The following is a 53,953-nucleotide window of genomic DNA, read 5'->3' on the forward strand; positions in this document are numbered from 1 at the left end:
CCCATATTTTTATCTAGTTTAATAATACTGAATTTTCGGTTTTGTGTCGTGAGCAAACCGATTTTCTTCCCCTTTTTCTTTTAATTCCGGCATATTATTTTAGCTAGTAAAATTTCTATCATATTTCTTCACCTCACCTTCACCCAAAAATTCCATATTCGATTTGAATTATTCAAGTTGGATTTCGACAAGGTTGCGGAAGGGCGCTAGAAGAATCGACTATTTTAGCACTGTTTCGTGCAAAAAGCAGATTTCGGGTAGTTCAACGTAGCTAAGTACGCGGGAGCCTTGTTGACCTGCTTAGTTGCTGTCCTGAATTCGATTCCGATTAAAGAGAGGTATCAGAGGGGTAGAGCCACTAGCGGAACGGTTGGAAGAATAATTCATGGGGCATAGGCGGTGGTCTATTGGGTCACAGAAATCTCTAGTGACAGTAGAGTTTCTTGCTTATAATTTTTTTCACCGGGTGTCGCAAAAGCCTCGTTGTAAATCCCCTAAGGTCGAGTACCAACCAAGTCGAGAATCAGCTTAAGCAAGCAAATGCGATCACATTCATTCCTCCGAGCCGCCCCGCAATTATACATTTATTTTTCGCTATCACGCCATCGTCATCCCGCTCCTTTCATCCATGGAAATCTAGCCATTAATGAACGCAAAAGTCAGACACAAACGCTTCGCTTCATCCTTTTCGAGATACGTATATTTTATCGCTTTTTAATTAGATTTAATTTTTGCAATTTATCTTCGATTGCATTAACTCATTGCACTTTTTCTAATTAAATATAGGATATTCGCATATTCCCTGAGTTCGACCCGGACACTCACTGGTTAAAGAGATTTTTTATTTTTTACGAAGAATTTTGGAGTTACTATACGAATACGCACGACACTATTTTCATTTTATACATATATCATTTTTTTGTATCTTAAAAGATATTTTTAAAAAAAAAATCTCCAAAAATATTCGATCAAATTTTGGCGCACCTTGTAGAAAAGTTTTTAGATTCAAATTAGACATCTCAAAGACAATAGATGAGAATTTAGATATTTTTACCAAGTTAATTTAATATATAAAATTGACAGGGGATAAAAATATAGATGATTACAACTCTATTGTCTTGTTAAATGTCATTCCTAGTTCATATTCAAATATAAAATCAGCAATAAAATATGATAGGGATGTGATTACACTTGATGTTGGTATAAATGGTCTAAAAGGTAAAGATGTGGACTTGCAATTTCATAAAGCTAGTAAACAATCTCATGATGAGGTCTTGCATGTAAGGGGTATGTCTCAATTTAGGACTAATAAGAATAAACTCCAACACAATAAATTTAAAAATGGATCAAACAACTTCAATAATAAAAAGAAAAGTAGGAGTAAGTCTAGAAATATATCACAAACTTCTTCTAAGTATGTAAAACGTTGTTTCACTTGTGGAGATCCATCCCATTTTTTTAGGAACTGCCTAAGAAATCAAATGGAGGTAGTAGTAAAAATGTTAGTAATAATACATCCACTGTTAATACTACTTTTAATGAACAAGCAAATCTAATTTTGCATGATGACTGTTCATGTGAGGTGTTTGTTGTAACTGCCTAATGTTCGAATATAACTTATTCTAAGAAAAATGAAAATGGTTATTAGATTCAACATATACCTATTATATGACTCATTTTAAAGATTTTTTCAGTGATTACAAAAGTCTTTCAAATTGTAATGTAACAATGACTTATAATAGGGTTTGTAGTATTAAGGGAATAGAGACTGTTGTTTTAAAGTTTAACTCGGGAAATGTGTTAAAACTTTGCAATGTAAGACATGTGCTTAATCTGTCAAATAATCTGCTTTCTTGTGCAGGTTTTTCATCCCTAGGGCTAGAAGGGAAATGGAGAATGAATTTTACGAAAACTACAAAGGGTTCTCTTATGGTTTTTCAAGGCTGATTTGAGAAATAACCTCTATGTTGTGACTGCTATACTTGTTGTTGAATATGAACTGTGTGTTAATGTTGTAAAAGATAGCAGTGAACTGTTGTCATTTAATTAATAGAGGATTAGAGATTTCGAAAATCTGGTTATTTTGGTTCTGAAAAATTTTCAAATGTGTCATTTTGTGAAAACTGCATGTATGGGAAGTATCATAAAGTGTCTTTTCCCCAAAAACCCACTGAAAGTAAAAAAATTTCAAAAGATATTTTAGAATATCTTCACTCCAATGTAGGGGTGTCAATTCGTGTTTTCGGGTCGTGTTCGTGTCGGGTTGAGCCATGGGATTAACAGAAAATTGTCAACCCGAACCCGACCCGAACCCGAAATTTGACCTGAAACCCTAAACCCGAACACGACACGGAATTTTTCGGGTTGGGTTCAGGTCAACCTGATTTAGTTTCAGGTCACCCGAAACCCGAACGAACCCGACACGAAACAGACCCAAGAACCTGAAAATTTTTAAAATTATCTAAAAAAATTCAATAAAAATTATAAATCTACCTTAAAAATTTTAAATTAAATTTTTAATAAAAATAGTATAAAAATGACATCAATATAAATATAAATTAAATAAACATAAACATAAACATAATACACAAATAACATATCAATAGTAGCCAAACAATATAAACATAAATTCAGGCCAAAACAACAATGTAAAAACAACTGCATCAACAACATTAACAATTCATCAACATCAACATCAACATCAACATAAACACAAAGAAGCAACAAAAATATCAATTCATCAATAACATCAACTTCATTGAGATCCTGAATACTATGCATTTCAACAACAACAACAGTAACTTAACAACAGCTACATCTGCAATTTTTTAGTATGAACAAATTGTTACATTACTGTATTTTGATATCAATTAATACAATAGGATAAACTTAAAAGAGATAATTACTTACATGATCCTCAAAAGAAACCATTTCTATGGATTTTTAATTTGTACTCCATGCAATGTCATTCGAAGACATCTCCATAATTTTATGAGTGAAATCATCCAATGCAACCCCACTATTTCATATATATAAAATAAAAGTAAATAATAAATTTAAATATAAATTATATAAAAGTAAATACTAGATATTTATAATAAATAACCTTTTGTTCAAAATAACCAATCTTTGCAGCAAATCAATGCTTCAATTGCATCCGGTTTCATTGCACTGCAATATTGATCAAGTATTCTTCCACCGGTGCTAAATGCTGACTCTGAAGCAACAATAGAAATCGTTACACTCAATATATCTCGTGCCATCTTCGCCAGTTCAGGATATCTACAACCATGAACTTTCCAACAGTCCAAAACATCAATGGAATGATATGGATTCATTCTTAGTTCCTCCAAATATAACTGCAATTCATTCTTTTGCTCACTATTTTGGAGGATCGAAAGGTCGAAAGAACAAAATTCCTGTAATTATAAATAATATCAAATACATTAATATTTTTAAATATAAAATTTTATTATGCAATAATTAAACATAAAAATAAATTAAAAACTCAAAATAAAAATACCTTTAAAATGTCCATATGATCGTTTTTCTTTGCTGCATCAATATTTTTCTCAACAGTTAAAGTTTCTCTAGATGTAGAAGCACTAAATTTTCTAGAAAAACTCATGTACTCATCAAACATAGAGAACAATTTAGACTTCATGTCTGCAAATTTTGTTTTGTCTTGCCCATAAAGTTTAGAATAGGAGAACTCCACAAAATTTAACTTGAATCTAGGATAAAAAAACTACTGCAATAGCAAATAAAGTACTGTACTCACTCCAATATTTGTCAAATTTCTGAAACATCTGAGATTCCATTGTCTTCAAGAATTCATCATCACTACACAACCCTTGATACAGTGTGACCTCAATCTTGAAAACCACAGGAAAGTACAAATTTGCAGTAGGATACTTCACCCCAGAAAATATATTTGATGCAGCATAAAAAATTTTTAAAAATGAACATAATTTTTCAATCCTTGCCCACTCATCAGATGTTGGACAATACTTGAAATTAGAATCACTTAACCTCAAGTGATTGAAGACAAGCTTATAATACAAGGCAGATGAAAGCATCAAATATGTAGAATTCCACCTAGTCGGCACATCTTGTCGTAATGCAGTCCTAGAGTCAAGTGAACATTGATTAACAGATTCTAAGAACTTCTGCTTCCGTAGTTGACTCCCTTTCACATATTTGACACATTCGCGAATCTTTTCAACTGATTCATCAACATTCTTTAACCCATCTTGTACAATAAGATTGATAATATGACAACAACAACAAACATGCAAAAAATCACCACGACATATAAGTTTGCACTTCAAAGAAAGCTTGTCCCCAAAAATTTCATCAAATACATCATTGGCTGATGCATTATCTAGTGTAATAGTGAACATTTTTTTATCAATACCCAAAGTAGCCAACAAGCCAGAAATTTTATCACATAAAGCAATGCCCAAATGAGGTGGTGGCATATAAGAAAAAAATTGATTATTTTCTTTTACAACACTCAGTTATCGTCAATATAATGTGCTGTCAAGCAAAGATAACCATCTGTGGCAATAGAAGTCCATAAATCACATGTAAAACAAATTCTACTAGAGCATGCACGCATTTGTTCACCAAGTCTAATTGCTTCAGTCTTATGCATCTTAATGATATCGGCTCTAGCAGTATTCCTAGATATGTGACTGACTTGTGGCTCCAAATAAGTGAAAAGAGATCGAAATGCTTCATATTCCACAAACTGAAAAGGCAACTCATGCTTGATAATGCCTAAGAAAAGAAGCTCTCTAAACCGTTCTTGATCAAATTTTTGTGTCCTCACACCAAGACTATTATTGCCACAATCTAATAAAGCTTGACCAATATCTTTAGATAATATCCTTGGGCATTTATCTATGTGACGTTGTAAGTTACCTGTACCATTTCTTGAATCAGCCCCTAATAAATGACCGCATTCTTTGCACTTGCATTTCAATGGTTTGCCCTCCTCTTGTGGCAACAACTCAAAATGTTGCCATACTTTAGACTTTAGTCTTCTTTTACGTTTGGAACCCGATGTTGCTTCCAATTTCTTTCGATCGGTCTTTTTGACTTGTAGAGTTAGATCCAAAAAAAATTGGCTTGGGGATCCATACTGACTTCATCCTCATCATCCAAAATCTCAATATCTTCGTTTGAGTTCATAATGACCTATACAACATAAACAATTTTTTATTACTAGTTATAATATATACATTCAGAGTATGCAAACACCAAATTAAATAATGACAGTACTATAAAAATATGAGGAAAAAGAGATTTGATTATATATATATAAATACAACTAAATCAGACAAAACATCATTTTAGATAATATTTCATCTTAATGTTCATTATATTTTATAAACAATTTTTTATTACGGCAAAACTCAAGAATTTTTTTAAAAAAAAATTATTTCAATAGCCTAGCCTAAATCTGAAAATCAAAACAAACTTTAAAAATTTTAGTAATATGAATTTATTTTTTTTAAATCTAAAAATCAAAACTAAATTGCAAATCGTTCATACATTCAATTTTTTTATAAAATTCCAAAATCTTTAAACTGAACTATAAATAAATTATATTTTGAATGTGGAAAATTAAAAAAAAAATTAAAAGATAAAATAGATGAGAAAATATAAAAATTTATCGGAAGAGATGAACCGCTTGAACAATCAGGTTTTCAAATTTAATTTCTTCAAATGAACTCCGGCGCCATATGAAACTTGAGAGAAAAATAATGTTTTCAAATTAAAATTTCAAGTTGATTGGCTTCGCGCGGTGCTGCGGCAGGGCGGCTTCTTCTTGGTAGGGTTTTTTCTTTGGGTGGATGGTAGGCGCAGTGTGTTTGTATTTTTCTTTCTGTTTTTTCTTAATTGTGTGTGGATTTTTATTTTCTTTCTATTTTATTAATTTATTTTTTAATATTAATTTTTATTTCATATAACATAAATATTATAAATTAAAAACAAAAAAAAAACAAATCAGGTCAACCTGAAACCCGAAACCCAAAATCTGACCTGAATTTTTATTTCGGGTTATCAGGTCAACTTGAAACCCGACCTGAACACGACACGAATTTTTTTCATTTCGGGTTCGGGTCAAACCGATTTTTTTCAAACCCGAAATGCCCAAACCCTAACCTGAAAATTTTCAGGTCGAACGGATTCGATTTTTTGGGTCGGGTTGAATTTTGACACCCCTACTCCAATGTGTGGGGCCCTTCGAGTGAATCCACACATGGTGGGAGAAGATATTTCTTGTCCATAATTGATGATTTTTCCAAAAAAGTTTGGGTTTTCTCGCTGAAAAAGAAATATGATGTGTTTGAAACTTTTAAAAAATGGAAAATTTCAATTGAAAATGAAACGGGTAAAAGGATTAAGTGCTTAAGAACCGACAATGCTTATTGCAATACTTGGTTTGACAACATTTTTGTTGAAAATTGTATTAGAAGACATAGGACAGCCCTTATACACCCTAAAAAAATGGGGTTGCTGGGCGGAGGAACCGAACTCTATTGGAAAGAGTTCGAAGTTTGTTAGCTTCCTTGGATTTGTCCGAAAAGCTTTTGGGTCAGGCTGTTAAAACAGCCTCCTACCCAATCAATATGTCTCATCCAATATCTTTAAAAGGTGCTTGTCCCGAGTCTATTTGGAGTGGTAGGAATGTCGACTTATCAAATTTAAGAGTCTTTGGTTGTTCTGCATTTATACGTATTCTTAATGATAAACTTGAGCCTAGGGCTTAAAAATATGTCTTTTTAGCGCATCCTAAGGGAGTTAAAGGATATAGGTTGTGGTTAAATTCTAAGCCGGGGTTTAAAAAATTTTATTAGTCGAGATGTAGCATTTAATGAGAGTGAAATGCCCTGTTTGAAGCAAAATAAATCCTTAATTGATGATAATTATTTTGTTAGTGATTCTAGTAATACTCAAGATGAGGTGGAGCAAAATTACTATAATTTAGCGGAGACGGAGGCTGAATTAATGGAAAATTCTGCTCCAACTATGACTGATATTGAATCAGCCAATTTTGATCCAGACTTCAGTGCTGGAAATTCAAATATTGTTCCAGGCATTAGTGTTAATAGTTTGAGAGAAAATGTAGAATCTGAACTTGCTGAAATTGAATCCCATAATCTAGAGAATTATCAACTTGTTAGGGATATAATTAGGTGAAATATTAGACAACCCTCTAGGCTAAATAATTTTGATGTCACCTTTTTTGATTATAATGTATTTGAGTCATTAGATGGTAATGAACCAAAGTTTTACTGTGAGGCAATGAAATCTAAACATAGAGATGAATGGGTTAAGGCTATGAATGAAGAAATAAAATCTTTAAAGGATAACCACACCTGGATTTTGGTGCCAAAATTATCTAATTGTTCTGTTGTTTATTGTAAATGGTTGTATAAATTTAAACAAGATGAAAATGGAGTTAGATTTAAGACAAGGTTAGTTGCTAAGTGTTATACTCAAAATAAGGGAATAGATTACGATGACATTTTTGCTCATGGTTGTTAAATATTTCATTATACGATTCATGCTTGCTTTGGTTGCTTATTTTGATTGGGAGCTGAAATAATTAGATGTAAAAACAACATTTTTACATGGTGATTTGTACGAAAAGATATACATGAAACAATCGGAGGGTTATCTTGATAAAAGTAAAACAAATCATGTTTGTTTTTTAAAGAAATCAGTCTATGGATTAAAACAGTCCCCCAGACAATGGAATATAAAATCTGATGAATGTATGAAATCTTTGGAATTTGTTAAAAGTAAATTTGACAATTGCTTATATTTTAAAATAACACGTAAACACCCCATCTTCTTATTGTTGTATGTTGATGATATGTGGTTAGTGGGTCCTAGTTTGGAAACAATAAATCATGTGAAATATTGTTTAAGCAAAAAATTTGATATGAAGTATTTAGGGGATGCAAAAGTAATTCTTGGCATGAATATACTGAGGAATATGAAATATAATGTGCTCTTTTTAAATCAGTCCACATACATTAAAAAAATTCAGGAAAAAAAAATTCTATATGTGATGCAAAATTCTCATCAGTCCCTCTAGCATTGTGGACAATACCCAGTATACGTTAATATAATACAAATACAACACATGATTTAACAGCACATGATATAGTCACACACAACATAAACCATACTTGATTTTAGCACATGACATATTTTCATACAGTACACGTTGTACTTTTGAACCAACAGCACATGTCTTTATCACATACAACATGTGTTGTTTGTAATAAAAGCCTGTGTTATTTTTGTATTTTATGTGTGATGATTTGAAAAATCAGCGTGGTGCTGATTTTCCAAATTGGTAACCTTCCCATATAACATTAATTGAATTTAATTAATATTTGTTAATTATATTTAAATTTAGTAAATTTTACAAAAAAAAAAAAAAATATAGAAATATACCAATTGAGCTGAGATAGACACAAAAAGAGATGACAACAATTGAAAGAGACCGAGGGAGTATTATTTTTTCAGTTAATTTAATGCTTTTTTCAATTATTTTATTATTTTAAAAATAATTTATTTTTGCATTTATATTTTAATTTTATAATTAATAGTTATATTAAATACTCCTTTCGTCCTATTTCAATTGTTTTTTTTTCTTTTTTTCTTTTTTATCCCACTTCAATTGACATGTTTATATTTTTGGTAAAATTTACAAAATATAAACATATTTGACAAATATAAATCAACTTGATTAACTTTATAATACTTTTTCCGTTCCGCCCACAGATAATTCATTTTTTTTTTTTTTGTCTATCCTACAAAAATGATCTCTTTTTATTTTTAGTAAATCTATCAATCTTTTTAACACTTAACAAATACTTAATCTGTCCCAATACAATAGTTTTGTTTATTATTTTTGTCCGTCCCAAAACAATAGTTTTATTTTCATAAATAATCATATCACTGTATAACTACTCTTACTCTTTCATTATTAGTACACAATTGTCACTACCTTTTACACTAGTACACTCACAAAGGGCAAAAATGTCTTTTACTTATACTTTTTATCCAGTATCAATATAATATCAATATTCCTTAAATCTCGCGTCCAACACAACCAAGATTATAGTTCCGGAGGGAGTATAAATCAATCTAATTAAAATTCTAACATCTGCATAGACTCATTCAAAATCTCCTTATTTTTCTCTATTCAATTAACAAATACTTTTATTTACATTTAAGAACTCCATTTTTTATAAAACTAATGTATGATAATAATAATAAATAAATATATATATTTTTATTTGTTTGTTTTATATAAAATTTTATTCTCTACAAACTTATATTTATATTGTATATATTTATTAAGATATAATGTTAAAAATATTTGAACACATATTTCAAAAAAAAATAATTATTAATAATTAATCTCTACTATCTAAAAGACAAATCTATACTACCTAAATTCTTGTGCCCAAACAAAAGAATTCATCTTTGGTTAGGGAATATATAACATCACACATCATACGGATTCCATCAAAACTTCTTTATTTATCTCTTTCAATAAACAAATATTTATATCTACATTTAAAATTCTCTGTTTTTATAAAATTAATTTATCTTAACTATAAATAAATAAAAATTTATAAGAGTCTTATTAAAATTTTATTTTTTACAAAATGATATTCATATTACATATATTGTATTGAGATATAATGTTTATTTAAACACATATTTCAAATTTATCTAGATTATATATATATATTCATTCTTATTTTAAAATTATTAATAATATTATTTATATAAAAATATAATAAAATAATATAATGGTTTCGTCACCCAACATTTTTAGATCATTGATTTTTTTTGTGTGATACGAGGAATTATGTCAAAAGTATAAAATATATTATTTTAAATTGAATATTTTTATATTTGACTTTTTGTAATGAATATTTAAATTTTTATTTATTTTTTACTTTTATTAAAAAATATGTTGTATTATTTATTACTCCCTCAGTCCCAAACAAGGTGCAACATTTATTTTTAGCACGGATTTTTAGATGGGTAGCATTAAGTATAATAATTTAGAAATTAGGTGATGTAATGGAGAGAGAAATATATATTTTATTTTTTTAATTTGGATGATGTGAGGGGGATAAAGTGTGGGGTAGAGATTATGTATAATTAATTATTTTCTATTTTGAAAATATTGTAGGACGTTTGAGACATATCAAAAATGAAATGTTGCACAGTGTTTAAGAGGGATGGAGAATTATTTTTAGAGAATTACAATTGAAAAAATATAAACTAATTAATATCTTACTATTATTAACTAATTAAATTATTTTATTTTAGATAATAATGTGTCCTAAATAAAATAAACTATTTCAAATGATACGGATAGAGTAAATGGTATTAGTTATAAATTAAAATTTTTATGAAATAATATTATAGAAAATAGTACTCTCTCGTTTTCATGAAATTAGTCTAGTTTCTTTTGAATATCCAACTTATGAAATATTGTGTCAGGTAGTTAATTAGTTTGATTAATGGATGTAGTAAGGTGTTATATTAAATATTTTTTATTTGATAAAATTTTAAATTAAAAGTTAAAATATTTTTTATTTTAATTTTTAAATGTTGAATTTTTTATTTACTGATATTATTTTAAAAAATAATAATAATAATTGTATTTATTGTAAATCAATACATGCATTTAGATAAAATAAAAATAAAAATTAAAAATTAAAAATTAATAACTTAAATGTAATTTATACAATAAAAAATGTAATAAAAAAAATTATATAAACAATACATAAAATTTTTCGAATTTGGTTGTTGTTAGAGATAGTTCCTTATGATATACCAAATTTAATACCACACCGCATACGTACGATACAAAATATTTTGTATGATATTTTACCGTGTACAAATATTTTGGTATACTAAATTTGCGAATAAAAAATACTGAATTACGGAAATAACATGCATACTCGTAAAAAAAAATATCAAAAAAATTTCAAAATTTCGATACAATATGACTTTTTTGTATGATAATGTATACAATAAGATATTTTTAGTATATATAGATAATTAAAAAAATTGATATATTTGTATATACTGATTATTTGATACAATATCGATATCTTTTTTTAATAAATTAATATATCACAAATTATCTCTAACTGAATTGTATACATGGTATTAGAATATAATATTTTACGTCAAATACCAAAATTAAAAATAAGTTTATAATTTTGCTTTATAAATAAGTTTATTTTTTTTGAACAAAAAATAAATCAATATCAAATATCATTTTTAATTAATTTTTCAACTATAAATTTTCAAATCGAACATCAAATTTTTATTATATATTACATTAAAATTTAATTTTAAAATTAAATGAATATTTATTTATATAATATTAAATATTTATTATTTTTATTATTCAAAATTTTAGTTCAACTTTTACATTTATAATTAACAAATAATAAAATTAAAGATATTAATAAGTTAATAATATACTCCCTCCGTCCCGGAACTAAATATCCATTTGCTTTTTGCACGTAGTTTTAGAAATATTAGTATTATATTGAGATATAGTAGGAATAAAGTAGAAAGAACTAAAATAACCTTATTAGTACGTGTGATATAAAGGTAATGACATTTGTGTAATATATTGTAAGTTGTAAGGGTATTTGTAATGTTAGGTAGATAGTACAGTTACTAAAAAAAAAAAATACTTTTTTATGAGACGAACTAAAATAGAAAAATAAATACTTTGTTATGGGCGAAGGAAGTAGTTAAATTTTTTTAATTAAAAGTATTAGTTATTAATTATTAAAATGGACTAATTTCGTGGGACTGCTAAAAAAAAGAAAAGTGAACTAATTTCGGGTGGAGGTGGGAGTATATATAATAAATATAGCTAAGGTGATATTGATGATGTGAACAAACCCAAATTTGATTAATGTGATATTGAAAAAAATATTTTTACTTATTATTATTATTATTATGATTGAAGTTAGGGTGTTAGATTTTTTAAAAATCAAAACTTATGCCTTAAAAATTAATAATTTTAACTTATGTAATTAAATAATACTAGAATTAATACCTATGTATATATTTTAATTATATTTTAAATTTTATAATTTTTTTAATTTTAATTAAATTATTTATTTATTTTAATTTTAATTTATTATAAATTTATTATGTATACTAATTAATCCAAAATATCCAGAACAGATTGATTGAGTAAAACATTGGTAAATTATAACTAGGTTTGGTGGATTGTTGCAAACGGAGGTGAATTGTTGGCTGTACCTATACCTGGGTATCATCGATTGATTGAGGCCTGACTATCGGAATTTTCGAGGAAAGGCGAAAGGGGAGAGAGAGAGATTCCGAAGCCTCTGCTACTGCTAGTTCCCGGTCTTCGTTCGGGCCGTCCATCACAAAATGGAATGCTTAATGAATTTGGGGTCTTCGTCGATATGCACCTTGTCTCGGATATCCCCATTGCGCCATTCGTTATGTAGAAATTTGGGGCTCCATTCGAAGGTTCAATACGGGAATCGCAGGAATGAAGTGTTCTCGGTCCCCTATCGGGTTAGTTCTCTCTTAATCGTTTTTTGTGGTTTTTCTCCTACTTGGATTTGTGAATTGAATTGTGACCGGTTTTAATGGATTGGATATGCCGCCGAGGCACATGCACGTGTTGTCGAACCGGAACACACCTTCTGTTCGACGTTTATTCATATTTCTGTGATGCATGCTTTGGATAGGCTAGTTGAAGAATTTCCGTTGGGGGGTTGATCGAAATCTGGGGTTGGGACATAAAAAATGTTAATAATAATAATAGTAATTATAAGAATGAAAAACACCTGTGATTGGTAGTGATTTTGTGTGTGTCTGTATGTCCATTTAAGATAATTAAGGTTTGTTGGGATATGATTACGATTTACAGAGGGCAAATAAAATCTGTTTCCAAGTAATATAATAACTTTATGTGATCAGAGAACATGGAATTTGGTTGAGATTTTTTTATATTTTTATCTACTTTTCTTACACTCTCTGAGCATCTAAAACCCAGTTCAGAAACTCCCAAAAGTGGTATTAGGATAAAATTTTAGTCACAGGTTGTATTAGTGCAAAAGTATTTGCATATTTGCATTGCTTGACATTTTTTGTTGTAATGATTTTTGGACCTATAATATGGGTTTTTGGTTGAATTCCATTAGTAGTTTGGTTCTTGAAAACAACTGAAGAGATCTTGTATCTCTTGGACTCTGATAGCACAATTAAAAGAAACAAAAAAAATATTGGGGCCATTTAAGCCCTATAAGGTGTGATTTTCTGAATTATTATTGAGACTCTTGATTTTTTCATTAGCAGATCTTTAACGAGCAAAATAAATTTAATTCTTCATGTTTTAAGTGTTGAATGTTGATATACTTATGCTGGCCTTGAAGCATAAGGGATCAAAGAAATGGTCCCCTTTTTGCTATATTTCCACTTAGTATTTTGATGTCTGGAGAAAATGCTTGCAAATAATATGCCATGCCATGTCTGGGAATGATTAATGAAGTGAGGATATTGTATTACTTTGATTCTGTAATTGTACTTAGTTATGATATTCTGTTTTCACATTTTAATTGAATACATTTGACATTGCAGGCTGTGCCAAAAGCTGTTGGGGATGCACACACGCAAAGGAGCAGCCTTGAATCACTTTTCTGTTATGATAAGCCTATCCCGGAGCAAATAATTGAGAAGCCCATTGGTATATGTTTATCTGAGAAAAATGTTGGAGACAATCCTCGTTGCCCAAGTTGTGAAGCTAAAGGAGCTGTTCTTTGCCCAACTTGCTCTGGATCCGGCTTATACGTTGACTCTATTTTGGAGAGTCAAGGAATAATTGTCAAAGTTCGTTGTTTAGGTATGTTGCATAATAGGTTTTTTTTTTCCCTAAAAAAGAGGTTGCCCTTTCTTTGGCGGATGGAAAATATTATTAACAGCAGCACAACACATTCAAATGGTACTGGCATTTATGGTTTGTTAATAATTTGCTTAAATGAATGGATTCTGAAATTGGGGTGCTTTGTATGGAAATGGACAGAATCATGCTTCTGTCAACAGGTTTTCTGGTGTATCTTTACAACCCTGCATTGTTTGGTCTGAGAGTATGAACTAATTATGTGTTTGTTTGGGGGTTTTGATATTAGGTTTTGATGGGATAGTAAAATTTTGAATTTGAATAGTTGTTTGAATTGATATGATGCTTTGAATGTAAAATTGATTTTTACTGTAATATAAAAAAATAAAAAATAGGTATTCGATTTGATGTTTTTTAGGGAAACATTTTGTGAATAGTAGAAATCAAAATAAATCATCCAAACAAACACACTGGTGTTTCAAATTTCTAGTATGTATTAGTACATTCATTTGAATTTGCATTTTATGCACTTATGTGTGTTGTCCTTCACTCTACATGCAGACTTATTCATATTATTGTGTATCTTTGCTTCTTAAAATATACAACATGACTTACGACCTCATGGGGCATAAGAGATTGCAAATTGAATTGAGAATTTCTCATGAGTAAGAATCCTGACAGCTCTTCCTGTCGTCACACAGGTTGTGGAGGAACGGGGAATAATATGTGTTCAGAATGTGGTGGTAGGGGTCACTTATGACCTGCTATTGTGACAAGGTTCTCTTGTTATTACCTAGTTGCATCGTGGGATGCCAATTCTCAACAGCTTGTAAGGAATACTTTTCTTACTGGGTGTCGGATGATATGTTAAATTGAGATTTAACTTTTGTTCAAGATCATGTCTTTGATTTCTAAGTTTTTATGTACCATTCCGTGTGATGATGTGAGTCATATTATAAAACAATATCTTCTTCCACATTCTTTTACTGCAAGGATGGCTATGTATTTTTTGTCTCATTATTCTTCTATGCAGCTCTAGACACTTGAAGAAACCATTTTTAACAATAGTTGTTTTCTCATAGTTTCCTTTACGAGGAGGAACTGCCTAATACAGCATTTCACATATGCAGTTTTCTGTTGCTTAATTATCATCACCAAGTGACTCATTGAACCTTGTAATCGATAGCTTGGAATGACTTAGCAAATTATTGTTCATTTTTGTGATTGATATATACAATTCTGGACAAGAAACTGGGGGATATCCATATGAGTCTGCATTCTTTATCATATATATAACTGATTGCAAAGTAAGTGTAAACAAAGTGTACATAAATACACTCTTCGAAAGTGATAGTGGAGTTTACTCTACAAAATGATAATACAAGAATATGAGCAAATGTGCTTCTGCTATTCTTTTTCTATGTTCTATGCAGTTACGGGTGCACACTGTGCATAATGTAGAAGCAAGGAAAAACATGCCCCTTGAACTAGAACATTTGTGATCTATAACATACTTATTGTGAATGTTCTGCTTCTAATCTCTGTTGCTCCTGAATGTAATCCAGAATAGTAGAGTCAAATTGCTGGCTTTGGGGGTTTTCTGTATATGCCACATAGTAAGCTGCAACGCTAGCTTGTATCCATGCCATTGCTACCCTACCCTGCAATAGATTTTAAGAAATGTGTGGTTTGGTTTGATTATGCAATTTTAGTGTTATCCATTAGATGTGAATGGGAATATTACCATGAAATATCCAGTTAAGAATGTGTACAGAGAGACTTCGGTTGCGTAGGCCTTGTGGATCTTGAGTGCCCAAGTACCTCCAACCAGTGCACAAGTCGATCCTGTCGCCACACCACACAGGAAGCAGAATGAACTGGTAAGGTCAGAATCTATCAGCTTTTCCATCCGGAATCTCTTAAACATTTCCCATGTATCCATCGATGCCTGCACAATCCCTTTATTGTATACCCCTACCTGCACAAATCCCCACTTATTTCCATACAATATGAGCCTTGCTGCAACCCCTGAACAGCAGTTTGCACACGAAAACATGAACTCATCCACATCTCCCGAAATCAAGTTCACTGCTCGAGCCAAACCTGTAATGACGCCGATAACTGGTACTGTAATTGAGCCTATGGATATACTGCCCATTGAGTGTTTGATTGTGTTTTTCATTGCTGTTTTTATATCTATTGCTTCTGCGCTTGCAAATTGCATGTATACTACGTGAGATATCGTGACATACACCATGTTTTTTGCAGTTTGCATTGTCCATATAAAGCTCAACAGGATCAGGACTACAAATAGTGGGAGGATCTTTGCTCTACCTGCAGTGGCTCCTCCAATGCCAGAGAGCAAGAAAACTGAATAAAGAGCACAGGTAATTATCGAGAAAATTACTATAGCTCTAACTTTCAGAGGGCGATTTTCTATAGAAATCGATACTATCCTGTTGGCAAGCTTGAGCCTTGAACTAATCCAACATGCATATAGGGATTGGACGAAGGAACAAACAAAAGCAAATATGGCTACTGCAATACTCCCAGGAGTTTCTATGGAAATGAGCAAAATCCCGAACCCACAGGTAAGAAAAGGACCAAGCCAGAATGCAGCTTTGATGACTCTTGAAGGATCCAAACTGGTAAATTCTTGAAATAAAAATGCTACTATTCCTGCACAGGCAGTGGAAGAGATGACTGGAAGGTTCCATTCCTTCGGGTGGAAACGATGGGACTTGGCAGCCGATGAGACAAAACCAGAGACTGTTAGATAACACGCCAGAATCCCGATGAGAGCAAACTGTAAGTAGAAAAGGTAGTGAAAAATCTTGTTAACAAAGTTGCCCTCCCTCCTTATGTGCAAGTGTGTGCCATTTGTTTGCTGTGTCTGCATTCAGAATCAGTTTCTTGATCAGCTTGATGTTATGTGTTTATGATCTGGGGAAAATAGGAATGAGATGTGAGATGGTAAGTCAAGACGTGTTGGCGGAGTGAGAAAGAAAGACAAGAAAACTATGGAATGAGGGATTGAATAGATGAATGTTAATGTGGGGTGGGTGGGAGGGGTGATGTGTTACTTGAGCAATGGCCATGTTGACTTCATAGTTTAATATTAAAAATCAGGATTAGGTTAATTAATGTGTTGCTTGGCATTTGAAATTTATGTGTTGGAACTTGATTGGTGTTGTTTGGATGGCAGTTAGCTTTTGGTTTTGTGGAATTCTGATTTGAAATTTTAGTTGAGTTCTATAATTTCGATAATGAGTTTTTTTGGGTAAAAATTATTGTATATCACATCAATTAATTTTTGTTCAATTGAAAATTTTGTATGTGGTTTGTTTAGCATGTTATATAGAGTGGAAATAATAAAAAGTTAGAATATAAAATAATAATTCAATGTAATATTTTGAATATGAAAATTTATTAACACGATATTTTTTTTTAAAGATAAATTTTTAATATAATATTTAAAGAGAGAAACTTTGATTAATATTAAAATAAATGAAGTAAAGTAAAATAAACTAAAATAAAAACATTAGTAAACACTTAAATAATGGAAGCGTAAAGATAAAATTAGCGTGCGGAAGACCTCCGTTTAGAAAGGATAAAAATATCAAGCGTTTGAAATTTAATTTAATCAAGCCTTCAAAGAAAAAAAAAAAAAAAAAAAAAAAAAAAGGGAATGGAAAAAATATTCGAAATCTGAATATTCTTTTCTAATCAAATTTAAATTTAAATGAAATTTCAAATTTTAAAATTGAATTGAATTACACTTTTTATATATTTTAAATTTTTTAATATGTTCAAATTAATATAATAAAATTCTCAATCAATCCTAAATAAAAATAATAATAATATCTGCAATATAACAAAGGGTTAGTTCATCCAAATAATATTTTACTATTTTATATGCAATATATATTCAATTTTTTCATAAGATCATTATTTAATACAATATTATTTTTTTATCTTACCGATATAATTTTTTATTCATTTACATAGAAAAGAATAAATTACAAAAGAAAAATATCAAACACACCTAATATAATTTCATGGAATAATACAAATTTAGAATTTAGGTCAAATTTCACATATAAATGTCTTTGCACTTTTTTTATTGATTAAATGTCTATAAAGACTATGTAGCTTGCATTTCATCGACCATTTGAGCCTCTCGCATAGCTATGATTCTTCTTGCAATGCAATGCGATTTTTCATAAACATTGTTGTTGTAAGTCTCGATGTCATTGTCTTAAAAGCCCTCACTCGAATCCATTTTGTCGCAGACCACTTTTCACCTTTAATCACCGGACAAGCCTCGTGCATGCTCGAAGGATCTATTGTTCCGTTGGGAAAAAGGCTAAAAAATAGCAATGCGTCGCCCTTTCGAGGTTTTACTATCAAAATACAATAAACACATCCGTGAGTGAATTTGTTGTAAGTGAATATCGAGCGAAATCAATGCTTATCTATCCCAAAGTACAACTATATACTCTCTCTGTCTACTAGTAAGTTTCTCATTTGACTTTTACACGTCGATTAAAACAAATTAGTATTTCATATAATGCAGTGTAATAAAGTAATATAATATTTATTTTACGCCACAAAGTAAACATACCATATATAAATTTAAAATGCATGACAATAGTTCACATAACGCATGACACATGTTAGCACATTACAAAAAAACATATGATTTATATTGTTGTAATACAATTAACATATAAATTGAGAGCATATAACAATAGTTTGCACATCACACATACCAATTGTTCTTTACATATGTCACATGTTAACAAAATACTCCCTCCGTCCACGAACTAATATCCTGCTTTCTATTTGGGACGTCCAACAACTATGGTCCTATTTACTTTTTTTTTAAACACAAATTTTACTTTTTTACCCTTCATTCATTTATTACTTTTAATCTCTACCATTCAATTAAGGACAAATTTGTCAATTCATAACAAAAAGACAATCACCTAAAAAACCGTGCATATATACTTTAGAACAATAGAAATTAGACGGAGGGAATATAATATATAATATATAATTGACAATATATGTTAATGATATATACCATACATGTTTTCACAACAAATCATGTATTGTATATATCATTATAATGTCCTAATTGAAGTTAATCAACATAATTTGGATTAACCTCAATCAACATTATAACCCTGTCTATCTATAAATTAAAAATATTGGTTGAATTTCCTTGAAATTAATGGTGCTAAATTTACCTGCTTGTCCTTGTTTAGCACAATCAGATGAATAATCACCTTTAGTGTCACCATATTTTGTCTACAAAAATAATAACAGAAAAATATACACATTTAAATATATAATAAAAAATCAAGAAATTTATTTATAAAAAATATATGTAATATTAATAAAACTTGAAATTCAGTATAAAGATTGGTACATTTGCTTTTGTTATTGTAGAACTTTTTAACTTATATTAAAGTATAGGGTAAACTGTTTTTTAGTCCTGTAATTGGATCCCTTTATTATTTTAGTCTTGTAAGTGGAGTCTGTCGTAAACTAGTCCTAAGTGAAAAATTTTCGCCGTTTTAGTCCTCCGGCGCCGAAGACGCCCGCGTGGCTCGCCGGAGGTGACGTGTCCACCAGGTGTCCCGCCAGGTCAACGACACCTGGCGGACACGTGAATTTATTTATTTTTTCATTTTTTTTAATTTTTTAATTTTTTTTAATTGGACCAAATAAAAAAAATATAAATAAAATTTAAAATAAATTAACAATAAGTTTTAAAAAAATTTAAAAAAATGAAAAAATAAATAAAAAAATCCACGTGTCCACCAGGTCAGCGACACCCGGCGGACACGTCGGCGAGCCACGCGGGCATCTCCGGCACCGGAGGACTAAAACAGTGAAATTTTTTCACTTATGGGACTAGTTTGCGACATGCTCCACTTACGGGACTAAAATAATAAGGAGTCAAGTTACTCGACTAAAAAAAACAGTTTACTCTGGAGTATATGTATTTAAAAAAAAAATATCAAATAAAATATTTATTTTTTATTCAAAATTTTATACTCAATGCCTATTTTAAATACCTGCGAGTAAGGAAAAACCGTCTCTCCGCCGAGATCGACGTTTGATAAGTACATGAGGATGGTAGCCAATCGGTTACCACCCCGTTCTTGTTCGGCTACATCATCCGGGGCATAATCCGGGTGGACACCGTACTTTTGCCCTTTCTTGTAGCGCAATATTTGTATATCCTCTCCATTTTCTATGTATATATTATTAGTATATTTAGTTAGGGAATTTATTTGACATATTTATAGTTTTAAAAGATAGGTCATGTTGTAATATGTATGGTTATAGAAAAAAATATACATTTTATTTAATTATTCATATTTTATTATAAATAAAAAATAAATATTTAGAGTCCCTTGTTTTTGTTTTGTCCCGGGCCCTTCGGAAGCTAGAACTGCCTTTATTTTTTCTATGTCCACTCTACTCTTTTTGAATTTTCGTAAAGAAAAAATAATAATAAAATTATTTTACGTTTGAATTGAAAGTATATTTTTTTATTATTTTTTTGCATGTTTAACTAAAGAATATTTTTTTTTTCTCTTATAGTAAAGTAATTAGACATTCATACCAAAATATCTTTTACTTTGACATAAATTAAAAATACTCATTTTGTCCTACTTAATTTGTCTTTTTTTTTTTTCGTCCGTCCTACATAATTTTTCATTTTTTTTTTGAAAATATAATAATACACATATCTCGTAAGAGATGGTCTGGTGGTGCGTGATAAACTTTTGCCCTATCGGATTTATCCAACTAGTAAAATTAATGGTGTTTTGATAATACTTCTTCTATCTCACCTACAGTGTCCACCTTTCTATTTTCGTCTGTCTCATTTATTTTGATTTTTTTTTTTGGAAAATAATTTAAAACTTTAATCTTATTTTAAATTTTTTAGATTATAATTTTTTAAATTTTAATTAGACTAATAAATTATTTTAATCTTAATTTATAAATATTAATATTATAGGATAACTACTTTTACTAATATCTTCTTTATTATTTACTAATTGGATCTCTCCTAAATTCATGTGTCTACTGTAAATATGTTAGCGTAGTCGGGACGGAGAGAGTATATGATTACTTTTATTATAATACGAAGAGAATTACTTTTGAGTTGGACAAAAGAAAATAATAAGCATATTACTTTAAGTTGAGACGAAGAAAATATTAATTTGGATTTGTTATTTTATAAAATAAAATAAATTATTTTTATAAAAAAATTGAAAATTTGAATATTTAAAAAATAAGTGAACACTTCTTGTATATAAATGGATCGGTTTTAATCATTCATAAGCGCATGACAAATGTTCCCATTATTGTGTCCGTATTATTGTAGATATAAGAATTTAGAAGGAATATAATTAGTAAATAATTAAAAATGTATTAGTAAAAATAATTATCTTATAATAAAAATAATTATAGGTTAAGATTAAAATAATTAATTAATCTAATTAAAATTTAAAAAAATTATAAATTAAATAATTTAAAATGAGATTAAAATATATATATAATTTTTTAATAGGACATACGAAAACGAAAAGATGAATATGGTAAAAAAAAAAATACTTGTGAAAAAAATGAATACGACAAGTGAGACGGAAAAAATATAAATTTATATATACTACTACACCTTGAGGAAGGAAGGTCCATGCAGCAATTTTTGCCTCAATCTTTGAAACTATATTGTCCTGAAATAATTTTTCTCAATATTAAATTACTTGCGCATTCTAGATATATTTTAAAAATGTATACAATTTTATATATGTTGGTTTGAAATTATTAAAAATTAAATCGAAATAAATACTTCCTCCGTCCAGTTAAAAAATATACATATTTTTATTTTGGGACATCCAATTACAAAGTAAAAATTTCATTAAATACCCTACTTTTTTTCCACAAATACCCTTAGTTTACATCACATCATTACTTTTACAATATAAAAACAAGGGCAAAAATGTCATTACACTACTTTTAACTACTAACTATAATTAAAATACTATTATTTCTTAAACAACACGCCAAAAATAAATATATACATAATAAGTGGACGGAGGAAGTATTTAATAAAGTAATGCAATTTCTGTTATGTATGCATATACGGTTTTGTTTAATTTTAGATTAGATTTAAATTTTAATTAAAAATAGTTTGATATAATATTTTATAAAAATATATAATATAGTTTTACTAAAAAATTCTGAATAATAATAATAATAATAATATTTTGAAATCAAAACATACAAGCTCATCATATAATAATTTTATACTTGAATTATATTAGTAGATATGTAAATAAACTTAGGCTAAATTGCACAAAATCCACCCGTCGTTTCATAAAATTGCACCAAATCCCCCATACTTCTAAAAATGCGTCAAATTCCCTCGTGGTTTCATAAACTTTGCATCTAACCCCCTCAGCGGTCCTTATTTAACGGTATTTGTCTTAAATGCGCTCAAACTGCGAATAAATTTTATAATCTCAATTTCTAAACTCCTAAAATTACAAATATATATATTTAGCTTTAAAAAAATAGTAAAAATAAACTCTTAAAACCTGAGAAAAATAACTATTTTTGAATATGTTTACTATTTTTTTAGGGTAAATATAAAAAAAGGTAAATATATTTGTAAGTTTAGGGGTTTAGAAATTGAAATTCTAAAATTTATTCGCAGTTTGAGCGCATTTAGGTCAAATACCGTTATATAAAAACCGCTGAAGGGGTTAGACGCAAAGTTTATGAAACCACGACGGAGTTTGACGCAATTTTAGAAGTATGGAGAATTTGGTGCAATTTCATAAAATACCGGTGGATTTTGTGTAATTTCATGCCATAAAGATATTAATGCACGTTTGTTTATTTGTTTTTATTCTAATATTTTTAAAATGAAATAATTATTAAATATAGTGTTTCCTAAAACTTTTTCTATCTAAATTGAAAGTATTTTTTTATTATTATTTTCGTCATTTTTATTTAAAAGTATTTATTTTTTATTATAGTAAAAAGTAAGTACATATTAATATTAAAATATTTTTTAATATAATGTAAATTACAAATATATCCAGTAATAGTTCAATACAAAATATTATTTTTTATATTATTGATACGGATCACATACAAAAAAATATCTCAAATTAAAATACTAAATCAACAAAAAATTTTATGATTGAAAATAGTATATACTACTTTTTTTAAAATAAAAAATAAAAAAATCTACCATGTAAATAGTGAATAGATGCTCTTATAGTTAATTTTTATTTAAAAAAAATTTGTTTAGCTATAATTTGAAATTGATCGGAAATGAAATGATATATTGATTTCAATTTTTATTTAAATAGTATTTTGATATAATATTTTATAAGATAAAATAAATATACTCCCTCCGTCCCAATACAATAGTTTTATTTATTATTTTTGTCGTCCCAAAACAATAGTCTCATTTCCATAAATAATCATATCACTGTAAAACTACCATTACTTTTTCATTATTATTACACAATTTTCATTACTTTTTACACTAATACACTCACAAGGACAAAAATGTTTTTTATATGTACTTTTTATCTATTACCAATATAATATCAATATTTCTTAAATCTCATGTCAAATACAACTCAAACTATAATTTTGAGACGGAATAAATATTTTTTTATTGAATATCATGCAGAATGAATAATATTAATTCAAATTTAAAATCACAAAAGAATAAATCCTATTCATTTTTTTTTTTAAAGTATATAATTATTTTTTATAAAACATCTAGTAAAAATAAAATAAAATGAGTACGTAAACAAACAAGTATATACTCCATGTATTAAAATTAAAAAATGAATAGAAGTACTAGGTTCGGCCGGAGTTATCCCATGTGCACTTTCGGATAGCAGCCGCGAGTTCCCACGTCATTAAAAATAATAATAAAATAATAATAATAATAATAATAATAATAATGAATAGAGGTAAGGTGACCTGTATGGTTGTCGGAAGAAACATGCTGGAGCTTGTGCGATATTCGCTCATTACATTAATGCCATTCTCCTCGTCAACCACTTGAGATTCTTCTAATTTGTCTTTCCCCTACATAATATCAAATAATAATAATAATAAATAATAATAATAATAATAATAAATAAAATAATAATAATAATACATTTAATAATTTACCAGATAAATGAGATGATCGCATTCATCATCACTTAAAAATCCTCTGTATATAAACGCCCTGTACCACAATTATTTTAAAATAAATTCACAACCAAACTAAATTAACAACTGCCTCTTTAATTTGTGCTCCAATTTGTCAGCCCCTTTAATTTGAGGGTAAACTGTTTTTTTAGTTGGACCAAACTAGTCTCGTAAGTGAAAGTTTTTCGCTGTTTTAGTCCTCCGACGTCGGAGACGCCCGCATGACTCGCTAGAGGTGACGTGTCCGCCATATGGTATGTGGGACGGAGAGAGTGTATAGAAATAATACTATTATTTTAAGACCGACTAAAATTGAAGAAGAAGAAGCAGAACCTGGGATTCCATGAAATTTGGCTGACACGGCTTGGATCGAACTGACCCGAAGAAGCCCCATATGTGAACTTTTTCCTGATTACATATATATATATATATATAAAGAAAAAAAAAAACACGATCAAACATAAATTAAATAAAATTTATTTATTTTTCAAAATTACACTAAATATATATATATATATATTTATATATTAGTGATAAATCACATACCCTTTATATGATTGAGCAAGAAGGGCGACCAGAAAAACGATTTTGGGATCCATCAAAATGCGAAGAGTGGAAAATAGCAGCAGAGAGTGTTCATTACACATATTTATTTCTTTTCTGTAGAATTTTATTTATTTATTTATTTATTAAACATTAAAAGTGTAGATAAAAATAGGTTTGAAAATTTGGAGTAGAAATAAAATAAAAAAAAATAAATAAAATAGGTTAGGAATTGTCAATAGAATAGAAGAAGTGTACAGTACGGATAATGAGATACATAAATGGCTATGCTGATTTCCTGACATCCGTTTACTTTACGAGCGCATTTAACGAGACAATTTAATGGGCCACTAAAAATTGGCCCACTATTGTATGGGCTTTTGGGCCCATTACGAATTAGGGTTTCTCAATTGTAAAACCCTACCCACATTTCCTCCTCCCTATAAAATGGATAGGACTCCGCCTGGTTGATAGGTTGCTGCTCTCTTCGTCCCTCTCAGGTACTGAGCTCTTATGATTTGATGTATTTTTTTAGTTTTTCGTCTTTTGCGGGAATGAGATCGGGCGATGAGAAAAGAAACACTGCAACGATATAATTGGTAATTTTTTTTTACATGATTTGTTTCGTTGTGTTCAAGTCTCTGATGATTTTGATTCGTGTCTCTTTCTTCAATGTTGTTTGATTGATATTTTAGATCGTTTTTTTTCTTTTTTAATTTTTCCTTGGCTTTCTTCGAAGATTTTGCGTGTAAATTGGCGAGATTCGAAATTAGGGGATGAGACAATTACTGCAACAATATGATCGGTAATTTTCCATGATTCGTTGTATTTAAGTCTCTGATAATTTCAATTTCTAATCTCTGTCAAAATTCATCTGTTTCTTTGGCGTTTGTTCTTTTGTTCTTCCTGCTGTTCCCTTGTGTTTCTAGAGAATTATGCTTTACGGTATTTGAACTTGTGTGTTTTGGAGATATGATGCGAAAAACTATTTGGTCCGTGTTTCTGAATCAATCGTGACTGAGAAACTGCTACCAATATCTGATCTCCATACACCATAATATATTGTTAGAATTGCTTTTTACTCTTCATCAGCGGAGTTTTGAAAAAATGATTTTACGACAGAGATGATCTGTGGCGGTTCGATGATGATCTACCTTTTATTAGGTGATATACGCTATGCTGAAGTTTGTTGTGAGTGAAAAGAATTATATGCATATGAGAACCGCTGCACTTTATTTATTTTTCAAACGATCGATGGTTGCGAATTGGGTGTTTTTTTGGGGTATTATGTTCATGTGTGATAATTTGGTCAAATAAATATTGATATAACACAATCAATACTAACACCAACACTTTTACATGTTCATGATTTATATCAGAGCCGACAAGACCTGACACCGTATAATTGAATTTGAGTCAAAGATTTTAATCTGATTATATATATATATATATGGATTGACATGAACTTGACACGACAATAAATTGGTCGGGTTAGGGTTTATAAATAGCTCTCAATTTGAACACGATACGACAATCCGATTATAATATATTAATATTGATTAATATATTTATTATATACACAAAATAATAATAATTTATTAATTTTCTCATAAATTAAGTTAAATTAAATTCTATTTTAAATGTTTTAATCTAGTTTATGTTCAAATCAGTTAGATAAAAACTAATGACAACTTAACAAAAAGTTATTTGATTTGAATAAAAAAAATTGACTAATTATATATATGGGTCAATACAAGTTAATCTGAACTTGATACGATAATAAACGGGTCAATACAAATTTGATACGATAATAAATGAGTTGAGTTAAGAGTTTAATTCAATTCATTGTTGGCTCTAATTTCTATTAAGTAATGATTTGGGCTTTGTTTACCAGATCAATTTTTACACATTTTCACATTTTATTTTTTTCGAAAATTTTTACATCTAATACATTTTTTTTTTCTTTTTATCAAACAACAAATTAGAAGCTAATTTTTTATTTTCTTTTCAAACTTTTAAAGTTTAAAAGATTTTTAAAAACCTCTATTTAAATAAACCCTTTGTGTATATATACTCTTTCCGTTATTTGTTTTTTTTATATAGATTTTTAAATATTAGTATTATATTGAATTGCAATATAAAAAAACAAAATTACATCTATTAGTATGATGCAATATAAAAATAATGGCATTTGTGTAATATATTGTAAGTTGAAAGGATATTTATTATATTAGGTAGGTAGTACTATTATTAAATTAGAAAATAATAATTTTATTTGAGATGAAAGAAAATAAAATATGATAATTTTTCAATGAGACGGAAGGCGTGTATATATATATATATATGTCGTATGAACTTTAGGGTGTGCAGCCCAAGTTTGGGCAGAATGGGCAGAAACACTGCATTTTGCACAGTGTTTGTGCCCAAATGCATGTTTTGGTGGAACAGGGCCTGGCTGTTACATTTTTTTTTTTAGTTTTTAATTTTTTATAATTCAAATAAATCAAAATTTATAAATATGTGTAAATATAAAATAAATTTATAATCAAATTATACAAGTTAATACATATTTATATTATTATATTTATTACCATCAACTATCCAAATCCAATTTTAATATGAATATTTTATATAAAAAATATTTTTATCAAAAATTAAATAAATTGATTAATTTGACATTAAAATTAAACAGATTTATATTTAATGCATGCTTGTTTGTTTGTCTTTTTTATTTTAACATTTTTACAATAAAAGAATTATTAAATATAATATTTTGTGCACTAATATATATTCATTGAAGGATTAAATACGAAATAATTATATAAAAAAAAAAGTTTTATTTTTTAATAGAAGTAATTATATATTAGTATCAAAATATTCTTAAGGTTTGTTTGAATTAACTTAAAAAATAAGCAAAAGTTAAAAACAGAAGTCAAAAGCTTTATATTTGCATCAATCATTATAAAAATAATTTTTGTTTTAAATATAATAAAATTGAAAGTATTTTTAAATTGTTAAAATTATTTAAAAGGATATTGTTAATATAATTGTAATTTTTTATATTATATATAATTTTTTTTAATTATATTTAAATATTTTATATAAAAGTATAGAACATATATTTTTAACTTTTAATTTAAAGAAAATATATTAATTAAAAATAAAATTATAATATAATAGGAGTATTAAATTATTTGTATTTTATAATTTATTTAAAAAAAATTTAACTTATATTTAATAATTTTTAAAAGTTTTCTTCACTCCCATTCATCCTAGAGCAAGGATCGTTGGACTTTAGCGGTTTTGTCGGCGAGTGAAGCAGAGGATTGCCGTGAAGAAGTTCAGGGGACATACGTTCACGGGGATAGGATTTCCGGCGGTTGAGCGCAAAGAGGTAAGGAAAACGGAAATACATTTCAATTTGAGATTTAATTGGTTAGTTAATTTCGTAAATTCGTGCAATTTTCGATAGATCTGTACACATCAATCTGGCGTTGCCTTCATTCATCACTAAGGGTTTCATATAGGAGCCAAAAGAATATGGATAATTGTGCATGACTGCGCATTTAGGTCTGTTTTTTTTGCCTCAATTTCTATGGGAAGCAACCATTTTATACGGAACGAGTACGGCTGTGCTTGATTGATTATATTATGCTGTTTTTGGTATTACGTGAAGCACACAATAAATAACAATCTACCACCGCTGTACACAATTATGTGCATTTTTCTGTTTACTTTTTTAGGACCAGTTGGTAACTGACGACTGACCTGTACGGCCATGCAAATGTGGCTGCATTTCTCTGTTCGGTGTATTTAGTGTTATTTCCGAACAACCACCGACTCATGCATAGCTATACACACATTTGTTCTTCCAATAAGGTTTAGAAGTATAATAAAGGAGAATAAATTCATTCTTCATATATATTCCATTATTTTTTATATTTAATACTCATTCAAAATTCAATTGTGTGCTCATTTGATTAGACACGAATTTTAAGAAAAATATATAAAAATAGGAATTTTACTTTTTTTTGATAAAAAAAAAATAGTACTTTTTTACAATAAATTTGGATGACAATCAAAAAAAGAAAAATAAGAATAGATTTGGACGATTGAAGAAGTATAAATTATTTTTAATTAAACTAAAAATTTCATTAAGCCAATCATCACTTATCAAAATACTATTTAATAAAACTTCCCAAATTCTAACAAAATCTACTACAGATAAATATGAATTCTCAAAACTTAAAAAAAAATTCAAATCCAAACCAAACTTAAAGTCATTCATCCCGAAACCAAAATAAAAAAACACATTCTTAGGGTGTGTTTGTTTGGAGATTGAATTTTAAATACACTATTCATTTCATTTTTTTCTTTCAAAAATATCAAATACCTATTTTTTATTTTTTATACTCCCTCCCTCCAAAAAAGAAGTATTCATCTGTTTTTTCGCATAGTTTTAAAAATATTAATATTATATTGAAATATAGTATGAATAAAATAAAAATTACTAAAATAATCTTGTTAGTATAGGTGATATAAAAGTATTTGTAATGTTAGATAGATAATAAAGTTATTAAAAAAAAATAGATACTAAAAAAGAAAAATGGATACAGGAAGTATTATATTAAAAATCAATTTTACATTCAAAATATCACATTAACACCTATATTTATATCATAACATACAACTATTCAAATTTAAAATTTTTACTATTCAAATCCCAAATCAAAATCCCCTCCCACTGACAAACGCACCCGTATTTATAATATTTCTATCCCACCCGGAGGTAAGGCATATTCCTGTAGTTGAGTCGTAGATTGCTGTTCTTCTCGAAACGCCTTTCGGGCTGGCGAGGACGAACTGAAGTAGAACCCTCCGAGCCAATCCTTTGTTCGTGTTTTTTTTCCTATATAAATGAATTATTCTATGTTCTCTCTCAACAATTTGTTATACAAGTCAATTTGTCGGTGATTCCATTCTTTTTATGAAGCAGAACATTGATTCAGCGGAAGATACATCGGCTATGGGAACCAGCGGCGCTATACGACTGATAGGTATGTTGTAATTTCTCAATTGAATGGTGGTTGTTCGTTACTCTGCTATGCGCCTGATTATTTTTCTTATACATTGCTTTTTATGCTGTTTTCCTATTGCAGACATAGCCGTCAATTTCACAGGTGTGATTTACTATTCACCAAGTATATTGAAGTTAAGCATTACAATTTTTTGTGTCAATGTTCTATAATCTTTCGAAATGTGCAGATGGTATGTTCAGAGGACTGTACAATGGGAAGCAATATCACGTGGCAGATATTGCTACAGTGCTGAGTAGGGCTTGGAATGCCGGCGTAGATCGGATTATTGTAAATTCTTTAGCATAAAACCTTTTTTCATACTTGTATTTTCTTTCCGTTGAGGTGGTGTTGTTTGTATAATTTATTGCTCTGTAGTTGAATGGCTTTGATTTTTGTTTGTGTCCTAGGTTGATTCTGAAAATTGAAAATGTTGACCTGTGTTTACTTTTTCTCTTTTGGTTTTGTTTTGGTGTGTTGAATTTTGATGGCTTTGAACTCAGTCTTATGGATGTAATGTATTGAAAGAAAAATAATTTTGGATGCCATTTGCTGTTTAGGAAAAATGATAGGTTTAATGGTGTGGAAATGGTTTGAAAATACAATAAACAAACCCGGCTTTAACTAAGATCTTGATGGGTTTTAATTTATATCTAGATGCTGAAGTCAATGTTGCTGTTAGAAACCTTATGCGGCACAAAAGAAACATTTCAAGCTGAGTAGAAGGATACTTATATCTAATACCATCTCAATTCTGAACTCCGCATTTGCAGTTCAGATAAAGGATCTGATTTCAAATGATAATATCTGATATCTACAAGATTTATGCCTTTTCATTTTGATTTGTTTGAAGGTTTGTTGGTTGATGTTTCTGTCAACTTGGAGCCCATTAGTAAAAAATTAAAAATTTTGAAGCATGGCTTTGACTATAGTCGATATTCTTTTGAAAATTGGAATTGATGATAGAAATAGTGGCATGTTTTAGTGTCAGAGTTATGAAGTGCGTGATTCCCATAATATTTAATTCATTCCAGGTTACTGGGGGCTCTTTGGAGGAATCAAAGGAAGCTCTAGCTATTGCTGAAACTGATGGTCATTTTATTTGTTCTACTTTGTAGTATAAATCTAAATATTTTGTGGTTTCACCATGGTCTTCCACTAGACTTACTAATAGTGTTGCAGCGTTTGTTATGGCAGAAAGACTTTTTTGCACAGTTGGTGTGCATCCAACAAGATGTAAAGTGAGAATTTATTCTTAATTTGTTTTATTCAAGAAAACATAATTTGTTTTATTCTTAATTTGTTTTATTCAAGAAAACATACTTTTGTTTCTATATTTACTTATTTTTATATTTACTTCTAAGATTTTGTGTTATCTATCAGGAATTTGATGACAGTGGTGATCCAGAGAAACATTATGAGGCTCTTTTGTCTCTGGCTAAAGCCGGGGTTGAGAAAGGCAAAGTATGTTTTATATTCTTAGCTACAATGCTCAACTTGTCACCCTGATTCAGGATCCTCACTTTGAAACAAAATCTTTTAACTTAAGCTGTTAAACTTCTTATTATGATTATTTGCTTTCGTTTGATACTTACATCATTTCAAGCAAGGTGGTAGCAATTGGAGAATGTGGTTTGGATTATGACAGGCTTCATTTTTGTCCGGTTGAAATTCAAAAGAAGTATGTGGAGCTTAAAACCCTCTTTTCTTTAGTGGATGTTTTACTTTTTTTTTTTTTTTCTGGAAGGGAAAAACAGAAGGAAATTGCCTTTTTTTTTTTTTTTCATGTAGTTCACCTACACATCTATTCTTCTTAATACACGCTGCTTTTTAAACATAGGTACTTTGAAAAGCAATTTGAGTTGGCACATGCTATGAAATTGCCAATGTTTCTTCATATGCGAGCAGCAGCAGAGGATTTCTGCAGTATTCTCGAACAAAATAAACATCGGTATGATTTATGAACTTTTAATAATACTCCCTCCGTCCACAAAAATTATGTCACTATTCTTTTTCTGAATGTACGTTAAATTTATACACAATTCATTTATAGTAAACAATTTTATCCATCCACAATTTATTACCTCACTTTAACAAATAATAAGTAAATTGCGGCTACTTTTTTTACTTACCCCATAACCCCACTAATTTTCTTTTTATCAATCCTTTAATAAATTTCCTAAATACCCCAATTTTAATGTTAAAATATTATTATTTTTTAGTCTCCGTGCGAACAGAGAGTATATATATATAGAGAGAGAGAGAAAGAGAGAGAGAGTAGCTATTGGCTTATTAGACATTGTTGTGATTGTTATTGCCTCTCACACAACAACTATGCCACAGCTAATAGATGTTATGTTATGGTATGAGAGTGTTACACAGAAGTTTAGTGATGATGGTTTCATATAACTAATTTGAAAATGCCATACATTCCTGTATTCGTATTTTGAGGTGTAAATGAAAATTCTATGACAACTGACAATCTATGTGTCTGCTTTACATAATTAGAGTCCCATATAATTGTAATAATATTATTATTTTGTTTTTTTCATGTTGATTTCCTTATCTGCAGCCTTTTCCAGTTTAGCTTTTCCCTTTTTCTCTACTTTCTAGGTTCTGTTCCGGAGTTGCTCACTCTTTCACTGGTAGTTCCCAAGATCGTGATCGCCTTCTTTCTTTCATTAATCTATACATAGGTAAAGCTATAGTGATTTTTTGTTTTCATTTTTATCTGCCCTGGCTTTACATATAATGCATACGTATATATATTATCTTTCTGAAGTTTTCCGCTTTTAATCAATGCTAGGTGTCAACGGATGTTCTTTAAAGACAGCTGAGAATGTTGATGTCGTGAAGGGAATTCCAGTTGAGCGAATGATGATTGAAACTGATTCCCCATATTGTGAAATCAAGAACACACATGCCGGAATCAATTTTGTTAAGTCTTCCTGGCCTTCGAAGAAGAAGGAGAAATATGACCCGTTATGCATTGTCAAAGGTCGCAATGAACCGTGCTTAGTATGGTAAGTATGATACTTCCAAACTGCATATAAATCCACGTCATGGAACTCATAGTCTAATGATGCTATAAACGAAGATGCATGTCACAAAGGCTTGAATTTTCTCTAATTATTTTTAATGCTTAGGCATTTTGTCTTGAACCCGATATGTTGACAACTTATATATGATTTGGTGCTTATATCTGAATTTCATACTCTTTAAATACTATATGTGTTGTAAATTAAAAATGCAAATGAAACACCCATTTAAGTACCCTATGAGCCTCATATTTGACAAATGCATTTAGGGATGTTTTTTTTTTTTGGATGAATTTGGATTTGAGAATGAAATTAAAATAGATGGATTTGCACTACATTAAAATTTGAACAACTCATAATTTAAAATTGGCTTCGTAGATTTGAAATGCTTGTGCATACCTAAATGAAAGTAATGGATTAGAATGCGATTTACAGGCAAGTTTTGGAGGTGGTGGCTGGCTGTAAAGGCATTGCAGACATCGACCAGCTCGGCAAAACATTGTACCACAATACCTGCAGGTATGTATTTTCATTTCTAGATTTTCACATTCAAGGTGGTTAATAAGTCTCGAATATTTCCATGCGGCTTGGTTGATTTAAATTAGTGAACATTGTGCTGGTAGTACATAAAATATATGGCTTGAATGAAAACAAAATGAGCTTGTGTTAGATTCTTATAATAATAATAATGTATGCTATTTTGAAAGTGTGCTATTTTTATGCTCCCTCCGCCCGTCTCTAAGGGTTATATTTACATTTTGCGTCATTGTACTTAACATTAAAAATATCCTTATATTTGTATAATTTTTTTTTGTACAAATGTCCTTTTATTAATATTATAAGACACTAATGGAAGTATTTTTAAAATTTTTTTTTTTGTTAATTTATACTACATTTTGATATAATAATTAATATTCAAAGATCAACACACAAAAAGTAAATGGAACCCTTAGAGCCGGACGGAAGTAGTATATCTTATGTGCCTAGTTTAATTATAATATGTGTTATATGTATTATTGTCTTATGCTGTCGGTTCATATATATATATATAATATTTTTATTTCATGGGCTGTTGGGTTATATTTCATGTGTTATCAGCACCGTATTGACTAATAGCTATCAGTACGGGAACAGTCGCCATTTCCATGAGAATGACTTCGTTTGCGTTGTATTACACATAATGTTATATGCTTCATTTCCCATCTTTGGATTGAATGCAAAGAAAAGAAAAAAAAAAAAACATGTCAACAATACAAGAATACACCGGGTTTGTTCACTTTGATGTTTTTTTCCTACTTATTTTTCCAAAAAACATTAACACATCACCCATATTTATTATTTTTTTATATTTTCTACACAATTTTTTATACATAGCATAAAAATATATCTTCAAATTATCTCACAAAACAACCACACCCGTTCTTATTATATGCAGGGTTTTTTTCCCACAAGATCTGGACTCAGCAGCAGATGCACTTCTTGATGGTGCATGAATAAACACCATAATACAAGGTGAGTGGAATTCAAATTTCTGATAATCATTCACATATTATTATTATTATTATTATTATTATTTAGGAGTGTGGTGTCTTCTTCCATTTTGTTGGATTATGATCCCTGCACTTCGTGCAGTGTTCTGTTTTATTACCATCCAATATAAAATTGATTTTTAATATAATAATAAAAATAAAAAATAAATTTAATTTTTGATTTGATACTTATCTGCCCGGCAAATTAGGCCGGACGGACAAGTTACACTAGTCGAACTGGTATCGGAGTTTTTAACCCATGACGTCACGGTCATGAGTCCAACCACACCACCAGGTTATCCTTTACTGGACGACTTTTTATTTTTTTGTGTGTATGAATAGTTGACTCGTATACATGATGTGTATAATAATTACATAATCTACGTGTAAATTATATTTTACCGAGCATAACTTTTAGAACACTTGTAGCGGATATTTTTAGTTTAACTTTAATCAAATATATCATACAAAGGTTTACTATTTATATCAACACATCTTCACTGCGTTCTCAAAATTAATCTAAACACCATCACTCCATTTTAATTTAAAAAATGAAATCCAAATACCTAAAACCCAAAATGGTGAAAAAGAAGAAAATAGGGGCGGAGGAGGGAAGAAGGGGGAGCATCAGTTAACTTGTACTTATTAAACATTGTCTTTTTCCATTTTTTTTTATATTAAAAAAGAAAATATTGTTAGTATAATCATATACAAAAATTTTTCTTTGCTGTTACTATGGGTTAGTTAATTTATTAGGAAAATTTTCATATAAGTTTTTGGAATCAACATATTATGTGTTTTACTGAATGATTGAATTTAAATTTAAAAATTATTTGACTAATTAATATAATATTTCCACCTTTCCAAACACCCTGCAATATTTCTTTTTTTGGTATGTCTCAAATATCCTGCAATAGAAATAAATAATCATGCTTAATTCCTATCCCACACTTTATCTCCTCACATTATTCAAATAAAAAAATAAAATATATATTTTTCTTTTCATTACATCACTTAATTTTTAAATTATCTTACTTAATACTACCCACCTAAAAACCCGTGCCAAAAGTAAATGTTGCACCTTATTTGGGACTATTAAATATTAGATAAAATTATTATGTTTACTTAGTTTGATTATATGATATTTTTATTTTTTGTTATCCAAAATACCTTATTAATCTTATTATAAATTATAGTAATACTCTACTATAATTTGTTTTATACATGTTTTTTTTAAAATAAAAATAAAAAAATAAATTATGGCAATATAATATATAAAAATATAATTACAATTTAATTGTCGTATTGTCATAGCATAAGGGTTTATTTATTTAGTGTTTTGATTTGAATTTTTTTTTCTTTTTTTTTTAATGTAAAGTACATCAAGTTGTTTCACTAATATAAAAAATAATATTTAATATTGATTTTTACGAAAGAATAAAATATATATTGAGAATTTGGTTGAAAAAACATGTGAGCAAACAAATTCATAATTTGATATAGTACTTTTTATTATTATTTATTAAATATATTTAATTTTATCTCTAAAATTAAAAATTAAATTTTTAAAAAATATTTTATATTATTCTTAGCTTTTATACTATTATTGATTGAAAATTAGAAACTAAATTGTTGGCCCCACAAGAGATGATCGGTGCTATGGAGATGGACTTGTGATCGTGAGATCATGAGTTTAAATCCCGACGTCTCGAGATCTTGTTTGTCATATATGTTTCGTCTAAGTTCAGCCAGAATTTTATTCAAAGCGCACCCGAATGGGAGCAGCCTACAAATTCACTTGACACAAACTCGTTATTTGTTGGACGATCGATTTGGGAATGAACATACGGGTGATGACAAGAACAAAAAGTACAAAATAATTGTTAATCCAATTCGGCTACACCAGCCTACATATGGGGATTCCAACCCAAAATCGTAAACATTAAAACATGAAGATATACGGATACAATTCGAGCTGCCCTCGTCAAGAAATCAACACCCCTATTTTTTTAACTCATACTAAACTTCAAACCTATCTCTTCTATCATCACTGTTGCAAATTTTCAGTAATCATTCATATTTTCCATCCAAACAACTAGAATAATTTTATCCAATTATAACCTTCACGTTTGTTCCAATACAAATTTTGTTATAACTAATAAAAAAAAATTTCAATAGAAATTATCAATGTGCTAAACACACTGGCACATGCACGGCAACACAACGATTCTTGAATTAAAAATCAAGTGGGCCTTGGGTTTAAATTTTGAAAACCCAATCTCCTTCTATTGTCCATGTCCAGACAATTTGTAAACATCAATCAAAATAATAACTAACAATATAAACAAATAGATTATGGGCGTGTTTGACAATTCTGTTAGCTGATTCAATTAACTCATAGCTATTAGCTGATTCAATTAGCTTGTTTGACTAGCTGATTCGATTAGCTGTTTGTATTAAAATGTTTGGTAAAACAACTTGTTGATATTAGTTGTTTATACGTAAAATGACAATTAAGGACATTTCTATTTTATTATTTTTCTAATATATTCAATTGAGTTCTTTTGAGTTTAAAATATTTGACATTGTTTTGTTATTAGTTATTGAAAATTGTAAAAGTGTTATAAAAATATTTATTTTTATTATAGTTAGATTTAAAAAATAATATATTTTTATTGAAATATATAAATAGTTTTTTCTATTGAAAATGATGTAAAATATAAAATAATAAATTTTTCGTATATATATTTATTATATTAGTTATCAATTAGTTCATTATATTTATAATTTTCAATAAATTTAATTTATTTTTAATATAAAATTTATATAATGTAATTTTAATATGAAAATAAATTATTAATATTTATATTTTCTATTTTACGTTGATTTTAATAAATTTATATATTTTACAATTAAAATAATTTTTATATAAAAATTAATTATTTTAAATTTATAAAAGTAAAATAATAATATAATAAAATATTCTAATATAATTAATAAATAATTAAAATATATTTATTTGTGTAAAATGCATAATAAATTTTTAAAGACATGTAAGGAATAAATTTTTTTTTATGAGATCCATGTTGATTTGCAAATTCTCATATCCCATCTCTAATTTTAAATTTAATCATTTTAGTTAAATTACTAATTTAGTAATCAATAGTATTAATTTAGCTGAACTAAAAATTCACATAGCATTTATCCTAATTTATTTATATAAAATGATTTTAAATGTTTAAAAAGAAAAAAAAAAACCAATTTAAATATTTTATTAAATAAAATATAATAATAGCAAAGGTTAAATAATAATTTTGTCGGAATTTTAATTATATAGCGTCCTAATGTACTAAAATAATGAGATTATAAAAAAAATATGTAGAGTTTGTTTTGCCTAATATTTTTTTTCTATAGGATTTTTAATATATATTTTAACTTTTAATAAAAATCTATATTTAATATAAAATACTATTCCCTCCGTTCCTGTACAATAGTGCTGTTTACTATTTTTTTCCGTCTCCAAAACAAAATTTTCATTTCCCTAAATAATCATATCACTGTAAAACTATCCTTACTTTTTCATTATTATACAATTGTCGCTACTTTTTACACTAACATACTCACAAGGATAAAAAGTCTTTTACCCGTACTTTTTATCAACTATCAATGTAATATCAATATTTTTTAAATTCCGTGTCAAATACAATCCAAACTATAGTTTTGAAACGGAGGGAGTATTATTTTTACATGATACAATTTCTTTATCTAACATGAAAACAATTATTTAAATCAAAATACTAAACAAATAAATTTTGTCAGACCTAATTTACAGGTTAAGAAAGTTTACATGTACTACCCTGTAAAATACTCTCTCCCTCCGTTCCACATAATTTGTCCATATTTTCTATTTTCATTCGTCCTGTATAATTTGTTCTTTCTATTTTTGAAATATAATTATGCATTTTAATCGCATTTTAAATTTTAAATTTTAAAATTTTTTTAATTTTATTTAAACTATTTACTTATTTTAATTTATAATTATTTTTACTAATAAATTTCTTAATAAAATCACATTACATGGGACGGTGGCAAAAATAAAAAAAAAAAAAAAAAAAAAAAATAAATAGTTGGGTAATGGCCAATGAGAGATATAACACGTGTTGTTAAAAGAGAAAACACATTGGGTCAATATCGAATACAATTGAATTCAACGTATAGTTCAAAATTTCTTTTATTTTTTGGGACATAATTCAATTACGTACAATACCAGTTGGTTGGTGTCGTGATAATAATCGAAGCAAGTGTAATAGGCGGCGGAGGAGTCGGACATGGCGGTAGGGCAGCCGTGAGCCGCCGGGTATGAATCCAGCGCCCCGTTGACGCGGACTAATATATATACATAAGAATCCGAATCCACTCCCAATTTTTTTGTTCCTGATCGTCATCCGTCGAGATTGGTCTCGACGCGTCGTTCGCAGTGGTCAACAATGGGATTGTTCGCCTACACCGTGGCCGGCGGTGCCCTAATTCTGATCGGAGCGTGGGAATCGCTGACCTCCGCCTTCGATTCGAGCAGTGAAGCTCAATCATCGCCGGATTTGCCGGCGTTCGCTTCCGAACACGTCGAAAGGCCTTCGCCGTCGTCGTTTCCATCAACGGTGACGTTTCTCTCGATCTCCGGTCTCGCCGTCGCTTTCATTGCCAACTGTTTGGTTTCGATATCCGACGCGGCTGGCTCGAGAGATCAAATCGGCATCGCTTTACAGTTGGAGGTAATCGCAGCTGCTTTGCTGTTTCTCCTCTATTCTGGTTTAGGCATTTTCGTGAACAGTAAAGGCGCATTTCGATCGCCGGCGTATATACTAAATGTGATATATGTTTTTGCTTTTGGAGAGGAGTTTCTGTTGTTTTACAAGCAGAATAAGGACTCGTCTGGCGTTGAGAATCGTTATTACGATCTTCTTCTAGTGCCAATCGCCATTTGTCTCTTCTCAACTCTGCTTGAATTGAAAAGCCCCAAATCAAATTACCCTAGATTAGGCCGTGGCATTGGGTTGGTGTTACAGGGGATGTGGACTTTGCAGATGGGGTTTTCCTTTTACTCCAATTTAATGGCGAATGGTTGTGATTTGCATCAAAGAAGCAGGGGCAATTACACTGTCAAGTGCAAGGGGCACATGGATTATCACCGTGGCCGAGCTATTGCTACTTTGCAGTTCAATTGTCATATGGCTCTTCTTGTTACGGTGGCCGTTGGTTTGTACTCTCTATTATGTAAGAAGAATGGAATCAACAAAGAGTCTATGCGATATAGGCCACTTGGAGTTGGAAATGGAGACGGGATAGAGATGTTGCAGGACGGCCGTTCTCAGTTCACTTTGGATAGTGATGATGAGGATGAAAGAGGTGAGATTAAGGAGTCGGGAAGTGGGGAAATGCAGCATAAACCTGCTGTCGCAGCTCCGAATTCTACTGTTAATGGACATGGTTCTCATCCTTGAGGTAAACTAGAGGGATGAACATGTTCTTGGGAGCTTGGCATATGCTTTTACTATATATGAAGTCGTGTATGATTTAGATTTAATTTTTTTCAAGTAGGAGAACAAAAACATTTTAGAGTTGATTTGAGTTTGCTAGAATTACCTTTTCTGTGAGCCTTCTACATTGTTTTACTGACAATTTGGATTTGGCATTTGGATGGTTAAATTTTTAACATGTAGTTTGGAGTGATAATTTGTCCATTCTTTGTTGATGTTACGCAATTTTCATTTCACAAAAGATCTACTATTTTGTTTGTGTAAAGGAGTTAACCGAACGACATTGATTTTAATCTAATTACTGCATGTAAGAGATCTCGCCTATTAGTTCCACCTGACAACTTTCTTCATAAGGTATAATATTTTCATAGACACTTAAATTTTTCCGTTCTTTGTTTTAATTTTTAAAAATGGCAAGATACTGAACATAAGTGTTTCTGCTCATGCATTTAGGACAGGAAAAGCATTATTCTTTAAGCTATACGCGGGTTCATTTTTCGCTTGTTGAAGCATTTGCTAATTAGTTGCAACTTTGTACAAATTTTTCGATCTCAAATTGCTTGGTCATGAGTTTATTCACAGAAATCTCCGCTTTTCTGCAATCAGTTGTGGCTTTACATGTGCACTTGTTCATCTACCAACAGAAATGTTTTGGCACGTTCCTAGAATTCACGCTGGAGAATACTGTGTTGCTTTCTTCGGTGCTTAGAGCTCACACCCAGGTTAGAAAGTATTAACTTCTCATACTCATTTACTGTTACGATCATCTGCTTTGCTTCCATTCAAGAACTTGCATATGGAGTTTCTATGATTGTACCATCATTTAAACATCTGCTAGCCTAGGGATCCCGAGGTTGGGCTAATTCTTGTTGCTTGTGTTGGAATTATATATTACACTACATTCTTGTTAGAAAAAAACTATGATCATCCATTTATTGCTTGTTGTTTGATGGATCTTTAGATATAGTTGTTGAACTTAATTGTAGAATTGAAATTAAAAGAATATATATAGAGTCCTTTTTTCATGTCTTTGTGAAAAAAAAAAAAAAAATGAAAAATCATCTGTGTTGACCGTTATTGTGCTCACATTATTTGTTTTATGATCATATACTGTTAGTTTATATGTTGCTTTTGTATTATATTAACACAAATCTTGTAATGCTACTTTATGTTTCATGTGTTGCCTGTCAATATTTAAAGTATTGTCAGAATTATGCTCAATATATTTTTTTTTATCAGCACACAATTAGCCTCCTATGTTGTAAGATCATTCTTAGACAAGCTTGCACATAGATAGGGCAAGACACTAAATAAGATTTCTTAGTTTATACCCAAATGTTATTGATAAGGCTTATAATCTTTGAGCATCAATTGAACCATCTATAGTTAGGCCCAATTAGTTTATACATATATAAACCCTTAAAACATTTATAATAAATATTAACAACAACTATTAGTATGATAATTACTGATTATATTAAATCATGTCTGATAGCTATAAAAAATAAATTAATTACCAATTTATGTTTATAAATGCTAGTGTGTATTATTGGTTGGTTTGTTTTTGTCTTTGTAGGTTTTTATTATTCATAAAAAAAAAAAAAATTCTTCAAAACATCAAATTAAACATTTATCTTTTATTTTTTTTATATTATATAAAATATTTATTTTTACATTCAAAATATTACATTAATACTTATTTATATCAAATCAAATAATTATTTCGATTCAAAATTTTACTATTTAAACCCAAACTCTACAAACAAATTGAGCCATGTTTTGCACGAGATATTTCAAATAAAATACAAGGACCTAAGCTTGAAGTGTGTGTGTTTTAAATTCTTAGATTTTTGCAGAAAACGTTGTTGGATGTTGATATGCTTTTATAGGAATTTGTGGCATTGCATAGTAAAGAGACTGAAAATAAATAAATAAATAAGGCCTGTATGTTCTTTCCCTTCTTTTTTTTTTTTTTTTTTTTTTTTCATTTTCATGAAGAGTAGTTTGAATTTGATGTTTTGTAAAATGAAATGTCATATTTTTATATGTAATCTCGATAGTCGCATAATAATAATAAAAAATCTGAAACCAAATTAAAAAAGAATAAAAAGTCTTTTGTGTGTGTGTGTTCGTTTTTTTTTTAGGAGAAAATAGTTATTTGATGTATTATTAGTGTTAAATGTGATTAGTGAGAAAATGATAAATTAAATAACAAAAGTTGGGGGAACACACAAGTAAATGTACGGTGGGTGTTTTATTTTAAATGTAAAATAGATATTGTACGTGATATTTCAAATGAAAAATTAGATATTGGATGTATATTGTTGTTTAGGATGAAAAATGTTTCACCGTTAATTGCATTGTATGAAATAATTACCAAAATACACACATTTTCATTATTTTGAACATATAGTGGTATGAAATAATTAGTGTTCTTGTGTTTACTTCCCCATTTTCACAGTACACAATTTGCAATGAAATTACTTTTCTTGCCTTAATAATTACATCCACTACTTATTTTACAATCTAAACATCACATGAAATACTTATATATATTTCAAATCCCAAAACACATCCTTGTATTTTAAGCTATTTGGGAATGTGTATTGAGTTTGATTTTAATGGATGAGGTTGAGACAATTAATAATACCATAGCTATTACTTTACTTAGGTTGATGTTTCCTTCATGTCTGGTCTGGTCTGGTCTGGTCTGTTTGAACTATTGCAATAATTAAATTATATATTAATTTCTATTATTATGCTTGGTTAGTTACCATCTTATTCATTCCATTAGAGGCTCTTGTGGTGTGGTCCATTGCATTGTTAATTTGACAGTAACAGGACTTGGATATGTCTGAGTCTATCCATATATATACACACATACATAAATAGTCTATGCCAAACCTACCTGTTGGATTGCAGTATAACACAAGGCCCATCATGCTATATATATATATATATGTGTGTGTGTATGTATATACACACCATATGTAATGTAATTCATGTGTGTGTGAGCTGGTGATTGTAGAAGTGAATGTTATTATTTTCTTGGTCAAAAATAGATTAGCCTATGCACTTGTGCTTCAGAAAATTCAGATAGATTTCACTTTATGTTTATTTAGCTGATGAAACTGATGGCTCAAAGTGTGGAGTGATTTTGTCATATATATAAATATGCAGCAGATCTTAGGCTGATTGGGTCGGCATATGAAATAAAGATATACAATATAACATATTTACAATTTTATATTTTGTTATAGGACAAAATATATTGTGCTATGTAGAAATATATTTGTATGTTTTTATTATATATATATATATATATGCTGATTGAGTCAAATTAGCATGGACGCTAGATGAAATGATACAATTCCTGCCGTTGTGATTTAGGCTTTTTTTTTTTTTTTTTTTAATTGAGTTTTTAGAAGGTTTTGCAAAGAATTTACTGTTAGGTATTGATGTGATATTTTTTGAAAAGAAATATGGTATTTAATGTTTTTATTTAGTTGTGGTTGAGAAGAAAGAGTGTATTTTTATTGGAAATAGTACTAGATGAATTGTGTTGATTTGAATTTAAAATTGTGAAAAAACAAAACCTTAATACTAGAGCTTTAACGATCCGAGCCGAGCCAAATTTTAAGTGTTCGTTAACGTTCGCGAACAAGGCTCGTGTTCGTTCGTTAAGCTTTCGAGCTTATTCGTAGTGTTCGAGCTCGGCTTGTTAAGAATTTTTGTTATTTGAGCTCGTGTTCGTGTTTGGCTCGATTAAGCTCGTTCGAGCTCGTTTGTCTTATTTTTTAAAATTTATATACAAATTATAAAGAAAATTTAAAATTATTTTATTTATATATTTTAAATTAATATTTTATTTATTTATTAAATGTAATTTTATATGTATCTATAATATTTATAATAGATATATTATTTAAATGAATGTTCACGAATAAAGCTCGGGCTCGTTCGTTAACCAAACGAGCCTGTTTATGTTGTTCGGCTCGTTAATGTTCGCGAACGAGCTTTAACTGAGCCGAATTGAGCTAAGTTCATGAACCACTCGGTTCGTTTAATAGTTCTACTTAATACTAATGAAGAATGTTAAAGTTTCAAAAAAGTGTATATATAAAGAGAGCTCTCAAGCACATGTAATGAAATTGTTGTAATGCATGTGGAGAGAAGATGGATGGTTGTATTATGTGAGTGAATTATTATTACTCTTCCGTCCCACATAATTTGTCCCTATTTTTTATTTTCGTCTTGTCCCACATAATTTATCATTTCCTAACTATTTTAATCTTAATCTATAATTATTTTTACTAAATAATAATTATTTTTACTAATATATTTTTTAATTGCTTACTAAGTATATTTTACCTAAATTTTCGTGTCTACAATAATAGACACATATTACATGGGACGGGACGGAGGGAGTATTATTATTATTATTATTATTATTATTATTATTATTATCGAACACAGAAACGTGGTTGATAAATGCATGTCCGAAACTATATGTAATTTAGAGGCAGAGGGAATATTTAAAATTAATTAGAGATGGTGGTTGATGGATGAATTCATTGATAAGCAAGCAGTGGTGTTTAAACATGTTTTCAAAATGTTTAGGGTTTCTTTGGTTGGTGATTAGCTTTTAGATTTTATTTAGATAATATTTTATAAAAATATATTCAGAAACTGGGTTAGTGTTACCATTCAAATAAATTATTGTTTTGAGATAATAAAAAATAGATTTTGGGGTGTAATGTTAATAGATATAAATATAATATTTTACATAAAAAAAATATTTACATATTAAATAATAGTAAAAAATAAAAAAAGATAGTAGGAAAAAACATTACCTAGGAAAATATGAGTAAGAGGATGAGGTTGTGGGGTTTATGTCGTGTGTGGTTGATGGGGTGCATTTCGCATCCTCTCCATTACTATTATATTGATTTAGTATTGGGTATGATTTATCTGAGTTTTAAATCAAAATTAATATTATTTAATTTATATTTTTTTTAATAATTCTTTTTTATAAAATATTATTTAATTAAAATTTTGAACTCGAATCAAAACCAAACAAACTTAGTGTGTGTTCATTTGGTGGATTTTTATCCAAAATTTTACAATTTATTAATTTTTTTCTATTAAAAAATATCAAATGAAATATTTTTTTTTTATTTTTTTATATTATACTAAAAATTAATACATTTGAAACATTACATCAAATATATATTTATATCATATTATACAATTATTTCAATTCAAAATATTTACTGTTTAAATCTCAATTCAAAATTTTAACTTTCAAACAAACACACCCCAAAAATGTCTTCTTTAATTTACATTTTGCTACGTATACTATTGCCTTTTCATTCTCTTTGCCTCCCTAAGCTTCCTTGGGCGTTTGAAATTGTTTTTCTTTGTAGTGCAAAATTGCAAATGAAAAATAACACAATTTTGAATAAAAAATTATATAATTATCTAATACTAGTTTTATATTATCTTTGGAGTACAAAATTGCAAATGAAAAATAATACAATTTTGAATGAATAATTATATTTTTATCTAATACTATTTTTAATAAAAAAAAATATAAAAAAAATGAGACTAATTTAACGGTGAAACCCCTTCTTTTAGGTTCAATATATTCTTCTTATTTTTACCTTTGTATTCCTGTGGATTTTCACAACTTATCCTCATATTTAAATATTTCTTAGGTAATATTTTTTTAAATTCTGTCTCTCTCTACTTTGACAAGACACTACATTTTTTTTTTTTAATTTCTACCTGACTTTTTAGTACTTATTTTATCTTTGAAATTACCATATAATATAACAAATATTGTTTATACTCTCATTTTTTTATATAAATATATATTATCAATTACGTACTCTAAAATTATCCCGTTATAAAAAAAAATATCAGATTAATGTACCTCAAATTTTCATTTATGTATTGAAATTAATTTAAACTAAAAAAACAAAACAAAATCTTAAAAAAAGTCACCATCCGGCGTGTGGATGGATTATTTTTCCAAATTCTTCCCCTCTCACGTTGTCCCTCGCCGTCAAAGCCCCTACCGAAGTAATCGCGTCGAGTCTTTTCACAAAAACCTTTGCTGCCGTCGGAAGTCTCTCCCACTACCGAGAGCTCCAATTCTGTCCGAGATGTCGAAAAAAACTTCATTTCCGATGCAGAGGTGAAAAAGCAAGTCAGAGTTTATAATTTGGTAAAATCGATTTTTTGAATTTATAGTGCACTTGAATTTATTTTATTTGTGCATTGGTTGAATTTGTACAAATCTCGATGACAGATCATTTTACTTTGACATCGTATCGCACCGTCAAGTCGAATATGAGTTATTTTAATGTGTTTAAAATTGTAAATGATCTTGTTGTCTATAGAAATAGATACTTTTACATTTTTATATATTTACATTTATAGTAAATGATCATACTGTCTATATAATATTTTCATTTACAATTTTTACATATTTGCATTTATAGTAAATAATTGAGATGTGTTAATTAATATGTGCAGTGAGCATTGTATTTTACTTGATTGACCTAATGGTAAAATCAATAATTATAAATCCATATTTTAATTTTTTTTATCAATATTAATTAACAGTAATTTTAAAAATATTATAAATATTTTTTTACAAATTATATTAATTATTGAAATTTACACCATTTAATTGTTTTTTTTTTTAAAAAAAAATTATAACTTTCAAATAATATAATAATATGTGCAAATCAGATATGCCTATGTTAGACGACAGCTACGGCCATGCATCGCGGCACAATCTCATTAATTAATTAAGTCACGCAGATCTCAATAATTTATAACAGATTTAGATCTAATAATAATTATATTAATAATTCCAATTTAATTTCAAACCTCTTTGACTTATTTGTAAGCAACGTATGAATTATGCTTTCCTCCAAATAAATTATGTTTTCACCACTGTTTTTTTGGAGTATTATTAATCAAAATTTATTATTTTTAACAAAAATTAAATTTTATAATACCGTGTGAAATTTTCTTCACAATTTTTGGGACTTGGGGTTTGTCACCCAAAACATCCTCTCCTCAAACCAAACCAAGGACCCTGCCCACCCCTATCAAAAAGGGACTCGGGACCTACTTCCTGACCAAATGTCAGCTTTGGGCTGAGCCCGCACATATTTGTTTTTGGATATTCTTCAAAAGGCCTCGTACTAGTAGAGTTCATTTGAGACTTATAAGGTGTAAAATTTTCTTTACAATTTTCGATGTGGAACTTGGGTTTGCATCCCAACAAGATTTAATATTTTTTATTTTTTATCTTTTACTATATTCACAATAATTCAAAATTTCAAAAATAATTTGAAAAGATTTAAGACAATAGGTTGTTCATAATTAAGACCATGTAGCAATAGTGACGTATCTCCTAATAATATTGGTCTGAAATGTTTAACTTTAATAGTTTGTTTCATTTGAGATTTTTATTTTTATTTTTTTCTGTGTAATTAGGTTGTGTGTGTGTGTTTTTTTTTTTTTTAGGATTTATCATGGGTTTTTATTATTTATATTTTTTTTTTAAAAATATCACATCAAACAATTATTTTTATTTTTTATTTTTTATATTATAATACAAATTTATTTTACATTCAAAATATCACATCAACCTCTATTTTTGTCACATTAAACAAATATTCAAATTCAATTGTTTACTATTAAAAAATCTAAACAAAAAACTAAAACCCAGACAAACACAAACTTTTATAATATATATATATATATTATAAAAAAAATTATTTAAACCACAATTCCAACTAAAAAAAATACCAACCAAATACTTTACTCGTTTCACAATGAAAATACTTCTCCCTCTCCCTCTGTCCACACACAAAGTAAATATTTATTTTTAGCACGGTATTTAAGAAATAATAGTATTTTAATTATAGTGGGTAGTTAAAAGTAGTAAAATGACATTTTTGCCCTTATTTTTTGTGTAAAAGTAATGATGTGACGTAAAATAAAGGTATTTGTGAAAAAAAGTGAGGTATTTAATGAAATATTTACTTTTTAATTGGACGTCCCAAAATAAAAATATGTATACTTTCTAGCGGAACGGAGAGAGTATATAAATTTACTTTATTGACCATTTCCAATAAATTAAGATGGGGATTTGGAAAATATATACTCCTTTCCTTTGTATATTTTGTCAAACGCTATTGTATATACGATAATTTAAGTAAAATATAATTAGTAAATAATTAAAAAATGTATTAAAATTAATAAAATTTAAAATACAATTAAATGTATAATCATACTTTTAAAAAAAAAAATTAAATTATGTGAAACAAACAAAAAAAAAATAAAAAAATTTGAATTTGAATGGTTGTTTGATGTGATATAAATAGGTGTTGATGTGATATTTTGAATGTAAAATTGATTTTTAGTATAATATAAAAAATTAAAAATAGGTGTTTGATTCGATATTTTTTGGGGGAAAAAATTGAATGAATAGTGTAAATCCAATCCAATTCCCCAAACAAACACACTTACAAGTACGATCTACTCAAAATCCTTTTATTTTTATATCTCTTTAATTATCAATTATTTTTATTTACTTCTAAAATTCTTTATTTTTTATAAAACTAATTTATAGTAATGATAAATAAATAAATAATTTTTTTTTATTTATATTATATAAAATTTTATTATTTACAGAATAATATCCATATTGTATACTCCTTCCGTCACAATTCAAAGTACCATTTTTATCATTTTTATTTATCCCATTTCAAAATATCATTTTCCAATTTTAGAAAAATTAATCTTACACTAAACCAAAATATTTTTTAGTTCTTATTTAAATTAAAAACATACTATTACACATATAATTACTTTATACAAAAATTTAAAGGGTAAAAATGCCAAATTTTTTTACACATTTTCTTCGGAGGAAGTATGTTTTATTGAGATATAATATTAAAAATATTTAAACATATATTTTAAAATTTTTTAAACATTAAATAATTAATCTCATATTTAAATAACTAATTTATACTATTTAAATTCTCACACGCAAACAAAAGATATCATCTTTGCTGAGACAAATGAAATATTATTTAATTTTTATAATTACTTATAAAAATATATTATTATTTTAATTCACAAATATCACAGTCAAATTATTATTTAAATTTAAAAACAAAGTAAAAAAAATAAGGAGCCAAACACACTTGTGTTTTAATTAAATATAGTTTATTAATTTTCACATTCTTTTATTTTGAAAAATAAATAAATTTCTAAAATATTGTTCTTTTAATAATTATCTTCATCGTAAAAATATTAAAGAAAAATACAAAGGACCGTTTGTTTGTCCAAGAAATATTTTTCGATATTATTCTCAATATATGTTTTATTTTTTTATAAAATTCATATTCAATATAATATATTATTTTATCATAAATAATATAACAATAATATTTGGAATAACAACTTCAATTAGAGTTTAAATTATAATAGTTTCTTGTATTTTAAGTAAAAATATATTAAAATATTTTTTTATTATTTATTGTGTGAAATTTTATTATATTAAATTAAAGTTTGTACAAAACATTATATTCATTCAATACTTATATTTGACTATAAATATGAATATAATTATGTAAATTTTATATAAATAAATTAGGTAAATATATTAAATAGTTTTTTTTTGAATAAAATAAATAAATAAATGATTAATTTTGCATTTTATAAATTTTTGGATGTATTTAAATGGATTTGTATAGATTTGCTTGAATTGTTTATGAATTTATATAAATTTCATATTATTGTAAAATATTTTTTTATTGATTTATATAATTTGTATAAAATTATATGAAATATATTTGTAGATAAAAGAATATTCAAATAATTAAATAAAAATATAAAAATATAATATAGTTAAAAAATACATTAACATATTAATTATTTTTATTTTTATTCTCATCATCTTCGTTTCCATCACCTTATATATTATATATAATTAATAATGTATAATAATTATAGTATACTAATCTATGCTCACTTTCTTTTTTTTTTTTTTTTTGTCATAAAAAAAATATTTTTATTTTTTTTTAAGTAAAAAATCATTATATTTTTGTATTTTTTTTTTACTATAGAAGGAAAAACTAACAATAATTACTTACTTTTATTAAAAATTTTATCCGGTCAACTTGACACATATTTTCATGATTGAGGGAGTACTATTTTTATATATTAATATTTTTTATTTTTTAATTTTATTATATTCAATATATTAATTTGTTTTAATTGGTTAGAATTTTAACATAATTTTATTATGAGTATATGTATTATTAATTTAACAAATTTAATGTGAAATTGCAATGAGATAAAATGAATATGAAGAGAAATAATATCCTTTTAAATCCTCTTTATATCTTTTTCAATTAAATTTATTTGGATATTTTTTATACAAGAAAAAATAGGAATTAATTTAAAATTTCGATTAATAAAATATATTTTTCATAATTTTTTATTATATTTTAATTTTTGAAATAATTATTATTTTATTAAGACATTATCATAATATTAATAATTATTATCATAATATTTGAATGTTTTTTATGCAAGAAAAAATAAGAATTAATTTAAAGTTTCAATTGAAAATATATATTTGCAAAATATTTGCTAATAATTTGCTATTACATTTTACTTTTTAAAATTATTATTATTTTATTAAGATATTATAATAATATTAATAATTATTATCATAATTTTTTTTTATGTATAACAATAATAATATATTTTAAAAATTCATCAAAGTATTGTCACGAAAGATTTTATATTTACAATTTATATACTATAATTTTTAATTAAAATCTAATAAAATTAACCTACTTTTAAAGTGTATGGATCGTTGAATATAACAAGATTTTAAAAGATTTTTAAAAATTTTAATTGAATACCTCTTTTAAAAATCTGAATTGAATACCTATTTTAAAAAAATTTTAAAAATTTGGATTGAAATATGCCCATATTTTAAAAGTCCAAGAAAATCTTACAAATCTTAATTGAATACACTCCCTAAGTTTATCAACTATGGACAAAGAAAATATTTTGTGTATACTTTAATTTAATATGAAAGGGTTTCAAGTAATAAATAAAATACGACGTGCTTTATACAATTTTACTAAAACATAAGAGGGTATTATATAATTTAGTCATGGACTTATTACCTAATCTTTTGTCCATTATAAATTTATAACAAATCTAATCTACAGTTAAAAAATTATTCTCTAATTTGTTAACAAATTTGTAATGGATAAATTTATTTAAGTGTCAAAATAAAAATAATTTCTGGTAAAAAATTATTCTGTAGTGTTAGTATTCACTATTAGATACATACCTGAGCCAATGATATTGAAATAAAACATATTTTTTACATAAACATGATCAAACTTTTACTTGGGAGATTGATTCTATTAGTTTTACAAAAAAAAAAAAAAAAAAAAAAATAAAAATGCACGAGGTACATTAATAATATGCATCATCAAAATAATAACCCTTCTTATTATTTTAGAATTATAATTAAATTTTCTATTAGATTAGTTCCACAATGGAAAAAAATTGGCATAAATGGTTCTCATGTGTCGGAATTGCTGGATGTGACAACGTCGTGATACGCCAAAAATTGTGTGGATGACACACGAACGTCTTAGAATCATTTTAGAAATATAACTAGATCATTGGACTAATTCCATACTTAAAAAGTCTTGGCAGAAATATTCTTCAAATGTTGTTCAAATGTCATCCATACAATCTCGATTATACCACAATGTTGTCATGTCAGCAATTCCAACTTCTGAAAAATATTTTTGTCAAAGTTTTTTAGTTGAGACAGATTCAATATAAAATTTAATTATGATCCTAAAATGATAAAAATAATCAAATATATGACTAAAAAATAATATTCTCTTTAACCTATTATATTAAGATCAGTACTAATCAGTAATATATCAGTAATATGCAGCAATAAAGATACAAGTATATCTCCTACTATTTTAAACCCAAAAAGTGATTATATATATATATATACTACACCCTCCGTCTCATTGAAAGGTTATCATTTTCTATTTTTGTCCGTCCCAAAACAAGGTTACCATTTCCTAATTTAGTAATTGTACTACCTGCTTAACATAATAAATACACTTTCAACTTACAATATATTACACAAATATCATTACTTTTATATTACACCATACTAATAAGGATATTTTTGTCCTTTTTACTACAATACAATATAATACTAATATTAAAAAATCTACGTATAAAAAGAAAACGCCATCCTTCCAACGAGACGGAGGGAGAATATATATTTTTTTTAAAAAAAACAAGAATTTCATGAAGCTTTATTGTATTTTATTGCATAGGTAATTGATTGTTGTAAACCATAAAATGACCTTTTCAATAAATTTATTTTAGGTAAAATTTTTGTCACTGCTCTAGCTTTAAATATAATGTCTCTATTTTCTTTTAACTTTAAATACCCATTGACAATTAATTAAGGAATGCTTTTCAAATTTAAGAATTAACATTTTTTAAAATTTGAGCACTATATGATTTTTGTAAAAATATTACTTCAAATAAATTATTTTACATAAAATATTACAATAGATATAATTATTTTTAGAATTTCAAAACTTAAAAAAAATATCCAGAGCAGTGGTTTGTTTTTTTAAAAAAAATATTCAATATATTTTTCCCAAAAATTTAATATACTTATACATATTTATTATTTTTATATTATCTATGTAATTTTCTATACCTCATATTAATTTTTTTAAAAAAAAAACCAAACACAAAACAAACACACCCATGCATAACATTAAGTCATTCATTTTTGTATTTTGACTTAATTTCTTATTCATAGAATTTAGGTTTAGGTCTATTTTCATAAGAGTATCAAATATATTAAAAACACATGAAGTCAATTTAAAATTATTTAATCTAATGGGTTTTTTTAAATTTCTTCTAGGTCTATATTTTAGAGGATGATTTTCAATAGAACCCAAAAGGTCATAAATTTCATGTTCTATCACAATATCAAAAGTTTTATTTTGCACAAAATTAAGGTCTTGTTAATTAATTTAGGCTCAATACCATTAACTGATGGCAAATTTATTTCATCAACAAACATATAAAAAAAATAAAAATTTAAAAATAAAATCTCAAGACTAAGGATGTAAAGTTTTACCAAGAAACTAAAACTTTAATATCATTATTATATCGATAATCTCGTAAAATTCAAGATACCGTAAGAAATATATATATATAAGGTAAAATATTTATTTAGTCCCGTAATTGGACTTCCTTATCATTTTAATCCTGTAAGTGGAGCCTGTCGCAAACTAGTCACGTAAGTGAAAAATTTTCTCTGTTTTAATCCTCCTGCGCCGGAGATGCCCGCGTGGCTCGCCGGAGGTGACGCATCCGCTAAGTGTCGCTGACCTGGCGGACACGTGGATTTTTTTTTTTTTTTTTTTTTTAAAATTTTTTTAAAAACTAATTTTTAATTTATTTTTAATTTTATTTGTATTTTTTTATTTTTTTATTTGATCCAATTAAAAAAATTAAAAAAATTAGAAAAAATGAAAAAAAAAAAAAACCACGTGTCCGCCAGGTGTCGCTGACCTGGCGGGACACCTGGCGGACACGTCACATCCGGCGAGCCACGCGGGCGTCTCTAAAACAGCGAAATTTTTTCACTTATGGGACTAGTTTGCGACAGGCTCCACTTACAGGACTAAAATGATAAAGGAATCCAGTTACGAGAATAAAAGAACAGTTTACCCATATATATATATATATATATATACTAGAACACGCTCTTGCGCGGTATACCGCGCGACTATTCTATAATGTAATGTAGTGAAACATTATTTATTTGAAATATAAACTGTAAAACAAAAATACAATCGAATTATTTGCGCTCAGGTCGGTTGGTCCTCGGTCGGTTGGTCTG

At 27.9% G+C, this 53,953-nt stretch overlaps 5 protein-coding genes and 3 non-coding genes across 14 annotated transcripts; 6 read left to right on the plus strand and 2 right to left on the minus strand.

The window, feature by feature from the left end:
• Positions 1-12,304: 12,304 nt before the first annotated feature.
• Positions 12,305-14,975, plus strand: LOC127240726 (uncharacterized). Its single transcript, XM_051259547.1, has 3 exons — positions 12,305-12,633; positions 13,702-13,963; positions 14,662-14,975. The coding sequence occupies exons 1-3, from the start codon at positions 12,484-12,486 to the stop codon at positions 14,718-14,720; spliced, it is 471 nt and encodes a 156-aa protein (XP_051115504.1). The 5' UTR covers positions 12,305-12,483; the 3' UTR covers positions 14,721-14,975.
• A 499-nt stretch (positions 14,976-15,474) lies between these two features.
• Positions 15,475-17,002, minus strand: LOC127240519 (protein PNS1-like). Its single transcript, XM_051259237.1, has 2 exons — positions 15,705-17,002; positions 15,475-15,621 (listed from the first exon to the last, which is right to left on the minus strand). Exons 1-2 carry the CDS (start codon positions 16,857-16,859, stop codon positions 15,475-15,477), a joined length of 1,302 nt encoding a protein of 433 aa, XP_051115194.1. The 5' UTR covers positions 16,860-17,002.
• Positions 17,003-18,051: 1,049 nt separating this feature from the next.
• LOC127240595 (probable prolyl 4-hydroxylase 7) lies at positions 18,052-24,843 on the minus strand. The gene is made up of 8 exons (XM_051259343.1): positions 24,758-24,843; positions 24,545-24,619; positions 24,191-24,248; positions 23,996-24,103; positions 21,663-21,720; positions 20,047-20,225; positions 19,213-19,273; positions 18,052-18,363 (listed from the first exon to the last, which is right to left on the minus strand). The coding sequence occupies exons 1-8, from the start codon at positions 24,808-24,810 to the stop codon at positions 18,149-18,151; spliced, it is 807 nt and encodes a 268-aa protein (XP_051115300.1). The 5' UTR covers positions 24,811-24,843; the 3' UTR covers positions 18,052-18,148.
• Positions 24,844-25,214: 371 nt separating this feature from the next.
• Positions 25,215-34,570, plus strand: LOC127240486 (uncharacterized). 6 transcript variants are annotated; one of them, XM_051259194.1, is made up of 15 exons: positions 25,215-25,353; positions 25,494-25,559; positions 28,031-28,148; positions 29,751-29,811; positions 29,914-29,934; positions 30,020-30,120; positions 30,864-30,921; positions 31,012-31,070; positions 31,213-31,293; positions 31,440-31,510; positions 31,670-31,780; positions 32,443-32,525; positions 32,636-32,852; positions 33,303-33,386; positions 34,303-34,570. In XM_051259194.1, the coding sequence occupies exons 4-15, from the start codon at positions 29,781-29,783 to the stop codon at positions 34,358-34,360; spliced, it is 975 nt and encodes a 324-aa protein (XP_051115151.1). In that variant the 5' UTR covers positions 25,215-25,353; positions 25,494-25,559; positions 28,031-28,148; positions 29,751-29,780; the 3' UTR covers positions 34,361-34,570. The 6 variants fall into 6 exon arrangements, with proteins under 6 accessions (XP_051115151.1, XP_051115152.1, XP_051115150.1 ...); XM_051259195.1 differs by lacking the exon at positions 25,494-25,559 and having other exon boundaries at positions 25,217-25,353; XM_051259193.1 differs by lacking the exons at positions 25,215-25,353; positions 25,494-25,559; positions 28,031-28,148 and adding an exon at positions 29,521-29,647.
• Positions 25,521-25,600, plus strand: LOC127240773 (small nucleolar RNA Z199). Its single transcript, XR_007836365.1, has one exon. It is a non-coding gene; the product is annotated as a small nucleolar RNA Z199 (small nucleolar RNA).
• LOC127240770 (small nucleolar RNA SNORD18) lies at positions 25,722-25,800 on the plus strand. Its single transcript, XR_007836362.1, has one exon. It is a non-coding gene; the product is annotated as a small nucleolar RNA SNORD18 (small nucleolar RNA).
• LOC127240766 (small nucleolar RNA U54) lies at positions 25,891-25,978 on the plus strand. The gene has a single exon (XR_007836359.1). It is a non-coding gene; the product is annotated as a small nucleolar RNA U54 (small nucleolar RNA).
• Positions 34,571-38,636: 4,066 nt separating the features above from the next.
• LOC127240706 (uncharacterized) lies at positions 38,637-40,868 on the plus strand. 2 transcript variants are annotated; one of them, XM_051259518.1, is made up of 2 exons: positions 38,637-39,898; positions 40,540-40,868. In XM_051259518.1, exon 1 carries the CDS (start codon positions 38,884-38,886, stop codon positions 39,895-39,897), a length of 1,014 nt encoding a protein of 337 aa, XP_051115475.1. In that variant the 5' UTR covers positions 38,637-38,883; the 3' UTR covers position 39,898; positions 40,540-40,868. The 2 variants fall into 2 exon arrangements, with proteins under 2 accessions (XP_051115475.1, XP_051115474.1); XM_051259517.1 differs by having other exon boundaries at positions 40,578-40,868.
• The last annotated feature ends 13,085 nt before the right edge of the window (positions 40,869-53,953 follow it).

Source organism: Andrographis paniculata, unplaced genomic scaffold (assembly GCF_009805555.1).
Source record: "Andrographis paniculata isolate CXL003 unplaced genomic scaffold, ASM980555v1 Contig79END, whole genome shotgun sequence".
Classification (NCBI taxonomy): domain Eukaryota; kingdom Viridiplantae; phylum Streptophyta; class Magnoliopsida; order Lamiales; family Acanthaceae; genus Andrographis; species Andrographis paniculata.

Bases quoted from the DNA above. Each gene is read 5' to 3' on its own strand.
- LOC127240706 (XM_051259518.1), top strand. From the start codon at position 38,884: ATGGGATTGTTCGCCTACACCGTGGCCGGCGGTGCCCTAATTCTGATC.
- LOC127240519 (XM_051259237.1), bottom strand. From the start codon at position 16,859: ATGCAGACACAGCAAACAAATGGCACACACTTGCACATAAGGAGGGAG. The intron at 15,622-15,704 runs GTAATATTCCCA...AATCTATTGCAG, and splicing joins TCTTAACTGGATATTTCATG to GGTAGGGTAGCAATGGCATG.
- LOC127240486 (XM_051259194.1), top strand. From the start codon at position 29,781: ATGGGAACCAGCGGCGCTATACGACTGATAG. The intron at 31,511-31,669 runs GTATGTGGAGCT...TTTTAAACATAG, and splicing joins CCGGTTGAAATTCAAAAGAA to GTACTTTGAAAAGCAATTTG. The intron at 31,781-32,442 runs GTATGATTTATG...TCTACTTTCTAG, and splicing joins CTCGAACAAAATAAACATCG to GTTCTGTTCCGGAGTTGCTC.
- LOC127240595 (XM_051259343.1), bottom strand. From the start codon at position 24,810: ATGGATCCCAAAATCGTTTTTCTGGTCGCCCTTCTTGCTCAATCATAT. The intron at 24,104-24,190 runs GTAAATTATTAA...GATATTATGTAG, and splicing joins GCGATCATCTCATTTATCTG to GGGAAAGACAAATTAGAAGA. The intron at 19,274-20,046 runs GTATTTAAAATA...TTATTTTTGTAG, and splicing joins CGGTTTTTCCTTACTCGCAG to ACAAAATATGGTGACACTAA.
- LOC127240726 (XM_051259547.1), top strand. From the start codon at position 12,484: ATGGAATGCTTAATGAATTTGGGGTCTTCGTCGATATGCACCTTGTCT. The intron at 12,634-13,701 runs GTTAGTTCTCTC...TTGACATTGCAG, and splicing joins TGTTCTCGGTCCCCTATCGG to GCTGTGCCAAAAGCTGTTGG. The intron at 13,964-14,661 runs GTATGTTGCATA...GTCGTCACACAG, and splicing joins TGTCAAAGTTCGTTGTTTAG to GTTGTGGAGGAACGGGGAAT.